Source organism: Ranitomeya imitator, chromosome 2, assembly GCF_032444005.1.
Source record: "Ranitomeya imitator isolate aRanImi1 chromosome 2, aRanImi1.pri, whole genome shotgun sequence".
Lineage (NCBI taxonomy): Eukaryota > Metazoa > Chordata > Amphibia > Anura > Dendrobatidae > Ranitomeya > Ranitomeya imitator.
Window position 1 is genome coordinate 477,364,741 of NC_091283.1, and position 72,089 is coordinate 477,436,829.

Below are 72,089 nucleotides of genomic sequence, written 5' to 3' on the forward strand. Positions count from 1 at the left end.
TCCAAACGCAACATGGCATCCCATCTCAATTCCAGTCAATTTTGCATTGAAAAGTAAAATGGCGCTCCTTCCCTTCCGAGCTCTGCCATACGCCCAAACAATGGTTTACACCCATATACGGGGTATCAGCGTACTCAGGACAAATTGGCCAACAATTTTTGAGGTTCAATTTCTTCTCTTACTCTTGGGAAAATAAAAAATTGGGGGCGAAAAGATCATTTTTGTGAAAAAATATGATTTTTTATTTTTACGGCTCTGCATTATAAACTTCTGTGAAGCAATTGGTGGGTCAAAGTGGTCACCACACATCTAGATAAGTTCCTTAGGGTGTCTACTTTCCAAAATGGTGTCACTTGTGGGGGGTTTCAATGTTTAGGCACATCAGTGGCTCTCCAAACGCAACATGGTGTCCCATCTCAATTCCTGTCAATTTTGCATTTAAAAGTCAAATGGCGCTCCTTCCCTTCCGAGCTCTGCCATGCGCCCAAACAGTGGTTTACCCCCACATATGGGGTATCAGCGTACTCAGTACAGATTGTACAACAATGTTTGGCATCCATTTTATCCTGTTACCCTTGGTAAAATAAAACAAATTGGAGCTGAAATAAATTTTGTGTGAAAAAAAGTTAAATATTCATTTTTATTTAAACATTCCAAAAATTCCTGTGAAACCCCTGAAGGGTTAATAAACTTCTTGAATGTGGTTTTGAGCACCTTGAGGGGTGCAGTTTTTAGAATGGTGTCACACTTGGGTATTTTCTATCATATAGACCCCTCAAAATGACATCAAATGAGATGTGGTCCCTAAAAAAAAATGGTGTTGTAAAAATGAGAAATTCCTGGTCAACTTTGAACCCTTATAACTCCCTAACAAAAAAAAATTTTGGTTCCAAAATTGTGCTGATGTAAAGGAGACATGTGGGAAATGTTACTTATTAAGTATTTTGCGTGACATATCTCTGTGATTTAAGGGCATAAAAATTTAAAGTTGGAAAATTGCGAAATTTTCAAAATTTTCGCCAAATTTCCGTTTTTTTCACAAATAAACGCAAGTTATATCGAATAAATGTTACTACTAAAATGAAGTACAATATGTCACGAGAAAACAATGTCAGAATCGCCAAGATCCGTTGAAGCGTTCCAGAGTTATAACCTCATAAAGGGACAGTGGTCAGAATTGTAAAAATTGGCCCGGTCATTAACGTGCAAACCACCCTCGGGGCTTAAGGGGTTAAAGGGATTTGTGAGATAATAAGAGTTTGTGACACCAAAATAAAACGCCCGCCAGGGCCGTGGGGTACTCGGTATCAGGTATATTACTTAAAGGGATGTGTCACAGCAGCGGCGACCCGGTCTGTGGCCCTGGGCACCCATGTTAAAGGGATATTCTTTAAAGGGATTGGTAAAATAATAAATGTTTGTAACGCCACCTGTGGTATTCAGTCAGGGATGACCAACGCTGCTTAAAGGGGTCCTCTGGGGTGATGTTATGGCAGCCAGATGGTATAACTTCCCACAGTTGAAGTAGGTCCCCAGGGCTCCCGGTGAATAGATGGAAGATGGTGAGTGGTGCAGTAAAGAACGAAGGACGCCGTTGTGCAGTCTTTTTGCCTGGTTTGCTGATGGCAGCAGGCAGCCACAGTCAACGGCACCAGATCACAGGAACAGGCAGGGTCCGGCCGGCTTGGAAGCGAGTTCAGAGTCCAGCTTTACCATGTGGAGTTAAAAGCCTTCCTCTTAGCACGATGGTATTATAGTCCCTTACTGCCTATTGCTTCTTAGCAAGGTCCTTTCAGTTCACTCTGTCCATTATTGAAGTGGGACTCAAACCCATATGACAGGTGACTCGAGCCTTTTTACAGGATCTCTATCATGACCCAAGCTCTATGTGTCATTGTGTCTCCTGGGCACTAGGGCGGACAGGTTATGTGTAGTCTAGCTGTGCCTCCTAGAGTATGACACCTCGGTCTTCTGGTTACCGGTATCTGCGTTCTATCAGGGAGGAAGCCCAGCTGTTCTCCCATGTTGTCACTCTCCTGCGCTTCACTCTCCAGCACGTTAGCTAAAAGTTGTTCTTCCTTCTGTATCTCGACTTCTAGGAGCTACAGCACCCCAGGCTGTACGGCCCCTCACCCGTCCTTCTGCCTCAGACTGCTCCAGTCTCCTGTCAGGCACCAACTGACAAACTCTTCCTAACTGCCTAGCAACTGCCCAGCAACTAACTTTTCCTCCCGACCAGAAAAAGCAGCTCCCCTTATGTCAGGTGTAGAGCTCCCCCTTCTGGCCTGGAGTCAGAAGGTGTTGTATGTGCTGATTACCTGTCAAAAAGGAATCCTCCATCGCTTCCAAGCGTGACATCACTCTCCCTGTGAGGAAAGAAATGCCACTGTGACAACCAGAACCCTGGGGCGTCACAGATGTTTGACATCTGTGTGGTTCTGTAAAACTTTGAGGACTTGACCAAGATGGTGAGCAGCGATGATGCCATAATCAGCGTTACCATTCCGTTTCTCTGTTTACTAAAACGCTCACTGCTAACAATTAAAGAGAAGGCTTTGCAGGTTGAACAAGTTGAGCTGGAGCAAGAAACTATACTGGGTGATGCCAGCCACACAACCCAGCCTCAACTCATCTTCTTAGCGCAGATTGGATGATAATGAGGAGGATGAACAGTAGCTGGTTGCCTGAACTACAGATGTTAGTACCCACACCACCTTCATCCAGTCTGTTCAGTGTGGATGGCTTGAATATGAGGAGAGAAGGGAGGATGAGGATAAGGAGGACAACATTCTAAGCCTTGCTGCTGTTTATCTCCATGCGCTCATTGACCAATTCATATTTTTTACGTTGAGCTGAACTAAGAAATTCCTAAAAGCTGTCAGTATTACTTGCGCTCCTAAGGCCGGGATCACACATACGCGAGATACGGCCGAGTCTCACAGGTGAAAACCCAGCTCTGGCACCGGCACTCCGGAACGGAGCATGAAGCTCCATGTATTGCTGTGCGGCTGCATGCTCCGCTCCAGAGTTCCGGCGCCACAGCTGGGTTTTCACCTGCGAGAATCGGCCGTATATCGCGTATGTGTGATCCCGGCCTAAAGAGTTTATTGCTGCCTTGCACAAGAAAAAATCTATTCAGGGCCGGTTCAATGCCCTTCTATATTCTACAATAATACCGCTCTTATCTGCAATTTGTGTAGGGTGAGGTGTGGCAGTACAAATAACGTATGACAGATATGTAGTTAAGGATTATTACCTTATAAATTCTAAGCATTGCTGCTGCTTTTTTTCCATGCACTCATTGACTGATTCATGTTTTCATTTTTTTTACGGTTATCTGCACTCAGAAATTCATCAAAGCTGGCAGTGTTACTTGCGTTCCTCCAGAGCTTGTTGCTGCCATGTACAAGAAAATATCTTTTCAAGGCCATTTCAAATCTCTTCTATATTCTACAATAATGCCGCTCTTATCTGTAACTCATGGTGAGGTGTGGCATTAAGTATAGCATATGACATCTAGTCAGGGATTATAGCCTTATAAATTCCAAGCCTTGCTGCTGTTTTTTCTATGCACTCATTGACCGATTTGTTTTTATTGTGGTGATCTGTACTCAGAAATTCATCATAGTAGGGAAAATTAATACATTTAATGTGTCCATTCACAGTTTCTATGTAGCATATGTATGTAAGAGGTAGTGGTGAGAGACTTTACGCTATTGGAGCTGGAATTAATACTTCTGAACTCTCCAGTGCTTTGCTTCCATCTCTTTCAGGGTGCTTCTTGAAGTATGTTTGGGGTCATTGTCCTGCTGGAAGACCCATGACCTAGGATGTAAACCTAGCTTCCTGACCTGTTGTGAATTCTGTGGCAGAGCTCCCTCCTGTGGTCACAAGTGGTACTTCGGCTGGTTCTCTCTGTGAGCTTCCGTTGGTGGAGGAAAGTGGTACTGCGGCTTCTGAGTTTCCTTCCTCAGGTGATGTGGTGAAGTCGTTAGGTGCTGCTCTATTTAACTCAACCTAGTGCTTTGATCCTGGCCTCCAGTCAATGTTCTAGTATTGGACCTGTTTCCTCCTGGATCGTTCCTGTGGCCTGCTGCTCTGCATAGCTAAGTTACTCTTTGCTATTTGTTTGCTGTTTTTTTCTGTCCAGCTTGTCAATTTGTTTTTTTCTGCTTGCTGGAAACTCTGGGATGCAGACGGTGTACCTCCGTGCCGTTAGTTCGGTACGGAGGGTCTTTTTGCCCCCTTTGCGTGGTTTTTGTAGGGTTTTGTGTTGACCGCAAAGTTACCTTTCCTATCCTCGCTCTGTTCAGAAAGTTGGGCCTCACTTTGCTAAATCTATTTCATCTCTACGTTTGTCTTTTCATCTTAACTCACAGTCATTATGTGTGGGGGCTGCCTTTTCCTTTGGGGTATTTCTCTGAGGCAAGGTAGGCATATTTTCTATCTTCAGGCTAGCTAGTTTCTCAGGCCGTGCCGAGTTGCATAGGGAGCGTTAGGCGCAATCCACGGCTGCCTTTAGTGTGGTTGGAGAGGATTAGGGATTGCGGTCAACAGAGTTCCCACGTCTCAGAGCTCGTTCTTGTTTTTTGGGTTATTGCCAGGTCACTGTATGTGCGCTGACCTCTATGTCCATTGTGGTTCTGAATTACCTTTCATAACACTGACCCCTGGCTCTACATTGCAACTCAAAATCCTTTGAGACTCTTCACATTTCATGATGCCTTGCACACAGTCAAGGCACCCAGGGCCAGTGGTAGCAACACAACCATGAAATATATTTGAACCTCCACCATATTTGACTGTAACTACTGCATTTTTTTTTATTTGCAAGCCTCTTTCAATTTACAGTAAACAGTAAAATAATGTACTTTACCAAAAAACAATATCTGTATCATGGTCTCATCTGTCAATAAGACACCCTATAAATTGTCAGAGCCGCCTGCTGGTCCTCTAAGTTAACATTAGATTTGAGCGACCTTGACCTTTTTAGAGTTGAGCCGTGTTTAAACCCGACTATCTCAAAAGTCGAGTCGAGTGGAATCGGCCGATTATCGCGAAAAGTCGGGGATCGACCGAAACACGAAACCCAATGCAAGTCAATGGGGGAGCATAGTCGGCAGTGAGTAGAGGCCAGGAAAACATGTACAGAGCCCATAGTATTGGCAAAAACATCCATTCTTGCTACTGAAGCTTGTCAATCGTAATTTAGCTTATAATAATTGGAAGGCATTTGAAATTGGGGGTCATTTGGCTAAAGTTGTGGGGGGTAGGGCTGGTTCAAGTAATTAGTGTGCCCAGTAAATCTGGACCACGTCACGGCAGTGGAGCAGGGAGAGGTAAGTATTTAAACTTTGCAAGTGCTGTGATCCTGAGCAAGCAGGGGGGGCCCACTCGTTGGCATTGGCACTGGCACAGGGCCCCTCAAAGTACAGCGGTGTGTTTGCACGGCGGGGGCGCCTCCCACCGGTAGCAACACTTTTGCGTACTATGAGGGGCCCTGTGCCAGTGACATCGCCAATGAGTATTCCTCCCCCCACCTGATGAAGGAACCTGCAACTTCATCTGCACCTTCCTCTTTGTCCCCGTGTAAGGTGGTATGGTATGCGGGAAGGGGGACCTGACTTTCAGCAGGGTCACAATCTTGCAGTGTAGCGTGCACGGGGAATGTTGCATTGTGGGTCAATGTACCAGCAGACTCATCTATCACTGGCTGGGCAATGGGCAGGATGAGGGGGAAACAGATATGGGCCCAAAGAATAAAGTGGGCTAAATGCAGTTCAAAATTGGTAACAGGACTAACCAGGGGGCATTGTTTTGTTCAGTGGAGGACAACTGGAATGAGAGGCTGACACAGAGAGTAGGCCCAAATCAGTAAGTATTCTAAATGCAGTTCAAAATTGGCAACAGTAGTAAACCGGTGGCACAGCTTTGTTCACTGGAGGAGAACAGCAAGGAGCGGCAGACACAGATAGAAGGCCCCAACCCAAATAGTAGGTCTAATGCAGTGTAGTTTTCAACAACTACTAAACGAGAGTCGGAAGATCGAAGCAATGGAGAGGAAACCTGGGGAACACCTTGTAGTGGAACACACCGTCTCTACACCCCATACCCAATTTGTAGGCCTAATGCAGTGTAGTTTTCTGCAACCACTAAACGAGAGTCAGAAGACCGAAGCAATGGAGAGGAAACCTGGGGAACACCTTGGAGTGGAACACACCGTCTCTACACCCCATACCCAATTTGTAGGCCTAATGCAGTGTAGTTTTCAAAAACTACTAAACGAGAGTCGGAAGACCGAAGCAATGGAGAGTAGAGTTGAGCGACCTTGACCTTTTTAGAGTCGAGCCGGGTTTCGCGAAACCCGACTATCTCAAAAGTCGGGTCGAGTGAAATCGGCCGATTATGACGTAAAGTCGGGATCGACCGAAACACGAAACCCAATGCAAGTCAATGGGGCAGCATAGTCGGCAGTGAGTGGGGGCCAGGAAAACACCTAGAGTGCCCATTTTAATGTCAAAACCATCCATTCTTCTTAATGAAGCTTGTCAAGCGTAATTTACCTTATAATAATTAGAAGGCATTTGAAATTGGGGGTCATTTGGCTAAAGTTGTGTGGGGTAGGGCTGGTTCAAGTAATTAGTGGGCCCAGGAAATCTGGACCACGTCACGGCAGTGGAGCAGGGAGAGGTAAGTATTTCAACTTTGCAAGTGCTGTGATCCTGAGCAAGCAGGGGGGGCCCACTTGTTGGCATTGGCACTGGCACAGGGCCCCTCAAAGTACAGCGGTGTGTTTGCACGGCGGGGGCGCCTCCCACCGGCAGCAACACTTTTGCGTACTATGAGAGGCCCTGTGCCAGTGACGTCGCCAACTAGTATTCCTCCCCCCACCTGATGAAGGAACCTGCACTTTCATCTGCACCTTCCTCTTTGTCCCCGTGTAAGGTGGTATGGTATGCGGGGAGAGCAACCTGACTTTCAGCAGGGTCACAATGTTGTTGTGTAGCATGCACGGGGAATGTTGCGTTATGGGTCAATGTACCAGCAGACTCATCTATCACTGGCTGGGCAATGGGCACGATGAAGTGGAAACACAGATATAGGCCCAAAGAATAAAGTGGGCTAAATGCAGTTCAAAATTGGTAACACAGGAATAACCAGGGGGCATTGCAGTGGAGGACAACTGGAATGAGAGGCTGACACAGAGAGTAGGGCCAAATCAGTAAGTAGTCGAAATGCAGTTCAAAATTGGCAACCGTAGTAAACAGGCGGCACAGCTTTGTTCAGTGGAGGAGAACAGCAAGGAGTGGCAGACACCGATAGTAGGCCCCAACCCAACTAGTAGGCCAAATGCAGTCTAACATTAACAACTACTTAACGAGAGCCTGAAAATGGAATTTCAGGACAGGAAACCAGGAGAACAGCAAGGAGTGGCAGACACCGATAGTAGGCCCCAAACCAACTAGTACGCCAAATGCAGTTGTTCCATTTAACCACAATTTAATGAGAGCCTGAAGATAGAAGCTCAGGAAAGGCAACCTGGGGAACACCTTGGAGTGTAACACACCATCTCTCTCCACCCCATACCCATTTTGTAGGCCTAATGCAGTGTACTTTTCTACAACTACTAAACGAGAGTCGGAAGACCGAAGCAATGGCAAGGAAACCTGGGGAACACCTTGGAGTGTAACACACCATCTCTCTCCACCCCATACCCAATTTGTAGGCCTAATGCAGTGTAGTTTCCAAGAACTACTAAACGAGAGCCGGAAGATCGAAGCTCAGGAAAGGCAACCTGGGGAACACCTTGGAGTGTAACACACCCTCTCTCTACACCCCATACCCAATTTGAAGGCCTAATGCAGTGTAGTTTCCAAGAACTACTAAACGAGAGCCGGAAGATCGAAGCTCAGGAAAGGCAACCTGGGGAACACCTTGGAGTGTAACACACCCTCTCGCTACACCCCATACCCAATTTGAAGGCCTAATGCAGCGTAGTTTCCAACAACTACTAAACGAGAGCCGGAAGATCGAAGCTCAGGAAAGGCAACCTGGGGAACACCTTGGAGTGTAACAAACCCTCTCTCTACACCCCATACCCAATTTGTAGGCCTAATGCAGCGTAGTTTCCGACAACTACTAAACGAGAGCATGAAGATCGAAGCTCAGGAAAGGCAACCTGGGGAACACCTTGGAGTGTAACACACCCTCTCTCTACACCCCATACCCAATTTGAAGGCCTAATGCAGTGTAGTTTCCAAGAACTACTAAACGAGAGCCGGAAGATCGAAGCTCAGGAAAGGCAACCTGGGGAATACCTTGGAGTGGAACACACCATCTCTCTACACCCCATACCCAATTTGAAGGCCTAATGCAGCGTAGTTTCCAACAACTACTAAACGAGAGCCGGAAGATCGAAGCTCAGGAAAGGCAACCTGGGGAACACCTTGGAGTGTAACACACCCTCTCTCTACACCCCATACCCAATTTGAAGGCCTAATGCAGCGTAGTTTCCAACAACTACTAAACGAGAGCCGGAAGATCGAAGCTCAGGAAAGGCAACCTGGGGAACACCTTGGAGTGTAACACACCCTCTCTCTCCACCCCATACCCATTTTGTAGGCCTAATGCAGTGTACTTTTCTACAACTACTAAACGAGAGTCGGAAGACCGAAGCAATGGCAAGGAAACCTGGGGAACACCTTGGAGTGTAACACACCATCTCTCTCCACCGCATACCCAATTTGTAGGCCTAATGCAGTGTAGTTTCCAAGAACTACTAAACAAGAGCCGGAAGATCGAAGCTCAGGAAAGGCAACCTGGGGAACACCTTGGAGTGTAACAAACCCTCTCTCTACACCCCATACCCAATTTGTAGGCCTAATGCAGCGTAGTTTCCGACAACTACTAAACGAGAGCATGAAGATCGAAGCTCAGGAAAGGCAACCTGGGGAACACCTTGGAGTGTAACACACCCTCTCTCTACACCCCATACCCAATTTGAAGGCCTAATGCAGTGTAGTTTCCAAGAACTACTAAACGAGAGCCGGAAGATCGAAGCTCAGGAAAGGCAACCTGGGGAACACCTTGGAGTGGAACACACCATCTCTCTACACCCCATACCCAATTTGAAGGCCTAATGCAGCGAAGTTTCCAACAACTACTAAACGAGAGCCGGAAGATCGAAGCTCAGGAAAGGCAACCTGGGGAACACCTTGGAGTGTAACACAACGTCTCTCTACACCACGGAAGGGCTGATTCTTAGGAAGGAAGGCTGTTGGAAATAAGCATTGCGCGTCCGAGGGTGATTATATTCTTATTAGGTATATACTCACCCTCGGACGCGCCCTGCTTCTTTATTTGGAATGAATGTTTATTTGCAATGTGGTGTTGACTTTCTCTATTATTTTGGTAATTAATGATTTTATTATTTTCATTGTTTTGCATCTTCTCGGCAATAATATAAAGAAGACGCGACAGGACAACACTCGGTGGATGCCATATGTGTGTTTTCAATTTAAAAAACCTTACAGTTAACTACTTGCAGGAGAAAGTAATTGTAGCTGGTGGCCATTTTTAGTACTGTACCAGATTTTAGTTGTGTGTTTGTTTTTAATGTTAAAATGTCTGCATTTGATATCTCTCCAGTATTTTCTTTTTTGTAAGCAAAATACTTATTTTTATATTTTCTGATGTTGGTTCCAGGGGTACACGGGCAGCAGTGCCCTGGTCAGTGTAGTAGTAGTTGAAAGAATGGACCGCAGACAGGCATCGAAGGCATAAAATAAAAAAATTGGGCTGGCTGTAGGCAATTTTAAATTGGTTCCAGGGGTACACGGGCAGCAGTGGTGTGGTCAGTGGAGGCCTAGTGGAAGGAGTGACCGCAGACAGGCATCGAAGGCCTAAAATAATAACACATGGCTGTAGGCAATTTTAAATTGGTTACAGGGGTACACGGGCAGCAGTGGTGTGGTCAGTGGAGGCCTAGTGGAAGGAGTGACCGCAGACAGGCATCGAAGGCCTAACATAATAACACATGGCTGTAGGCAATTTTAAATTGGTTCCAGGGGTACACGGGCAGCAGTGACCTGGTCAGTGTAGTAGTAGTTGAAAGAATGGACCGCAGACAGGCATCGAAGGCCTAAAATAAAAAAATTGGGCTGGCTGTAGGCAATTTTAAATTGGTTCCAGGGGTACACGGGCAGCAGTGGTGTGGTCAGTGGAGGCCTAGTGGAAGGAGTGACCGCAGACAGGCATCGAAGGCCTAAAATAATAACACATGGCTGTAGGCAATTTTAAATTGGTTCCAGGGGTACACGGGCAGCAGTGGTGTGGTCAGTGGAGGCCTAGTGGAAGGAGTGACCGCAGACAGGCATCGAAGGCCTAAAATAATAACACATGGCTGTAGGCAATTTTAAATTGGTTCCAGGGGTACACGGGCAGCAGTGACCTGGTCAGTGTAGTAGTAGTTGAAAGAATGGACCGCAGACAGGCATCGAAGGCCTAAAATAAAAAAATTGGGCTGGCTGTAGGCAATTTTAAATTGGTTCCAGGGGTACACGGGCAGCAGTGGTGTGGTCAGTGGAGGCCTAGTGGAAGGAGTGACCGCAGACAGGCATCGAAGGCCTAAAATAATAACACATGGCTGTAGGCAATTTTAAATTGGTTCCAGGGGTACACGGGCAGCAGTGACCTGGTCAGTGTAGTAGTAGTTGAAAGAATGGACCGCAGACAGGCATCGAAGGCCTAAAATAAAAAAATTGGGCTGGCTGTAGGCAATTTTAAATTGGTTCCAGGGGTACACGGGCAGCAGTGGTGTGGTCAGTGGAGGCCTAGTGGAAGGAGTGACCGCAGACAGGCATCGAAGGCCTAAAATAATAACACATGGCTGTAGGCAATTTTAAATTGGTTCCAGGGGTACACGGGCAGCAGTGGTGTGGTCAGTGGAGGCCTAGTGGAAGGAGTGACCGCAGACAGGCATCGAAGGCCTAAAATAATAACACATGGCTGTAGGCAATTTTAAATTGGTTCCAGGGGTACACGGGCAGCAGTGACCTGGTCAGTGTAGTAGTAGTTGAAAGAATGGACCGCAGACAGGCATCGAAGGCCTAAAATAAAAAAATTGGGCTGGCTGTAGGCAATTTTAAATTGGTTCCAGGGGTACACGGGCAGCAGTGGTGTGGTCAGTGGAGGCCTAGTGGAAGGAGTGACCGCAGACAGGCACCGAAGGCCTAAAATAATAACACATGGCTGTAGGCAATTTTAAATTGGTTCCAGGGGTACACGGACAGCAGTGGTGTGGTCAGTGGAGGCCTAGTGGAAGGAGTGACCACAGACAGGCATCGAAGGCCTAACATAACAAAAATGTCAATACAATGGTATTGTCAGTGGCAGGCATTGAAGGATGTCAGCGCATAGACTAAACATTGGTGGAGCTGTGAGATAATTTTGCAAGTGGTAGAGCACTGTTTGAGCTGGGGTGGGGGGAAACTGTCTTGTGGCCGGCGGTACAGGCCCAGGGCCCCTCATATTACAACGGTGTGTCTGACGTTGGGTGCGCACCACCACCGCCAGAGACACTTTATTGTACTAGGAGGGACCCAGTGGCAGTGCCGTCGACCAAAAGCGGGCTCACCCACCTCTTCAGACAAACTGCACTCTCACGGGTGCTGTCGCCAAGTGTCGATACCACGGCCCCGTGTGGGGAGTTTGGCCATTTAGTGAGGTGTAAACATGTCGTATGCTGGACAATCAGGTGCTGAAAATTACGAGATTGGAAAAGGCATTCAGAATAGTCCACAGGCAAGACCTTTTCATAGGAAAGCTAGGTGTCAGCCGGTCAAGGTAGGGCAAAAGATTTCGAAATCCAGTTGTGGTTCATTTTAATGAAGGTTAGATCATCTACATTTTGGGTAGCCAGACGAGTCCTTTTTTCTGTTAGTATTGAACCTGCAGCACTGAATACTCTTTCTGATAGGACACTAGCTGCCGGGCAAGCAAGCTCCTGCAATGCATATTCTGCCAATTCTGGCCAGGTGTCTAATTTTGATGCCCAGTAATCAAATGGGAATGACGGTTGAGGGAGAACATCGATAAGGGATGAAAAATAGTTTGTAACCATACTGGACAAATGTTGTCTCCTGTCACTTTGAATTGATGCTGCAGTACCTGTCCTGTCTGCGGTCATAGCAAAATCACTCCACAACCTGGTCAGAAAACCCCTCTGGCCAACGCCACTTCTGATTTCTGCCCCTCTAACTCCTCTGGTCTGCTGGCCCCTGCAGCTCGTGTGAGAACGATCACGGGCGCTTTGTGCAGGGAATGCCAGAAGCAAACGGTCAACAAGAGTTGATTGTTTGGTTGCTAATATTAGTTCCAAGTTCTCATGTGGCATTATATTTTGCAATTTGCCTTTATAGCGAGGATCAAGGAGGCAGGCCAACCAGTAATCGTCATCATTCATCATTTTATTTATGCGTGTGTCCCTTTTGAGGATACGTAAGGCATAATCCGCCATGTGGGCCAAAGTTCCAGTTCTCAAATCTGCGGTTGTGCTTGGTTGAGGGGCAGTTTCAGGCAAATCCACGTCACTTGTGTCCCTCAAAAAACCAGAACCCGGCCTTGCCGCGCCACCAATTTCCAGTGGCCCCGGAAAAGCTTCCTCATTAAAAATATAATCATCCCCATCATCCTCCTCGTCCTCCTCCTCCTCTTCGCCCGCTACCTCGTCCTGTACACTGCCCTGGCCAGACAATGGCTGACTCTCATCAAGGCTTTCCTCTTCCTCAGCTGCAGACGCCTGATCCTTTATGTGCGTCAAACTTTGCATCAGCAGACGCATTAGGGGGATGCTCATGCTTATTATGGCGTTGTCTGCACTAACCAGCCGTGTGCATTCCTCAAAACACTGAAGGACTTGACACATGTCTTGAATCTTCGACCACTGCACACCTGACAACTCCATGTCTGCCATCCTACTGCCTGCCCGTGTATGTGTATCCTCCCACAAAAACATAACAGCCCGCCTCTGTTCACACAGTCTCTGAAGCATGTGCAGTGTTGAGTTCCACCTTGTTGCAACGTCTATGATTAGGCGATGCTGGGGAAGGTTCAAAGACCGCTGATAGGTCTGCATGTCGGCTGGAGTGTACGGGCGAACGGCGGATATGTGAGCAAAGTCCACGCACTTTGAGGAGCAGGTCGGATAACCCCGGATAACTTTTCAGGAAGCACTGCACCACCAGGTTTAAGGTGTGAGCCAGGCAAGGAATGTGTTTCAGTTGGGAAAGGGAGATGGCAGCCATGAAATTCCTTCCGTTATCACTCACTACCTTGCCTGCCTCAAGATCTACAGTGCCCAGCCACGACTGCGTTTCTTTCTGCAAGAACTCGGACAGAACTTCCGCGGTGTGTCTGTTGTCGCCCAAACACTTCATAGCCAATACAGCCTGCTGACGTTTGCCAGTAGCTGCCCCATAATGGGAGACCTGGTGTGCAACAGTGGCAGCTGCGGATGGAGTGGTTGTGCGACTGCGGTCTGTGGACGAGCTCTCGCTTCTGCAGGAGGACGAAGAGGAGGAGGAGGGGGTGCGAACGGCTACAGCCAATTGTTTCCTAGACCGTGGGCTAGGCAGAACTGTCCCAAACTTGCTGTCCCCTGTGGACCCTGCATCCACCACATTTAACCAGTGTGCCGTGATGGACACGTAACGTCCCTGGCCATGCCTACTGGTCCATGCATCTGTTGTCAGGTGCACCTTTGTGCTCACAGATTGCCTGAGTGCATGGACGAAGCGCTCTTTAACATGCTGGTGGAGGGCTGGGATGGCTTTTCTGGAAAAACAGTGTCGACTGGGTAGCTCGTAGCGTGGTACAGCGTAGTCCATCAGGGCTTTGAAAGCTTCGCTTTCAACTAACCGGTAGGGCATCATCTCTAACGAGATTAGTCTAGCTATGTGTGCGTTCAAACCCTGTGTACGCGGATGCGAGGCTAAGTACTTCCTTTTTCTAACCATAGTCTCATGTAGGGTGAGCTGGACTGGAGAGCTGGAGATCGTGGAACTAGCGGGGGTGCCGGTGGACATGGCAGACTGAGAGACGGTGGGAGATGGTATTGTTGCCACCGGTGCCCTAGATGCAGTGTTTCCTACTACGAAACTGGTGATTCCCTGACCCTGACGGCTTTGGCCTGGCAAAGAAACCTGCACAGATACTGCAGGTGGTGCGGAAAATGGTGGCCCTACACTGCCGGAAGGGATGTTGCGTTGCTGACTAGCTTCATTGGCCGAGGGTGCTACAACCTTAAGGGACGTTTGGTAGTTAGTCCAGGCTTGCAAATGCATGGTGGTTAAATGTCTATGCATGCAACTTGTATTGAGACTTTTCAGATTCTGTCCTCTGCTTAAGGTAGTTGAACATTTTTGACAGATGACTTTGCGCTGATCAATTGGATGTTGTTTAAAAAAATGCCAGACTGCACTCTTTCTAGCATCGGATACCTTTTCAGGCATTGCAGACTGAGCTTTAACCGGATGGCCACGCTGTCCTCCAACAGGTTTTAGCTTTGCCACGCGTTTTGGGCAAGATACGGGCCCGGCAGATGGAACCTGTTGCAATGTTGATGCCTGCTGCGGCCCCTCCTCCTCCGCTTCAGAACTGCTGCCGCCTGCACCCTGTTCCCCCAATGGCTGCCAATCGGGGTCAAGAACTGGGTCATCTATTACCTCTTCTTGTAGCTCGTGTGCAACTTCGTCTGTGTCACCGTGGCGGTCGGTGGTATAGCGTTCGTGATGGGGCAACATAGTCTCATCAGGGTCTGATTCTTGATCAGCACCCTGCGATGGCAATGTTGTGGTCTGAGTCAAAGGACCAGGATAGTAGTCTGGCTGTGGCTGTGCATCAGTGCACTCCATGTCAGATTCAACTTGTAATGGGCATGGACTGTTAACTGCTTCACTTTCTAAGCCAGGGACGGTATGTGTAAAGAGCTCCATGGAGTAACCCGTTGTGTCGCCTGCTGCATTCTTCTCTGTTGTTGTTTTTGCTGAAGAGGACAAGGAAGCGACTTGTCCCTGACCGTGAACATCCACTAATGACGCGCTGCTTTGACATTTACCAGTTTCACGAGAGGAGGCAAAAGAGCTAGAGGCTGAGTCAGCAAGATAAGCCAAAACTTGCTCTTGCTGCTCCGGCTTTAAAAGCGGTTTTCCTACTCCCAGAAAAGGGAGCGTTCGAGGCCTTGTGTAGCCAGACGACGAACCTGGCTCCACAGCTCCAGACTTAGGTGCAATATTTTTTTTCCCACGACCAGCTGATGCTCCACCACTACCACTACCCTCATTACCAGCTGACAATGAACGCCCCCGGCCACGACTTCTTCCACCAGACTTCCTCATTGTTTTAAAAACGTTAACAAACGAACGGTATTTGTTGCTGTCACACAACTTACACGGTGAGCTATAACTTCAGTATGATTTAGCTACCCCTTTACAGGTGGGTGAGACCACAACGAAAATCAGCCACAATGTTACACACTCTGTTGTTGTTGGCAACAAATGAGATGGCACACACGCAGGACTGTCACTGAAGCGCAAATGTAAATATTTATCTCCCACTGATTTGTGTTTGTTTTTTTTAAAAGGGAGACTTCAGAAAAAAAAAAAATTAAAAAAAAATTATTTTTTACAGAAGAATTTATAAATCAAATAAAATGAAATGATTGTTTCAGGGAGAATTTAGGAAAAAAAAAAAAAAAAAAAGGCTTTGTAGGGCCCACTGAGTGAGAGAGGACGCACACAGGAGTCAGGAGTGGCACACAAGCCCAGAGGCCAATATTAATCTCCCACCGATTGATTTAGTTATTTTTTTTGGTAGATTTTGGAACCCAAATCAAGAAAAAAAATTAATAGGCTTTCTATGGCCCACAATTGGGGAGAGAGAGAGAGATGGCACACCCAGGAGTCAAGACTGGCACACAAGCAGAAGGGGCAATATGAATCTCCCACAGATTTTTTTTTTTTTTTTTTTTCAGGGAGACTTGAGAGAAAAAAAAAAACCAAAATAATGATTTTTTTCAGGAATAATTTAGAAACCAAAGAAAATAAAATGATTGTTTCAGGGAGAATTTAGAAAACAAATAAAACAAAAAATAGGCTTTCTAGGGCCCACTGAGTGACAGATGACGCACACAGGAGTCAGGAGTGGCACACAAGCCCAGAGGCCAATATTAATCTCCCACCGATTGATTTAGTTATTTTTTTTGGTAGATTTTGGAACCCAAATCAAGCAAAAAAATTAATAGGCTTTCTATGGCCCACAATTGGGGAGAGAGAGAGAGATGGCACACCCAGGAGTCAAGACTGGCACACAAGCAGAAGGGGCAATATGAATCTCCCACAGATTTTTTTTTTTTTTTTTTTTTTCAGGGAGACTTGAGAGAAAAAAAATACCAAAAAAATGATTTTTTTCAGGAATAATTTAGAAACCAAAGAAAATAAAATGATTGTTTCAGGGAGAATTTAGAAAACAAATAAAACAAAAAATAGGCTTTCTAGGGCCCACTGAGTGACAGATGACGCACACAGGAGTCAGGAGTGGCACACAAGCCCAGAGGCCAATATTAATCTCCCACTGATTGATTTAGTGATTTTTTTTGGTAGATTTTGGAACCCAAATCAAGCAAAAAAATTAATAGGCTTTCTATGGCCCACAATTGGGGAGAGAGAGAGAGATGGCACACCCAGGAGTCAAGACTGGCACACAAGCAGAAGGGGCAATATGAATCTCCCACAGATTTTTTTTTTTTTTTTTTTTCAGGGAGACTTGAGAGAAAAAAAAATACAAAAAAAATGATTTTTTTCAGGAATAATTTAGAAACCAAAGAAAATAAAATGATTGTTTCAGGGAGAATTTAGAAAACAAATAAAACAAAAAATAGGCTTTCTAGGGCCCACTGAGTGACAGATGACGCACACAGGAGTCAGGAGTGGCACACAAGCCCAGAGGCCAATATTAATCTCCCACTGATTGATTTAGTGATTTTTTTCAGGTAGATTTTGGAACCCAAATCAAGCAAAAAAATTAATAGGCTTTCTATGGCCCACAATTGGGGAGAGAGAGAGAGATGGCACACCCAGGAGTCAAGACTGGCACACAAGCAGAAGGGGCAATATGAATCTCCCACAGATTTTTTTTTTTTTTTTTTTTCAGGGAGACTTGAGAGAAAAAAAAATACAAAAAAAATGATTTTTTTTCAGGAATAATTTAGAAACCAAAGAAAATAAAATGATTGTTTCAGGGAGAATTTAGAAAACAAATAAAACAAAAAATAGGCTTTCTAGGGCCCACTGAGTGACAGATGACGCACACAGGAGTCAGGAGTGGCACACAAGCCCAGAGGCCAATATTAATCTCCCACTGATTGATTTAGTGATTTTTTTCAGGTAGATTTTGGAACCCAAATCAAGCAAAAAAATTAATAGGCTTTCTATGGCCCACAATTGGGGAGAGAGAGAGAGATGGCACACCCAGGAGTCAAGACTGGCACACAAGCAGAAGGGGCAATATGAATCTCCCACAGATTTTTTTTTTTTTTTTTTTTCAGGGAGACTTGAGAGAAAAAAAAATACAAAAAAAATGATTTTTTTCAGGAATAATTTAGAAACCAAAGAAAATAAAATGATTGTTTCAGGGAGAATTTAGAAAACAAATAAAACAAAAAATAGGCTTTCTAGGGCCCACTGAGTGACAGATGACGCACACAGGAGTCAGGAGTGGCACACAAGCCCAGAGGCCAATATTAATCTCCCACTGATTGATTTAGTGATTTTTTTCAGGTAGATTTTGGAACCCAAATCAAGCAAAAAAATTAATAGGCTTTCTATGGCCCACTGAGTGAGAGATGGCACACACAGGAGTAAGGAGTGGCACACAAGCCCTGAGGCCAATATTTTTCTCCCACTGATTGATTGATTTTTTCAGGTAGAATTAGGAACCCAAATCAACCCAAAAAATAAATAGGCTTTCTATGGCCCACTATTTGTGAGAGAGATGGCACGCTCAGGACTGGCACACAAGCCCAGAGGCCAATATTAATCTCCCACTTTTTTTTTTTTTCCAGGGAAAATTTATAAACCCAATAAAAAAAATAATAATAAATAGGCTTTCTATGGCCCACTATCTGAGAGAGAGAGATGGCACGCTTAGGACTGGCACACAAGCCCAAAGGCCAATATTAATCTCCCACTGATTGATTGATTGATTTTTTCAGGTAGAATTATGAACCCAAATCAACCAAAAAAATAAATAGGCTTTCTATGGCCCACTATTTGTGAGAGATGGCACACACAGGAGTAAGGAGTGGCACACAAGCCCTGAGGCCAATATTTTTCTCCCACTGATTGATGTTGTGATTTTTTCTGGTAGATTTTGGAACCCAAATCAAGCAAAAAAATAAATATGCTTTCTATGGCCCACTGAGTGAGAGATGACACAGACAGAGATGGCACTCTAGCAGAAATGTCAAACTTAATCTCCCACAAAAAAAAAAAAAAAAAAAAAAGGAACTGTCCTTCAATTACTATCTCCCTGCAGTAATCTCAGCCAGGTATGGCAGGCAGCAATAAGGAGTGGACTGATGCACAAATTAAATAAAAAGTGTGGACAAACAAACAAGATAGCTGTGCAGAAAGGAAGGAACAAGAGGATTTGTGCTTTGAAAAAAGCAGTTGCTTTGCACAGCGGCGTACACACAGCAATGCAGCTATCAGGGAGCCTTCTAGGGCAGCCCAATGAGCTACAGCGCTGAGGAAAAAAAAAAAAAAAAGGAGCTTCCACTGTCCCTGCACACCGAAGGTGGTGTTGGGCAGTGGAAATCGCTACAGCACAAGCGGTTTTGTGGTTAATGGACCCTGCCTAACGCTATCCCTGCTTCTGACGAAGCGGCAGCAACCTCTCCCTAAGCTCAGATCAGCAGCAGTAACATGGAGGTCGGCGGGAACTCCCCTTTATAGCCCCTGTGACGCCGCAGACAGCAAGCCAATCACTGCAATGCCCTTCTCTAAGATGGTGGGGACCAGGACCTATGTCATCACGCTGCCCACACTCTGCGTCTACCTTCATTGGCTGAGAAATGGCGCTTTTCGCGTCATTGAAACGCGACTTTGGCGCGAAAGTCGCGTACCGCATGGCCGACCACGCACAGGGGTCGGATCGGGTTTCATGAAACTCGACTTCGCCAAAAGTCGGCGACTTTTGAAAATGTTCGACCCGTTTCGCTCAACCCTAATGGAGAGTAAACCTGGGGAACACCTTGGAGTGGAACACACCGTCTCTACACCCCATACCCAATTTGTAGGCCTAATGCAGTGTAGTTTTCAACAACTACTAAACTAGAGTCGGAAGATCGAAGCAATGGAGAGGAAACCTGGGGAACACCTTGGAGTGGAACACACCGTCTCTACACCCCATACCCAATTTGTAGGCCTAATGCAGTGTAGTTTTCTACAACTACTAAACGAGAGTCGGAAGATCGAAGCAATGTGGACGAAACCTGGGGAACACCTTGGAGTGGAACACACCGTCTCTACACCCCATACCCAATTTGTAGGCCTAATGCAGTGTAGTTTTCTACAACTACTAAACGAGAGTCGGAAGACCGAAGCAATGTAGATGAAACCTGGGGAACACCTTGGAGTGGAACACACCGTCTCTACACCCCATACACAATTTGTGGGCCTAATGCAGTGTAGTTTTCAACAACTACTAAACGAGAGTCGGAAGATCGAAGCAATGGAGAGGAAACCTGGGGAACACATTGGAGTGGAACACACCGTCTCTACACCCCATACCCAATTTGTAGGCCTAATGCAGTGTAGTTTTCAACAACTACTAAACGAGAGTCGGAAGATCGAAGCAATGTGGACGAAACCTGGGGAACACCTTGGAGTGGAACACACCGTCTCTACACCCCATACCCAATTTGTAGGCCTAATGCAGTGTAGTTTTCAAAAACTACTAAACGAGAGTCGGAAGACCGAAGCAATGGAGAGTAAACCTGTGGAACTCCTTGGAGTGGAACACACCGTCTCTACACCCCATACCCAATTTGTAGGCCTAATGCAGTGTAGTTTTCAACAACTACTAAACGAGAGTCGGAAGACCGAAGCAATGCAGAGGAAACCTGGGGAACACCTTGGAGTGGAACACACCGTCTCTACACCCCATACCCAATTTGTAGGCCTAATGCAGTGTAGTTTTCAACAACTACTAAACGAGAGTCGGAAGATCGAAGCAATGTGGACGAAACCTGGGGAACACCTTGGAGTGGAACACACCGTCTCTACACCCCATACCCAATTTGTAGGCCTAATGCAGTGTAGTTTTCAACAACTACTAAACGAGAGTCGGAAGACCCAAGCAATGGAGAGGAAACCTGGGGCACACCTTGGAGCGGCAGACACCGTTAGTAGGCCCTACCAAAGTAGTAGCACCAATGCAGTTTTCAAATTCCTAGAGGCTGAAAACAAGACTATTGACGCTCTGCTTTTTTCAAAGGAGGACAGCTGTATTGAGTGGCACAGACAGACACAGGTAGTAGGCCTTAAACCAAAAATGTGGCTCACTGCAGTGTATAAAAGGTTACAGGTGTACACAGGCAGCATTGCTCTGGTCAGTGGAGGACAATTTCAATAGTGGACCGCAGACAGACTTTGTATGCCTACTATTAAAAAAAGGATGCTCTATGCAATTAAAAATAGGTTCCAGGGGTCCACGGGCAGCAGTGGTGTGGTCAGTGGAGGAGTATTGGAAGGAGGGACCGCAGACAGGCGTAGTAGGTCTAACATAACAAAATTAGACTGTAGGCACTTTAAAATTGGTTCCAGGAATACACGGGCAGCAGTGGTGTGGTCAGCGGAGGACAATTTGAATTAGGGACTGCAGACAGACTTTGTAGGCTGTCCCCTGTGGACCATGCATCCAACACATTAACCCAGTGCGCCGTAATGGACACGTAACTTTTTGTGGACATGCCTACTGGTCCATGCATCTCTTGTCAAGTGCACCTTTCTACTGTTTGATTGCCTGAGTGCTATGACAATGCAGACTTTTTCATGCCGGTGGAGGGCTGGGATGGCTTTTCTCGCAAAAGAAATGTCGACTGGGTAGCTTGAACCGTGGTACAGCGTAGTTCATCTGGGCTTTCTAAATATAAAACAAAGAAAAAAAGGAGGCTCCATGCACTTTCAGCTGGGTTCCAGGGGTACACGGCCAGCATTGGTCTGGTCAGTGGAGAACTATTGGAAGGAGGGACCGCAGACAGGCTTCGACGGCCTTCATAATAAATTAGGGCTGTAGGCACTTTAACATTGGTTCCAGGGGTACACGGGCAGCAGTAGACAGGTCAGTGGAGGCCTAGTGGAAGGAGGGACCGCAGAAAGCCTTCGAAGGCCTAACATAATAAATTAAGGCTGTAGGCACTTTAAAATTGGTTCCAGGGGAACACGGGCAGCAGTAGACAGGTCAATGGAGGACTAATGGAAGGAGGGACCGCAGACAGGCTTCGAAGGCCTAACATAATAAATTAGGGCTGTAGGCACTTTAGCATTGGTTCCAAGGGTACACGGGCAGCAGTAGACAGGTCAGTGGAGGACTAGTGGAAGGAGGACCGCAGACAGGCTTCGAAGGCCTAACATAATAAATTAGGGTTGTAGGCACTTTAAAATTGGTTCCAGGGGAACACGGGCAGCAGTAGACAGGTCAATGGAGGACTAATGGAAGGAGGGACCGCAGACAGGCTTCGAAGGCCTAACATAATAAATTAGGGCTGTAGGCACTTTAACATTGGTTCCAAGGGTACACGGGCAGCAGTAGACAGGTCAGTGGAGGCCTAGTGGAAGGAGGGACCGCAGACAGGCTTCGAAGGCCTAACATAATAAATTAGGGCTGTAGGCACTTTAACATTGGTTCCAAGGGTAGACGGGCAGCAGTAGACAGGTCAGTGGAGGACTAGTGGAAGGAGGAACCGCAGACAGGCTTCGAAGGCCTAACATAATAAATTAGGGTTGTAAGCACTTTAAAATTGGTTCCAGGGGAACACGGGCAGCAGTAGACAGGTCAGTGGAGGCCTAGTGGAAGGAGGGACCACAGACAGGCTTCGAAGGCCTAACATAATAAATTAGGGCTGTAGGCACTTTAACATTGGTTCCAGGGGAACACTGGCAGCAGTAGACAGGTCAGTGGAGGCCTAGTGGAAGGAGGGACCGCAGACAGGCTTCGAAGGCCTAACATAATAAATTAGGGCTGTAGGCACTTTAACATTGGTTCCAAGGGTACACGGGCAGCAGTAGACAGGTCAGTGGAGGACTAGTGGAAGGAGGGAACGCCGACAGGCTTCGAAGGCCTAACATAATAAATTAGGGTTGTAGGCACTTTAAAATTGGTTCCAGGGGAACACGGGCAGCAGTAGACAGGTCAGTGGAGGCCTAGTGGAAGGAGGGACCACAGACAGGCTTCGAAGGCCTAACATAATAAATTAGGGCTGTAGGCACTTTAAAATTGGTTCCAGGGGAACACGGGCAGCAGTAGACAGGTCAGTGGAGGCCTAGTGGAAGGAGGGACCGCAGACAGCCTTCGAAGGCCTAACATAATAAATTAGGGTTGTAGGCACTTTAACATTGGTTCCAGGGGTACACGGGCAGCAGTAGACAGGTCAGTGGAGGACTAGTGGAAGGAGGGACCGCAGACAGGCTTCGAAGGCCTAACATAATAAATTAGGGCTGTAGGCACTTTAACATTGGTTCCAGGGGTACACGGGCAGCAGTAGACAGGTCAGTGGAGGACTAGTGGAAGGAGGGACCGCAGACAGGCTTCGAAGGCCTAACATAATAAATTAGGGCTGTAGGCACTTTAAAATTGGTTCCAGGGGAACATGGGCAGCAGTAGACAGGTCAGTGGAGGCCTAGTGGAAGGAGGGACCGCAGACAGGCTTCGAAGGCCTAACATAATAAATTAGGGCTGTAGGCACTTTAAAATTGGTTCCAGGGGAACACGGGCAGCAGTAGACAGGTCAGTGGAGGCCTAGTGGAAGGAGGGACCGCAGACAGGCTTCGAAGGCCTAACATAATAAATTAGGGCTGTAGGCACTTTAACATTGGTTCCAGGGGTACACGGGCAGCAGTAGACATGTCAGTGGAGGACTAGTGGAAGGAGGGACCGCAGACAGGCTTCGAAGGCCTAACATAATAAATTTGGGCTGTAGGCACTTTAATATTGGTTCCAGGGGAACACGGGCAGCAGTAGACAGGTCAGTGGAGGACTAGTGGAAGGAGGGACCGCAGACAGGCTTCGAAGGCCTAACATAATAAATTAGGGCAGTAGGCACTTTAACATTGGTTCCAGGGGTACACGGGCAACAGTAGACAGGTCAGTGGAGGACTAGTGGAAGGAGGGACCGCAGACAGGCTTTGAAGGCCTAACATAATAAATTTGGGCTGTAGGCACTTTGAATTCTCTTGCAGTGGTACACCGGCAGTGGGCACCATTGGTGTTGTCAGCGGCGGCCGATTGTAATGAGTGTCTGCCAGTTAGTAGTCCCAAAAAATAAATACATGTTAATGTCTCGCATTACAACAAAAAGAAAAACCAAAAGGGTGCAATCATTAGGTACAGGGGTGGGCTCCTCTGCGTAGTTTCAGACCTAGTAATTTGGCACAAAGTATTTACTTGGGTAAATATAGGACACTGCCCCTGACTATGTTAAGTACCATCATACATGTCAACACAATGGTATTGTCAGTGGCAGGAATTTACGGATGTCAGCGCATAGACTAAACATTAGTGGAACTGTGAGAGATAATTGTGCAAGTGGTAGAGCAATGTTTGAGCTGGGGGTGGGGGAACTCTCTTGTGGCCGGCGGTACATGCCCAGGGCCCCTTATGTTACAACAGTGTGTCTGACGTTGGGTGCGCACCACCACCGCCAGAGACACTTTATTGTACTATGAGGGACCCAGTGGCAGTGCCGTAGACCAAAAGTGGGCACACCCACCTCTTCAGACAAACAGCACTCTCACGGGTGCTTGCGCCAAGTGGCGATACCACGGCCCCGTGTGGGGAGTTTGGCCATTTAGGGAGGTGTAAACATGTCGTATGCTGGACAATCAGCTGCTGCAAATTACGAGATTGGTAAAGTCATTCAGAGTAGTCCACAGGCAATACCTTTTTATAGGAAAGCTAGGTGTCGGCCGGGCAAGGTGGGGCAAAAGAATTCGAAATGCAGTTGTGGTTCATTTTAATGAAGGTTAGATCATCAACATATTGGGTAGCCAGACGAGTCCTTTTTTCGGTTAATATTGAACCTGCAGCACTGAATACTCTTTCTGATAGGACACTAGCTGCAGGGCAAGCAAGCTCCTGTAATGCATATTCTGCCAATTCTGGCCAGGTGTCTAATTTGGATGCCCAGTAATCAAATGGGAATGACGGTTGAGGTAGAACATCGATAAGGGATGAAAAATAGTTAGTAACCATACTGGACAAATGTTGTCTCCTGTCACTTTGAATTGATGCAGCAGTACCTGTCCTGTCTGCGGTCATAGCAAAATCACTCCACAACCTGGTCAGAAAACGCCACTTCGGATTTCTGCACCTCTAACACTTCTGGTCTGCTGCCCCCTGCTGCTTGTGTGAGAACGATCACGGGCGCTGTGTGCTGGGAATGCCTGAAGCAAACGGTCAACAAGAGTTGATTGTTTGGTTGCTAATATTAGTTCCAAGTTGTCATGTGGCATTATATTTTGCAATTTGCCTTTATAGCGAGGATCAAGGAGGCAGGCCAACCAGTGATCGTCATCGTTCATCATTTTCGTAATGCGTGTGTCCCTTTTAAGGATACGTAAGGCATAATCCGCCATGTGTGCCAAAGTTCCAGTTGTCAAATCTGCGGTTGTGCTTGGTTGAGGGGCAGTTTCAGGCAAATCTACGTCACTTGTGTCCCTCAGAAACCCAGAACCCGGCCTTGCCACGCCACCAATTTCCAGTGGCCCCGGAGTAGCTTCCTCATTAAAAAAATACTCATCCCCATCGTCCTCCTCGTCCTCCTCCTCCTGTTCGCCCGCTACCTCGTCCTGTACACTGCCCTGACCAGACAATGGCTGACTGTCATCAAGACTTTCCTCTTCCTCGGTTGCAGATGCCTGCTCCTTTATGTGCGTCAAACTTTGCATCAGCAGACGCATTAGGGGGATGCTCATGCTTATTATGGCGTTGTCTGCACTAACCAGCCGTGTGCATTCCTCAAAACACTGAAGGACTTGACACATGTCTTGTATCTTCGACCACTGCACACCTGACAACTCCATGTCTGCCATCCTACTGCCTGCCCGTGTATGTGTATCTTCCCACAAAAACATAACAGCCCGCCTCTGTTCGCACAGTCTCTGAAGCATGTGCAGTGTTGAGTTCCACCTTGTTGCAACGTCTATGATTAGGCGATGCTGGGGAAGGTTCAAAGACCGCTGATAGGTCTGCATACGGCTGGAGTGTACGGGCGAACGGCGGATATGTGAGCAAAGTCCGCGCACTTTGAGGAGCAGGTCGGATAACCCTGGATAACTTTTCAGGAAGCACTGCACCACCAGGTTTAAGGTGTGAGCCAGGCAACGAATGTGTTTCAGTTGGGAAAGGGAGATGGCAGCCATGAAATTCCTTCCGTTATCACTCACTACCTTGCCTGCCTCAAGATCTACTGTGCCCAGCCACGACTGCATTTCTCTCTGCAAGAACTCGTACAGAACTTTCGCGGTGTGTATGTTGTCGCCCAAACACTTCATAGCCAATACAGCCTGCTGACGCTTGCCAGTAGCTGCCCCATAATGGGACAACTGGTGTGCAACAGTGGCAGCTGCGGATGGAGTGGTTTGGCGACTGCGGTCTGTGGACAAGCTCTCGCTTCTGCAGAAGGACGAAGAGGAGGAGGAGTAGGGGGTGCGAACACCTACAGCCAACTGTTTCCTAGACCGTGGGCTAGGCAGAACTGTCCCGAAATTGATGTCCCCTGTGGACCCTGCATCCACCACATTCACCCAGTGTGCCGTGATGGACACGTAACGTCCCTGGCCATGCCTACTGGTCCATGCATCTGTTGTCAGGTGCACCTTTGTACTCACAGATTGCCTAAATGCATGGACGATGCGCTCTTTAACATGCTGGTGGAGGGCTGGGATGGCTTTTCTCGAAAAGAAGTGTCGACTGGGTAGCTCGTAGCGTGGTACAGCATAGTCCATCAGGGCTTTGAAAGCTTCACTTTCAACTAACCGGTAAGGCATCATCTGTAACGAGATTAGTCTAGCTATGTGGGCGTTCAAACCCTGTGAACGCGGATGCGAGGATAAGTACTTCCTTTTTCTATCCAGAGTCTCATGTAGGGTGAGCTGGACTGGAGAGCTGGAGATCGTGGAACTAGCGGGTGTGCCGGTGGACATGGCAGACTGAGAGACGGTTGAAGACGGTATTGTTTCCGCCTGTGCCCTAGATGCAGTGTTTCCTACTACGAAACTGGTGATTCCCTGACCCTGACTGCTTTGGCCTGGCAAAGAAACCTGCAAAGATACTGCAGGTGGTGCGGAAAATGGTGGCCTTACAGTGACGGCAGGGATGTAGCGTTGCTGACTAGCTTCATTGGCCGAGGGTGCTACAACCTTAAGGGACGTTTGGTAGTTAGTCCAGGCTTGCAAATGCATGGTGGTTAAATGTCTATGCATGCAACTTGTATTGAGACTTTTCAGATTCTGACCTCTGCTTAAGGTAGTTGAACATTTTTGACAGATGACTTTGCGCTGATCAACTGGATGTTGTTTAAAAAAATGCCAGACTGCACTCTTTCGAGCCTCGGATCCCTTTTCAGGCATTGCAGACTGAGCTTTAACCGGATGGCCACGCTGTCCTCCAACAGGTTTTGGCTTTGCCACGCGTTTTGGGCCATCTACGGGCCCGGCAGATGGAACCTGTTGCGATGTTGATGCCTGCTGGGGCCCCTCCTCCTCCGCTTCAGAACTACTGCCGCCTGCACCCTGTTCCCCCAATGGCTGCCAATCGGGGTCAACAACTGGGTCATCTATAACCTTCTCTTCTAGCTCGTGCGCAACTTTGTCTGTGTCACCGTGTAAGTCGGTGGTAGAGCGTTCGTGACGGGGCAACATAGTCTCATCAGGGTCTGATTCTGGATCAGTACCCTGCGAGGGCAATGTTGTGGTCTGAGTCAAAGGACCAGCATAGTAGTCTGGCTGTGGCTGTGCATCAGTGCACTCCATGTCAGATTCAACTTGTAATGGGCATGGCCTGTTAACTGCTTCACTTTCTAAGCCAGGGATGGTATGTGTAAAGAGCTCCATGGAGTAACCCGTTGTGTCGCCTGCTGCATCCTTCTCTGTTGTTGTTTTTGCTGAAGAGGACAAGGAAGCGACTTGTCTCTGACCGTGAACATCCACTAACGACGTGCTGCTTTTACATTTACCAGTTTCAAAAGAGGAGGCAAAAGAGCTAGAGGCTGAGTCTGCAAGGTAAGCCAAAACTTGCTCTTGCTGCTCCGGCTTTAAAAGCGGTTTTCCTACTCCCAGAAAAGGGAGCGTTCGAGGCCTTCTGTAGCCAGACGACGAACCTGGCTCCACAGCTCCAGACTTAGGTGCAATATTTTTTTCCCCACGACCACCTGATGCTCCACCACCACTACCATCATTACCAGCTGACAATGAACGCCCACGGCCACGACCTCTTCCACCAGACTTCCTCATTGTTTTAAAAACTTAACCAAAGTAACGGTATTTGTTGCTGTCAAACAACTTACACGGTGAGCTATAACCTCAGTATGATTTAGATATCCCTTTACAGGTGGGTGAGACCGCAAGGAAAATCAGGCACAATGTTACACACTCTGTTTTCGGTGGCACCAAATGAGAGAGATGCCACACACGCAGGACTGTCACTCAAGCACAAATGTCAATATTGATCTCCCACTGATTTTTTTTTATTTTTTCAGGGAGAATTTAGAAACCAAATAGAAAAAAAAAAGTAGGCTTTCTATGGCCCACTATTTGAGAGAGAGAGATGGCACACCCAGGAGTCAAGACTGGCACACAAGCAGAAAGGGCAATATTAATCTCCCACTGATTTTTTTTGGGATTTTTTCAGGGAGACTTTAGAAACCAAATAATAAAAATGATTTTTTCAGGGAGAATTTAGAAACCAAATAAAAAAAAAATAGGCTTTCTATGGCCCACTATTTGAGAGAGAGAGATGGCACACCCAGGAGTCAAGACTGGCACACAAGCAGAAAGGGCAATATTAATCTCCCACTGTTTTTTTTTTATTTTTTCAGGGAGAATTTAGAAACCAAAAAATAAAAAAATAGGCTTTCTATGGCCCACTATTTGAGAGAGAGAGATGGCACACCCAGGAGTCAGGAGTGGCACACAAGCAGAAAGGGCAATATTAATCTCCCACTGATTTTTTTTAATTTTTTCTGGGAGAATTTAGAAACCAAAAAATAAAAAAATAGGCTTTCTATGGCCCACTATTTGAGAGAGAGAGATGGCACACCCAGGAGTCAGGAGTGGCACAAAAGCAGAAAGGGCAATATTAATCTCCCACTGATTTTTTTTTGTTTTTTCAGGGAGAATTTAGAAACCAAAAAATAAAAAAAATTGGCTTTCTATGGCCCACTATTTGAGAGAGAGAGATGGCACACCCAGGAGTCAGGAGTGGCACACAAGCAGAAAGGGCAATATTAATCTCCCACTGATTTTTTTTTGTTTTTTCAAGGAGAATTTAGAAACCAAAAAACAAAAAAAAATTGGCTTTCTATGGCCCACTATTTGAGAGAGAGAGATGGCACACCCAAGAGTCAGGAGTGGCACACAAGCAGAAAGGGCAATATTAATCTCCCACTGATTTTTTTTTATTTTTTCAGGGAGACTTTAGAAACCAAATAAAAAAAAATGATTTTTTCAGGGAGAATTTAGAAACCAAATAAAAAAAAATAGGCTTTCTATGGCCCACTATTTGAGAGAGAGAGATGGCACGCCCAGGAGTCAAGACTGGCACACAAGCAGAAAGGGCAATATTAATCTCCCACTGTTTTTTTTTATTTTGTCAGGGAGAATTTAGAAACCAAAAAATAAAAAAATAGGCTTTCTATGGCCCACTATTTTAGAGAGAGAGATGGCACACCCAGGAGTCAAGACTGGCACCCAAGCAGAAAGGGCAATATTAATCTCCCACTGTTTTTTTTTTATTTTTTCAGGGAGAATTTAGAAACCAAAAAACTAAAAAAATAGGCTTTCTATGGCCCACTATTTGAGAGAGAGATGGCACACCCAGGAGTCAAGACTGGCACACAAGCAGAAAGGGCAATATTAATCTCCCACTGATTTTTTTAGATTTTTTCAGGGAGACTTTAGAAACCAAATAAAAAAAAATGATTTTTTCAGGGAGAATTTAGAAACCAAATTTAAAAAAATGATTTTTTCAGGGAGAATTTAGAAACCAAATAAAAAAAAAATAGGATTTCTATGGCCCACTATTTGAGAGAGAGAGATGGCACGCCCAGAAGTCAAGACTGGCACACAAGCAGAAAGGGCAATATTAATCTCCCACTGTTTTTTTTTAATTTTTTCAGGGAGAATTTAGAAACCAAAAAATAAAAAAAATAGGCTTTCTATGGCCCACTATTTGAGAGAGAGAGATGGCACACCCAGGAGTCAGGAGTGGCACACAAGCAGAAAGGGCAATATTAATCTCCCACTGATTTTTTTTGTTTTTTTCAGGGAGAATTTAGAAAACAAAAAATAAAAAAAATTGGCTTTCTATGGCCCACTATTTGAGAGAGAGAGTTGGCACACCCAGGAGTCATGAGTGGCACACAAGCAGAAAGGGCAATATTAATCTCCCACTGATTTTTTTTAATTTTTTCTGGGAGAATTTAGAAACCAAAAAATAAAAAAATAGGCTTTCTATGGCCCACTATTTGAGAGAGAGAGATGGCACACCCAGGAGTCAGGAGTGGCACAAAAGCAGAAAGGGCAATATTAATCTCCCACTGATTTTTTTTTGTTTTTTCAGGGAGAATTTAGAAACCAAAAAATAAAAAAAATTGGCTTTCTATGGCCCACTATTTGAGAGAGAGAGATGGCACACCCAGGAGTCAGGAGTGGCACACAAGCAGAAAGGGCAATATTAATCTCCCACTGATTTTTTTTTGTTTTTTCAAGGAGAATTTAGAAACCAAAAAACAAAAAAAAATTGGCTTTCTATGGCCCACTATTTGAGAGAGAGAGATGGCACACCCAGGAGTCAGGAGTGGCACACAAGCAGAAAGGGCAATATTAATCTCCCACTGATTTTTTTTTATTTTTTCAGGGAGAATTTAGAAACCCCCCCAAAAAAAAATTAATAGGCTTTCTATGGCCCACTATTTGAGAGAGAGATGGCACACTCAGGACGGGCACACAAGCCCAAAGGCCAATATTAATCTCCCACTGTTTTTTTTTTTCAGGGAGAATTTATAAACCCCACAAAAAAAACCAGAATAATACAAAGGCTTTCTATGGCCCACTATGTGAGAGAGATGGCACACACAGGGATGGCACTCTAGCAGAAATGCCAATCTTAATCTCCCACAACTTATTTTTTTAGGGAGAAAAAAAAAAACAGGGACTGTCCTACAATTACTATCTCCCTGCAGTAATCTCAGCCAGGTATGGCAGGCAGCAATAAGGAGTGGACTGATGCACAAATTTAATAAAAAGTGTGGACAAACAAACAAGATAGCTGTGCAGAAAGGAAGGAACAGCAGGATTTGTGCTTTGAAAAAAGCAGTTGGTTTGCACAGCGGCATACACACAGCAATGCAGCTATCAGGGAGCCTTCTAGGGCAGCCCAATGAGCTACAGCGCTGAGGAAAAAAAAAAGTAGCTTCCACTGTCCCTGCAAACAAAAGGTGGTGTTGGACAGTGGAAATCGCTACAGCACAAGCGGTTTGGTGGTTAATGGACCCTGCCTAACGCTATCCCTGCTTCTGACGAAGCGGCAGCAACCTCTCCCTATGCTCAGATCAGCAGCAGTAAGATGGCGGTCGCGGGAATGCCTCTTTATAGCCCCTGTGACGCCGCAGACAGCAAGCCAATCACTGCAATGCCCTTCTCTAAGATGGTGGAGACCAGGACCTATGTCATCACGCTGCCCACACTCTGCGTTCACCTTCATTGGCTGAGAAATGGCGCTTTTAGCGTCATTGAAACGCGACTTTGGCGCGAAAGTCGCGTACCGCATGGCCGACTTTTAAAAATGAACGATCCGTTTCGCTCAACCCTAGTTAACATCATTAGTACGAAAAAGAAAATTTGCCCACCTCAGATGGATAAATGATATTGCAATAGCAATATATGGATATGCAAAGCATACTCATCTGCTGGCCCTCCAAAAATACTTAGTGAGGGCTGGCTGCTGGCCCTCTAAAATTAGTGAGGGCTGCCTAATGGCCCTCTGACAATAGTGATGGCCAGCAGATGGTCCTCTAACAATGGTAAGGGCCGCCTGATGGCCCTCTACAAATAGTGATGGCCGCCTGATGGACGTGAGAAAAAAAAAATTGGGACTTTCACAGATCCTCATTCATAAATTAAACAGAGTGTGTCTGATCATGTCTCACACACCACATGGCCAGATAAGTTACTAAAATGATAAAATTACATTATCTGTTGAATGTTTTTTTCACCATTGAAAGCATTGCAAACCTGCAAAAACATTGCATGTGAACATAGCCCAAGATGTGAAAGAGCATTTTTTTTTTACCATATATACAAATCATTATCCTGGAACAAAAAAATTAATTTTAATTGCGGTTTTATTGCTAGTCTGTAAAAATGGTGTAATACTCAGACAGCATTGTTCCCACTCCCAGCAGTGACCTGGGATTCAGAGATGTTTCCAGGGGTCTTCCCCTTTCTAGTCCTATACCATTTCAGTGCTGTTTCCATGGTTTTTAGCAATTTTTAGACCCCTCCTGTTATGATCCGGTGACCTTGGAGCAGCATGAAAACTTTCACTGGAGTAGGTGGTAACTATACTGACCGCAAATTATGATCTTAACACCGCAACTAGAAGTAGCCGTGGGGTGTACCTAACAAACCCTAGACACCTCATCACAGCCGGAGGACTAAATACCCCTATAGATGGAAATAGGAATTCTACCTTGCCTCAGAGCAGAACCACAAATATTGGCTGTGAGTAGGAGAGGAAAGACATACACAGGCAGAAAACAGGATTTAGCACAAGAGGCCACTCTAGCTAAAATGGGAAAGGATAGGACAGAGTACTGTGCAGTCAGTATTAAAACCCTTCCAAAAATATCCACAGCAGATTATACAAAAAATTCCTCCATCTAACTAAAGACGTGGAACGTATATCTGCAACTCCAGAGACTCCTACTCTCAGAGCAGGAATACAATCAAAAAAACAAGCACACAGCTTGTGTGCCATAGAAAAAGAAACAGACACTTATCTTTGCTGAATTGGCAGCTAAGCAGGAGAAGCCAGACAGAGGTCCAACACTTCCCAAGAAACATTGACAACTGGCAAGAATTAATGAGTCCTGCAAACCTAAATACCCCAGTCAGAATTGCAATCAGCAGATACACCTGTCCAGGACTGCAGCCCAGGGACAACTGCATTACCACCTACAACCACCGGAGGGAGCCCAAAAGCAGAATTCACAACAGTACCCCCCCCTTGAGGAGGGGTCACCGAACCCTCACCAGAGCCCCCAGGCCGATCAGGATGAGCCAGATGAAAGGCACGAACCAAATCAGCGGCATGGACATCAGAGGCAAAAACCCAAGAATTATCCTCCTGACCATAACCCTTCCATTTGACAAGGTACTGAAGCTTCCGCCTCGAAAAACGGGAATCCAAAATCTTCTCAACAACATATTCCAACTCCCCATCAACCAACACAGGGAGGATCAACAGAGGGAACAACGGGCTCCACATATTTCCGCAATAAAGATCTACGGAAGACATTATGGATCGCAAAAGAGGCCGGAAGCGCCAGTCGAAAAGACACCGGATTAATAATCTCAGAAATCCTATAAGGACCAATAAACCGAGGCTTAAACTTAGGAGAAGAAACCTTCATAGGAACATGACGGGAAGACAACCAGACCAGATCCCCAACCCGAAGCCGGGAACCAACACACCGACGACGGTTAGCAAAACGTTGAGCCTCCTCCTGAGACAACACCAAATTGTCCACCACATGAGCCCAAATCTGCTGCAACCTGTCAACCACAGAATCCACACCAGGACAGTCAGAAGGGTCAACCTGCCCAGAAGAAAAACGAGGATGAAAACAAAAATTAGAAAAAAAAAGTGAAACCAAAGTAGCCGAACTAGTCCGATTATTAAGGGCAAACTCGGCCAATGGCAAGTAAGACACCCAATCATCCTGATCAGCAGACACAAAGCATCTCAAATAAGTCTCCAAAGTCTGATTAGTTTGCTCGGTCTGACCATTTGTCTGAGGATGAAATGCAGAAGAAAAAGACAAATCAATGCCCAGCCTAGCACAAAAGGCCCACCAAAACCTAGAAACAAACTGGGAACCTCTGTCGGACACAATATTCTCCGGAATACCATGCAAACGGACCACATGCTGAAAAAACAACGGAACCAAATCCGAAGAGGAAGGCAATTTAGGCAAAGGCACCAAATGAACCATCTTAGAGAACCGGTCACAAACAACCCACATAACCGACATCCTCTGGGAAACCGGAAGATCAGAAATAAAATCCATAGAAATATGCATCCAGGGCCTCTCAGGGACCGGCAATGGCACAAGCAACCCACTAGCAGGGAACAACAAGGCTTGGCCCATGCACAAGTCCCACAGGACTGCACAAAAGAACGCACATCACGCGACAAAGAAGGCCACCAAAAGGACCTACCAACCAAGTCTCTGGTACCAAAAATGCCAGGATGACCAGCCAACACGGAACAGTGAACCTCAGAAATCACTCTACTAGTCCATCTGTCAGGAACAAACAGTTTCCCCACAGGACAGCGGTCAGGTTTGTCAGCCTAAAATTCCTGAAGAACCCGTCGTAAATCAGGGGAAATGGCAGAAAGAACCACCCCTGCTTTCAGAATACCGACTGGTTCTAAGACTTCAGGAGAATCAGGCAAAAAACTCCTAGAGAGGGCATCAGCCTTAATGTTCTTAGAACCCGGAAGGTACGAGACCACGAAATCAAAATGGGAAAAAAAACAAAGACCATCGAGCCTGTCTAGGATTCAGCCGTTTGGCAGACTCGAGGTATATCAAATTCTTATGATCGGTCAAGACCACAATACGGTGCTTAGCTCCCTCAAGCCAATGTCGCCACTCCTCAAACGCCCACTTCATAGCCAACAACTCCCGATTGCCGACATCATAATTGCGTTCAGCAGGTGAAAACTTACGGGAAAAGAAGGCACACGGTTTCACTAAGGAACCAACAGGATCCCTCTGAGACAAAATGGCCCCTGCCCCAATCTCAGAAGCGTCAACCTCAACCTGAAACGGAAGAGAAACATCCGGTTGGCGCAACACCGGAGCAGAAGTAAATCGATGTTTAAGCTCCTGAAAGGCAGAGACAGCCGCAGAGGACCAATTCGCCACATCAGCGCCTTTCTTCGTCAAATCGGTCAAGGGTTTAACCACGCTGGAAAAATTAGCAATGAAACGGCGATAAAAATTTGCAAAACCCAAAAATTTCTGAAGGCTCTTCACGGATGTAGACTGAATCCAATCATGAATGGCCTGAACCTTAACCGGATCCATCTCTATAGACGATGGAGAAAAAATAAGGCCCAAAAAGAAACCTTCTGCACCCCAAAGAGACACTTGGACCCTTTCACAAACAGGGCATTGTCACGAAGGATCTGAAATACCATCCTGACCTGTTCCACATGAGACTCCCAATCATTGGAAAAAATCAAAATATCGTCCAAATATACAATCAAGAACTTATCAATATAAGTCCGGAAAATATCATGCATGAAGGACTGAAAACCAGATGGAGCATTAGTGAGCCCGAATGGCATCACAAGGTATTCAAAATGGCCTTCGGGCGTGTTAAACGCAGTTTTCCATTCATCACCCTGCTTAATACGAACAAGATTATATGCCCCCCGAAGGTCAATCTTCGTAAACCAACTAGCTCCCTTAATCCTAGCAAACAAATCGGTAAGCAAAGGTAAAGGGTATTGAAACTTGACCGTGATTTTATTCAAGAGGCGATAATCAATACAGGGTCTCAAGGAACCATCTTTTTTAGCAACAAAAAAGAACCCCGCTCCCAACGGTGAAGAAGATGGCCGAATATGCCCTTTCTCCAAATACTCCTTAATATAGCTCCGCATGGCGGTATGTTCAGGCACAGACAGGTTGAAAAGTCGACCCTTAGGAAACTTACAGCCTGGAATCAAGTCAATAGCACAATCGCAGTCCCTGTGCGGTGGAAGGAAACTGGACTTGGGCTCATCGAATACATCCTGAAAATCAGACAAAAACTCTGGAATTTCAGAAGAGGAAGAAGAGGAGATTGACATCAAAGGAACATCATTATGAACCCCCTGACAAACCCAACTAGTCACAGACATGGACTTCCAATCCAACACAGGATTATGTACCTGCAACCACGGAAAACCCAGCACGATAGCCTCATGCAAATTATGCAACACCAGAAATCGACAATCTTCCTGATGGACTGGCGCCATGCGCATGGTCACCTGTGTCCAAAACTGGGGCTTATTTTTAGCCAAGGGTGTAGCATCAATGCCCCTTAAAGGAATAGGGTTCTGCAAAGGCTGCAAGGGAAAACCACAACGCTTGGCAAACTCAAAGTCCATTAAGTTCAAGGCGGCGCCTGAATCCACAAACGCCATGACAGAAAATGATGACAATGAGCAGATCAAGGACACAGATAACAAAAATTTAGGTTGTACAGTACTGATGGTAATTGAACTGGCGATCCTCTTTGTCCGCTTAGGGCAGACTGAAATGACATGAGAAGCGTCGCCACAATAATAACACAACCTATTCTGACGTCTGAATCCTTGTCGTTCCGTTCTAGACAGAATCCTATCACACTGCATTGGCTCAGGAATCTGCTCTGAGGACAACGCCACAGCATGCACAGTTCTGCGCTTCCGCAAGCGCCGGTCAATCTGAATGGCCAGAGACATTGAATCACTCAGACCGGAAGGAGTGGGAAACCCCACCATAACATCTTTAACGGATTCAGAAAGACCCTTTCTGAAAATTGCCGCCAAAGCATCATTATTCCATTTAGTCAACACAGACCATTTCCTGAATTTCTGACAATACAATTCTGCCGCCTCTTGACCCTGAGACAAGGTCTTCTCAGCTTGATCCACAGAATTAGGTTCATCATATAATAATCCTAAAGCTTGAAAAAAGGAGTCTACATTAAGCAAAGCCGGATTCCCAGATTCCAGGGAAAACGCCCAATCCTGCGGGTCACCACGCAGCAGGGAGTTGACGATTTTAACCTGCTGAATGGAATCACCGGAGGATCGAGGTCTCAAAGCAAAAAACAGTTTACAGTTGTTTTTAAAACTCAAAAATTTGGACCTGTCACCAAAAAACAAATCAGGAGTAGGAATCTTCGGTTCTAAAACAGGAGTCTGAACAATATAATCAGAAATACCCTGTACCCTAGCAGCAAGCTGGTCTACACGAGAAGCTAATTCCTGAACATTCATGCTAGCACAAGGCTCCTCAGCCACCCAGAGATAAAGAGGGAAGAGAAGATAAAGCAGACTGAAGAAAAAAAATGGCTCAACACCTTTCTTCCCTTCTTCTGAGATGCATTTAACTCATTACGGGCCAGTTGTACTGTTATGATACGGTGACCTTGGAGCAGCATGAAAACTTTCACTGGAGTAGGTGGTAACTATACTGACCGCAAATCCTGATCTTAACACTGCAACTAGAAGTAGCCGTGGGGTGTACCTAACAAACCCTAGACACCTCGTCACAGCCGGAGGACTAAATACCCCTATAGATGGAAATAGGAATTCTACCTTGCCTCAGAGCAGAACCCCAAAGGATAGGCAGCCCCCCACAAATATTGGCTGTGAGTAGGAGAGGAAAGACATACACAGGCAGAAAACAGGATTTAGCACAAGAGGCCACTCTAGCTAAAATGGGAAAGGATAGGACAGAGTACTGTGCAGTCAGTATTAAAACCCTTCCAAAAATATCCACAGCAGATTATACAAAAAATACCTCCATCTAACTAAAGACGTGGAACGTATATCTGCAACTCCAGAGACTCCTACTCTCAGAGCAGGAATACAATCAAAAAAACAAGCACACAGCTTGTGTGCCATAGAAAAAGAAACAGACACTTATCTTTGCTGAATTGGCAGCTAAGCAGGAGAAGCCAGACAGAGGTCCAACACTTCCCAAGAAACATTGACATCTGGAAAGGACTAATGAGTCCTGCAAACCTAAATACCCTAGTCAGAATTGCAATCAGCAGATACACCTGTCCAGGACTGCAGCCCAGGGACAACTGCATTACCACCTACAACCACCGGAGGGAGCCCAAAAGCAGAATTCACAACACCCTCCTGACCTCCATGGTGAGGTTGCTGGAAAAATGCTCGAGTTTCCCATTGACTTCCATTATACTCGTTACGCAAGTCGAGCACCTGAGCATTATGATTTGTTCGACTCAATATGAATATTTTACTAATCTCTGGGTCTGACTGCTGGGACCACCAAGGATCCTGAGAACAGGGCTCTTCAGAGTGTATAATGGGTAGATGTGCATGTTTGACCCTAAGTCCATTCAATGTCAATAAGACACAACACTTGGAAATTTTCTCCCATTTTCCAGTACATTAAATGGTGAATTGAATGATACCTTTAAATAAAAAAAATAAAAAAGTTATGGCTCTTGTAAAAAAAAGGAGGTAAATATGCAAAAAGCGCAAAGAAAAATAAACGTCATCATTACTGATGAGCAAACCCAAAGGGTAATGTTCAGGGTTCATAGCGGACACCTACCATCTGGTGTTGAACCCTGAAATGGACTTCGAAACGGAAGTTCATGTTACTGTTCAGTTTTGTCAGCTATATAAGGCTTGTTTAAAGGCTGCGCAGTGAATTATAAAACTTTAAGACTGTTAGCACTTTTTTCCCTATCAGAATCATGCCAAGTATTGGCATGGCTGTGACAGGCCATTGCATTACATGACCGAGCCTATATGTGTTCCTCCATCGCCTCCTCATCTGGTCACAGAAAGACGTAAAACCTGCACCACTAACTTCAGAATAGCCAGGGGAAAATGACAGCAGGATACTCTGAAACTCACCTTTTTCGGGACAAATCCCACACCGTGCAGGAGCGGTGATCAAACAACAGACAGATAAGTGATTGGTGGCGGCGAACCTCAAGCCCAGTCTCGTGGTGTGCGAAAACTCGTAGCAGCTCTGGGTTGTGCAGAACTTCCTTAAAAATTACCCACATATGTCAGAGTTGCTGCTGAAAGTGCAGGCAATGTATGCGCGCTTTTGATGTTCTCACCCTGCTGCTGCTTGCCTGTCTCTGCTATAGCGTCACTTCTGCCTTCCTGTTCACTGCCTCATATGAGACGTACCAACAAGGTGGAAGTCCACCTTGCATAATCTAGAGAGACTGCATGAGTAGCAGCAGTAATAATGGAGCTTCAGCTGCAGCAAGCACGGGTGACTCGCTCTGCTGAGCAACACCACAACCAATGAGTGGGCCTCCATGCGGGAAGTGTGTGCCATGTTGCGCTGCTTTGAATACTCCACCAACATGGCCAGCACTGATAACGCCATCATGAGTGTTACTATACCACTTCCATGCCTGTTTGAGAAAATGATTCAGGTGATAATGGATTAGGTTTTGACATAGGAGGATGCAGGAGGAACAGGGACCATTCACACCATCATCACGCCTGTCCTTCACACATGTCTCGGAGGATAGGTTCCTGTCGCAACAGCGGCAGGGTACACAACTGTGCAGCCAGGGGACAGTTTTGGAGGATGAGGAGGAGAAACTCTGTTCACAGCAGGCACTCAAACCAGCTCACAGGCACCACTGGAGCATGGATGGGGGGAATACAGAGGTCTCAGGCTATACACCTCCCACCGAGGACAGATTGTCAATGCCTCTAAGCAGTCTGGCACACATGAGCCAATACATGCTGCTGTGTCTGCGCAGTGACCACCTAGTTGACCGGTTACCACTGCTGATTACTGGATGGCCAGCCTGCTGGATCCTTCAAGGTCGGCGTACCATCCTTGCTTCCATCACTTGAGCAAGATTGCAATCTGCGTGAATACAAGCACATGCTGGTAGAGGCACTACTGATGGCATTCCCATGTGACAGTGGGAGCTCAGTGGAAGAACAAGGCAAAGGAGGAGGAAGTCACCAACACAGCTGGGGCACCAGCACCACAATTAAAGGTATCGTTAGCATGACTGAAATGTGGAAAAACTTCCTCAACACACCACAACGTCCTTCACAACCATCTTCAACTTCCACAACATGTTGAAGAGAACGCGCCCACACACCTACACATACTAAGTGATGGGTCTGCCCCATTTAAATTTTGGGTCTCCAAATTGGACACATGGCCTGAGCTTGCCCTTTACGCTTTGGAGGTGCTGGCATGCCCTGCGATAAGTGTACTGTCGAAACGTGTATTTAGCATGGCAGGGGGTGTGATCACAGACAGTCACAGCCTGTCCACAGTAAATGTGGGGAAGCTAACATTCATTAAAAATGAACCAGCTGTTGATCACACAGGACTTGTCCTTGCTTTAGCTGACTAGACAACTATACCAGCCACATCCAGCCATTGTTCAACTCTATTTGCTATTCATTTTATTTGGGTGCCTCCCAAAATTAAAGAAAAAACAAAAACAAAAGTAAAACAAACAAAAAAAAGTGTTGTCTACCTTCTCCTCTTCCACCTACACCATCCCGTTTGCTTCCACCTCCTCCTCTACTTGGGTCTCCGCCTTCTAGCTCAAAATTATTATTATTATTTTAATCTTTGGTATTTTTTGACATTTGCAGCTAGCAGAATAAATATAATCGAAAGGGTATGGACAAGAAATTTTACATTTACGCCCCTAAAATATAACCCTTATTAACTATATTAAAAATAGGTCCAAGCATAAAACAAAGCATCAACTACCCAAACATATTGTAAGTCTAAAATATGTAAACTCACCCCAAGTCCATGCTGCAGTCAAATATTGTGGTACTCATGCAAAAAATATGATGTAGCCACATAAAGATGATAATTGCAATGACAACCACAAAGATAAAACACTGACTCTGACAAATAGGTTCATGGATGTTCTTAATAAGAAACAATAAAGGATACATTTCCCCCTACTGTACCCGGAAGTGAACCTTCCTATCTTAGGGGTTTGCACAATAATTCAGCAGCACGTCAGTGGTGCCCCATTCACATGTCGCCTGTCCCAATTTGTGACATGTGTTGTTATACTTATCAATCCACATGTCGCTCTTCCAATACATCTAAACATTTTTTGCCACCGGATATTAGTTCATCAGGATATCTATTGGTGTGGGATTCATATGTCAATGTCCTGCAGGTGTCGGTAACATCATCGTCCATGAGAAATGACAGCGATTAACCTATGAAGCGAAGGGAGAAAAATCACTGGATGTCTTGAGAACCACAATCGATTACGTCAGAGCTGCTGGGATTATTTTTTAATAATAAATAACAGCATAATAAGTCTAGCTCACAGCTGTCTGCTTTCCCTTGGCTGGTTAGTAAAAAGAGGGGGGACCCCATGTTGTTTTTTTCCTTTATTTATTAACATGTACAGTAAACTCCACACACAAGGCATGGCTTCACTCCTCCACTTGCACCTCTGCTTTCTGATTCAAGATTATTATTTTGTATTATGTGTTGTTATCCTATGTTATTTTAAGTGATCTCCTTATCCACATTTGTTTCCATTTTGCTTCCTTTTGCATCCCCCTAGACCTTACTATGACCATTTTACAGCCATTTTACAGCACCAAAGTTCAGATTCCCATTCACTTATATGGGGTTTAGGTCATAAGTCAAGTTCGGGTTCAAGTTTTGGTACCCGAATCGAACTTTGAACTAAAGTTTGGCCGAACCTAGCGAACCAGAACTTCCATCATTTATCATGGGAATGTGTTAGAAACTTTTTTTTTTTTCTAAAATGCTTTTGCTTTATTCACTATTAGAAGAACAATAAAAACAGATCTTAAACTGTGCATGAACTGGGCCTTGGGCACATCAGTTAGACAATTGCTTTGGCTTTCTAATTTAATTTGGTAGAAAATAGCCAACCCAAAGCATTTGAAAGTGGTGCTACTAACAGACCTGTCGGAGGTTAATATCTTCAGGCTCTGGAAATACGTTTGTAATACAACTATGAGCGGAAACACTCACTTCACAGATTCATAGGCACAGATGTGTGCGGCCTAGTACTATAAAAGGCTGTGGACATGCTATGGACTATGAAAAACAATGATTTTACATATGTTGAATGTTACCTTTAATTCCAGTCTGAAAAATTATTTCCTTTATTCACTTTGAGAGCCCCTGCTATGCAGTTTGCAGTCTGATTAAAATTTCTAATTTTTCTATTGTGGGAGTCATGGTCGACATCAGGGCATTACTGCTCTTACTGCTGTATGAGGCCCAGTGAACAGAAGCAAAGTGCGGGGTTGGGCACATTTCCTTTTGTTCTTCTGCTCACCCAAGGGTATCGTGTGTCGGCTGGCCGCCACCAGCGGTGGACATCTTGTCACAGCAAGGCTTGGAGCTCTCACGGCTGTCAGAACAGTTGTGCAGCTCCATGGGAGTCTCTCTGCCTCCTGTGACGTGCTGACATCATCACGTACGCCCTGTCATGTAAGTGCGCTAGAATGCCAGTCCAGAAGTGGAACTGCTGGGGATTGTTTGAGAGGTGAGTATAAAAAACTTTTTGTAATAGAATTAATTCAATGTTATTGGGGGACAGCAAGTGATCAATTGGGAGTGGCGGGTGGGGAGAGCAAATGATGAATTGGGATTGGGAGGCGGGGGGAGCAAAGGACGAATTGGGAGTGGGGAAAGGGAGAGCAACTGATGGAGTGGGGGTGGGGAGAACAAATGACAAATTGGGAGTGGGGTGAGCAAATGATGAATTGGAAGTGGGGGGAGAGTAAATTACAAATTGGTAGTTAGGCGTGGGGAGAGCAAATGATGAATTGAGAGTGGAGGGGAAGAGCAAATGATAATGAATTGAGGGTTGGGGAGAGCAAACGACAAATTGGAATTGGGGGGAGAGCAAATGACAAACTGAGAGTTAGTCATGGGGAGCGCAAATGGTGAACAAAGAGTGGAGGGAAAGAGCAAATGATAATGAATTAAGGGTGGGGGAGAGCAAATTATGAATTGAGAGTAGTGTTGAGCATTCCGATACCGCAAGTATCGGGTATCGGCCGATATTTGCGGTATCGGAATTCCGATACCGAATTCCGATACTTCCCGCGTATCGGATACCGGAATCGGAAGTTTCCAGAATTCAAACTGAACGCAGCAGCCAATGAGGAATGATTGGAAGTGTGGGCACATCCTGTTTAGCATGGTGGGCATGTAAGTACTGGCAAGGCTGTGATTGGCTGCTGAAATGATGTCACTCTGCACTATAAAAAACGCTGCCGCCATTTTGCGCTCACTCTGCTGTGATTTCAGTTAGGGACAGGACGCTGTGTTCTAACTGAGGGCCAGTTGAGCTAGCTAATTGCTTTATTTTCCTTTCCAAAGGCTAATTTAGCAAAACGCTGTGTGTTCTTCACTGTTCACCTTGCTCTTGCCTTGCAGCGCTGTTTTAACAGCGTTCTGCAAGGTCTCTGTTTGTGTGTGTGAGTGCAGCTCACTCTGTAGTCTGTGTGCAGCCATATACCCGGTTGTATTCAGCTCAGGGGGGGTTCACACTGCCTCACACAGTTGTCCTTTTTTGCTCATAGTGCAGCCTGCTGCACATTTTTTCTCAAATTTCCTATTAGTGTTTTTCCACCAGTCTCCAGCTAAATTGTGGAAAAACACTACATAGGATAACCTAGAGGGGGGTTTTTGGGCCTTGCAGCGCCGTTTACGGCTGTCTGCACGGTCTCCGTGTGAGCCCAGCTCGCCCTGTAGTCTGTGTGCAGCCATAGCCGGTTGGATTCAGCTCAGGGTTCGTTACTGGCTCATACCTTGAGAAAAATTTTCCTTTTTTTCAAATAGTGCAGCCTGTTTAAAAATTTAAAAAAAAATTCCCTATTAGTGTTTTTCCACCCGTCTCCAGCTAAATTGTGGAAAAACACTACATAGGATAACCTAGAGGGGGGTTTTTGGGCCTTGCAGCGCCGTTTACGGCTGTCTGCACGGTCTCCGTGTGAGCCCAGCTCGCCCTGTAGTCTGTGTGCAGCCATAGCCGGTTGGATTCAGCTCAGGGTTCGTTACTGGCTCATACCTTGAGAAAAATTTTCCTTTTTTTCAAATAGTGCAGCCTGTTTAAAATTTAAAAAAAAAATTCCTATTAGTGTTTTTCCACCCGTCTCCAGCTAAATAGTGGAAAAACACTACATAGGATAACCTAGAGGGGGTTTATTGGGCCTTGCAGCGCCGTTTACGGCTGTCTGCACGGTCTCTGTGTGAGCGCAGCTCGCCCTGTAGTCTGTGTGCAGCCATAGCCGGTTGGATTCAGCTCAGGGTGCGTTACTGCCTCATACCTTGAAAAACAATTTCCTTTTTTTCAAATAGTGCAGCCTGTTTAAAATTTAAAAAAAAAATTCCTATTAGTGTCTTTCCACCCGTCTCCATCTAAATAGTGGAAAAACACTACATAGGATAACCTAGAGGAGGGTTTTTTGGCCTTGCAGCGCCGTTTACGGCTGTCTGCACGGTCTCCGTGTGATTTAAACTAGCTCTGTAGCCCGATCTGCACAAAAAAAAAAGTAAAGTTCACCAAACACAACTTAACACTTGTGTAGGCCACATTTGAAAAATAATAAAGTTTAGTCCACACTTTACAACATTAGTGTTTCTTACACCTGTTAGGAGGAGCATTTCAGGAATAAGCACACTAAGGCCTTAGTACTTTTCTGCTTATCTTTATCTGTCAACCAAGATGAAGAGGGCAGGGAGTAAGGCACGTGGGCGTGGGCGCGGAGCAGGGAGAGGAGCAGGGAGAGGACGTGGTGATTCGGTGCCTGCTGCGGGCACCGGTGACTCGTCGTCACTCAGTTTCAGCAGGGAACAGACCTTCATGCGCAGCTTTGTCGGAGAGCGCCGTGCACCGCTGCTGCGTGAAGACCAAATTGAAGCCGTTGTCGGGTGGATGGCAGCTAATGCCTCGGCATCGACTTCAGTTAGTGCCACATCCTCTCAGGCACAGAGCACTGGAGAGCAGCCATCTGTCTCTTCACCACCTGCCAAATTGGCCAGGCTCTACTTCTGTTCTCTGAATCTCTTGGCTTGGAAACAGGGGGCCAGCCAAGCAGCATTGGAGAAATGGAAGAAGAGGCAGTGTGCAGTGATGCCCAACAGCTTTTTCTCTCTGACTCTGAAGGTGGCATCTGGAGCAGCGTGGACGCACAGGCACTGACAGCCTGACACCAAATTATGTCAGAAGACAGGCAGCGCTAATTGGGCATGGCCAAGGGCTAACAGAACAGCGCAGGCTCCGAGGCAGCGCACGGCACCAAGGGGATAGGAATGACGGCTGTGCTGTGTCCCATTACGAAGGAAATTTGCACCTCCGGGACGGTTGAACGGTATAAGGGGACACATTTTTAGTGTTTACTTCAGTGTTTGCAAGGAGCATAATTAAAAGAGCAACCTTTTCCTTTTGCATCCTTAGTGCTGCACAAGATGGCTCTTTCAGCTACAAACGTCTTGGGGGGGGGGGTTAAAGGTTCCCTTTCAACTTGCTCCAATCAGGCTTCGGCCTACACTCTGTTCCTCTGCTCCTCCTGCTGACCCTGGGCTCTAACACCGCCAGTTGGTGCCTGGAAGTGCTGTGTGCACAGTTAACAGTCGCTCCTCTGTTATTGGGGTTCAGTAACGTCAGCTGATCCCCAGCTGTGTGTGCGGCAATACCTCCAATCTGCTCCTCCTGCTGTCCCTGGGCTCTAACACCGCCAGTTGGTGCCTGGAAGTGCTGTCTGCACAGTCAACAGTCGCTCCTCTGTTATTGGGGTTCAGTAACGTCAGCTGATCCCCAGCTGTGTGTGCGGCAATACCTCCAATCTGCTGCTCCTGCTGTCCCTGGGCTCTAACACCGCCAGTTGGTGCCTGGAAGTGCTGTCTGCACAGTCAACAGTTGCTCCTCTGTTATTGGGGTTCAGTAACGTCAGCTGATCCCCAGCTGTGTATCCGGCAACGTGTCATGCGACCGCCGCGCTGGCACACCTAAAATGTAAGGGGACCTGTCCCCCTTCCCCCCCCCTAGGCGTTTGTTACTGAAAGAGCCACCATGTGCAGCACTAATACTGCACAAGGGAAAGGTCGCTCTTGAAATTATGCTCCTTGCAAACGCTGAACTACACACTCATGTAATGTGTCCCCTCACACCGTCCAACCGTCCCGGAGGTTGGACTTTCCTTTGTAATGTGACGCAGCACAGCCGTCATTGCTACCCCCTTGCCACCGTGCGCTGGCTCATTAGCGTTGTTTGATTCCGTCATGGACCCTGCGCTGTTATGTTATCCCTTGGCCATGCACAGTTTGCGCTGTCCATCCTCTGACATCATTTGTTGTCGTCCTGGCTGCGCCTGTGCGTCCACGCTGCCCGAAATCACACCTCGCAGTGTCGTCTAATGTGATCCCACAGTGGGCCTGGTATCCATGGCCATGCGCAGTGCATATACTAGCCTCTCACTCCCCTTCTTCACGCTTCTTCAGACTAGGCGGCGTCAGCTGATCCCTAATAGCATGCCACGGCCGTGACGCCGCACAGTCTGAAGAAGCAGGAAGGAGGTTAGTGAGAGGCGATGATATGCACTGCGCATGCCCATGGATCCCTGGCCCGCAGCGGGACTACATTAGATGACACTGCAAGGTTGGATCTCGGGCAGCTTGGACGCCCAGGCACTGCCAGCCTGACACCTACATGATGTCAGAAGACGGGCACCGCTAACTGTGCATGGCCAAGGGATAACATTACAGCGCGGGCTCCGTGACAGAACCAAACAACGTTGAGGAGGTGGCGCACGGCACCAAGAGGGTTGGAATGACGGCTTTGCTGTGTCACATTACAAAGGAAAGTCCCACTTCCGGGACGGTTTGACAGTGTGAGGGGACACATTATATGAGTGTGTACTTCAGCGTTTGCAAGGAGCATAATTTTCGGAGCCACCATTTTCCATGTGCAGTATTACTGCTGTACAAGATGGCTCTTTCAGCAACAAATGCCTGGGGGGTGGGGGGGTTAAAGGTTCCCTTTCAACTTGCTCCACTGCAGTCTTCGGCCTACACTCTGCTCCTCTTTGATTCCCTGGGTTTCAACACTGTCAGTTGCCACCTGGAAGTGTTGTCTACACAGAAAAAACACTAGGTGATGTGTCAGTGGGGTTCAGCACCGCCAGCTGTTCCCCTGCTGTGTAGTCGGCAACGTGTCCAGCACAAGCCACGCTGGCACAACAGAACAAAAGCTGCCACCAGTGCAGGCTTCGGGCTACACTCTGCTCCTCTCCTCCTCCTGCTGACCCTGGGCTTAAACACCGATAGTTTTTGCCCGGAAGTGCTAGCTGCACAGAGAAAAACACCAGCCAATGTGTTAGTGGGGTTCAGCAACGCCAGCTGTTCCCCTGCTGTGTAGCCGGCAATGTGACCTGCAAACGCCACGCAGGCACATGAACTGAAATTAAAGGGAACCTGGCCCCACCCCCCCAGGTGTTTCTATGTATAACAGCCACCTAGTACAGCAGTACTGCTGCATTTGTACAAGGTGGCTGTTTTTTTATCCTTGCCCACGTAGAATTAAACACGTAAAATATGTGTCTCATTACAGACCATTACAATGTCCCTGAGGTGTGACTTTCCTTTTTAATGACACGCACCACCCCCCTTGGTAGCGCTGCCCGTCTTCTGACATCATTGGTTGGCTGCCTGTGCCTGTGCGTCCGCCCTGCCCGACACAACCCCCCTCGTTTCATATATTTTGGCTGCGAGGGTGTGATTGATGGGCATGTGCAGTGCATATGTTCGCCTGTCTTAACTCATCTCCTTCCGCCTTCTTCAGACTGTGCGGCCTCCTGGCCGTGGTAGGCGATAAGGGATCAGCTGAGGCCACCCAGTCTGAAGCAGGTGTAAGGACATGTGTGAGCGGCAAACCTATTTACTGCACAAGGCCACGAATCCCAGCCACGCAGTGTGATTTTTTGAAAACACACTGCGGGCCTGGGATTCATATCCATTGCTAACCGCAACGGCCAACATGAAATGAGGTGAGAAGACAGGCAGCGCTCACAGCGCATGGCCAAGGGATCACAATAGCGCAGACTCCTGTACAGCTAATAACAACGCTCAGGAATCTGCGCCCACCACCTAGGTGTAAATTTTGACACCTGTGCTGCGTCTCCTTAAAAAGACAAGTCACGCCTCCACTACTGTTTGACAGTATAATGGGCTAAATAGTGTACGTGTTTTATTCAGCGTGTGCAAGGAGCAAACTAAATAGAGCAACCTTTTACTTGTGCAGCATTAATGTTGCACAAGGTGTGGCTCTTGTACCTTGCAACACCTGAGGGGGGTTAAAGGTTACCTTTGAAATTGGTTCAACTAGGCTTCGGCCTACACTCTGCTCCTCTCCTCCTCCTGCTGACCCTGGGCTCTAACAACGCTAGTTTTTGCCCGGAATTGCTAGCTGCACAGAGAAAAACACCAGCCAATGTGTTAGTGGGGTTCAGCACCGCCAGCTGTTCCCCTGCTGTGTAGCCGGCAACGTGACCTGCAAACGCCACGCAGGCACATGAACTGAAATTGAAGTGAGCCTGCCCCCCACCCCCAGGTGTTTCTATGTATAACAGCCGCCTTGTACAGCAGTACTGCTGCATTTGTACAAGGTGGCTGACTTTTTCTCCTTGCCCACGTGGAACTCAACACGTACAAAATGTGTCTCATTAGAGACCATTACAATGTCCCTGAGGTGTGACTTTCCTTTTTAATGACACGCAGCACCCCCATTGTTAGCGCTGCCCGTCTTCAGACATCATTGGTTGGCTGGCTGTGCCTGTGCGTCCGCCCTGCCCGACACAACGCCCCTCGTTGTCTCATATATTTTGACTGCGAGGGTGTGATTGATGGGCACGAGCAGTGCATATGTTCGCCTGTCTTCACTCCCCTCCTTCCGCCTTCTTCAGACTGTGCGGCCTCATGGCCGTGGCAGGCAATAAGGGATCAGCTGAGGCCGCCCAGTCTGAAGCAGGTGTAAGGACATGTGTGAGCGGCGAACATATTTACTGCACAAGGCCACGAATCCCAGCACCGCAGTGTGACTTTATGGAAAGGCACTGTGGGTCTAGGATTTATGGCCATCGTTAACCGCACCGGCCAACATGAAATGAGGTCATAAGACGGCCTGCACTAACAGGGTATTGCCAAGGGATAACACAAGAGCGCACTCTCCTGTACTGCAAATAACAACGGTAAGGAGTCTGCGCCCAGCACCTAGGTGTAAATTTTGACACCTGTGCTGCGTCTTCTTCAAAAGACAAGTCACGCCTCCACTACTGTTTGACAGTATAATGGGCTAAATAGTGTACGTGTTTTATTCAGCGTGTGCAAGGAGCAAAATGAAGAGAGCAACCTTAGACTTGTGCAGCATTAATGCTGTTCAAGGTGTTGCTCTTGTACCTTGCAACACCTGAGGGGGGGTTAAAGGTTTCCTTTGAAATTGGTTCAACTAGGCTTCGGCCTACACTTTGCTCCTCTCCTCCTCCTGCTGACCCTGGGCTCTAACACCGCTAGTTTTTGCCCTGAAGTGCTAGCTGCACAGAGAAAAACACCAGCCAATGTGTTAGTGGGGTTCACTACCGCCAGCTGTTCCCCTGCTGTGTAGGCGGCATCGTGTCCAGCACAAGCCACGCTGGCACAACCGACCAAAAGCTGCCACAAGTGGAGGCTTCGGCCTACACTCTGCTCATCTCCTCCTCCTGCTGACCCTGGGCTCTAACAACGCTAGTTTTTGCCCGGACATGCGAGCTGCACAGAGAAAAACACCAGTCAATGTGTCAGTGGGGTTCAGCAACGCCAGCTGTTCCCCTGCTGTGTAGCTGGCAACGTGTCCTGCAAACGCCACGTAGGCACATGAACTGAAATTGAAGGAAGCCTGCCCCCCACCCCCAGGTGTTTCTATGTATAACAGCCACCTTGTACAGCAGTACTGCTGCATTTGTACAAGGTGGCTGACTTTTTCTCCTTGCCCACGTGGAACTCAACACGTACAAAATGTGTCTCATTGAGACCATTCAACTGTCCCTGAGGTGTGACTTTCCTTTCTAATGATACGCAGCACCACCCTTGGTAGCGCTGCCCGTCTTCTGACATCATTGGTTGGCTGCCTGTGCCTGTGCGTCCGCCCTGCCCAACACAACGCCCCTCGTTGTCTCATATATTTTGGCTGCGAGGGTGTTATTGATGGGCATGTGCAGTGCATATGTTCGCCTGTCTTAACTCATCTCCTTCCGCCTTCTTCAGACTGTGCGGCCTCATGGCCGCGGCATGCGATAAGGGATCAGATGAGGCCGCCCAGTCTGAAGCAGGTGTAAGGACATGTGTGAGCGGCAAACATATTAACTGCACAAGGGCACGAATCCCAGCCACGCAGTGTGTTTTTTTCCAAACACACTGTGGGTCTGGGATTCATGTCCACCGCTAACCGCATCGGCCAACATGAAATGAGGTCAGAAGACAGGAAGCGCTCACAGCGCATGGCCAAGGGATAACAAGAGAACAGACTCCTGTACAGCAAATAACAACGCTCAGGAAGCTGCGCCCATGCACCAAGGTGTTATTTTCGACACCTGTGCTGCTTTTCTTTAAAAAGACAAGTCACGCCTCCACTACTGTTTTACAGTATAATGGGCTAAATAGTGTACGTGTTTTATTCAGCGTGTGCAAGGAGCAAAATTAATAGAGCAACCTTTTACTTGTGCAGCATTAATGCTGCACGAGGTGTGGCTCTTGTACCTTGCAACACCTGAGGGGGGTTAAAGGTTACCTTTGAAATTGGTTCAACTAGGCTTCGGCCTACACTCTCCTCCTCTCCTCCTCCTGCTGACCCTGGGCTCTAACACCGCTAGTTTTTGCCCGGAAGTGCTAGCTGCACAGAGAAAAACAACAGCCAATGTGTTAGTGGGGTTCAGCACCGCCAGCTGTTCCCCTGCTGTGTAGCCGGCAACGTGACCTGCAAACGCCACGCAGGCACATGAACTGAAATTAAAGGGACCCTGCCACCCACCCCAAGGTGTTTCTATGTATATCAGCCACCTTGTACAGCAGTACAAGTCTTTAAGTTCCTCCTCCTCATCCCCGTCTGCCATAGGACCTGTTGAAGCGCTTGCTGCGCGAAACAGCTGTTGTCCCGTTCTTTCCCGAACACATTTTTCTCCCGTCCGCTCTTCCTTGTAAGATGTCTCAATAAAGATTACTTCTTCGTCCGTATTGAGGAGTGCGCTCCACTTTCTTCTTTGGCAAGTACTGCTGCATTTGTACAAGGTGGCTGACTTTGTCTACTTGCCCACGTTTAATTAAACACGTAAAAAATGTGTCTCATTACAGACCATTACAATGTCCCTGAGGTGTGACTTTCCTTTTTAATGACACGCAGCACCCCCTTGTTAGCGCTGCCCGTCTTCTGACATCTTTGGTTGGCTGGCTGCGGCTGTGCGTCCGCCCTGCCTGAAACCACGCTCCTCGTTGTCTTACTTATTTTGACTGCGAGGGTGTGATTGATGGGCACGAGCAGTGGATATTTTCGCCTGTCTTTACTCATCTCCTTCCGCCTTCTTCAGAATGTGCGGCCTCATGGCCGCGGCATGCGAGAAGGGATCAGATGAGGCCGCTCAGTCTGATGCAGGTGTAAGGACATGAGGGACAGGCGACAAAATTTACTGCGCAAGGTCACGAATCCCAGCTCTGCAGTGTGACTTTATTAAAAGACACTGCGGGTCTGGGTTTCATGGCCATCGCTAACCGCACTGGCCAACATGAAATGAGGTGAGAAGACAGGCATCGCTCACAGCGCATGGCCAAGGGATAACAAGAGCGCAGACTCCTGTACAGCAAATAACAACGCTCAGGAATCTGCGCACAGCACCTATGTGTAAATTTTGACACCTGTGCTGCATCTCCTTAAAAAGACAAGTCACGCCTCCACTACTGTTTGACAGTATAATGGGCTAAATAGTGTACGTGTTTTATTCAGCGTGTACAAGGAGCAAACTAAATAGAGCAACCTTTTACTTGTGCAGCATTAATGCTGCACAAGGTGTGGCTCTTGTACCTTGCAACACCTGAGGGGAGGTTAAAGGTTACCTTTGAAATTGGTTCAACTAGGCTTCGGCCTACACTCTGCTCCTCTCCTCCTCCTGCTGACCCTGGGCTCATAACACCGCCAGTTTTAGCCTGGAAGTGCTAGCTGCACAGAGAAAAACACCAGCCAATGTGTTTGTGGGGTTCAGCACCGCCAGCTGTTCCCCAGCTGTGTAGCCAGCAACGTGACCTGCAAACGCCACGCAGGCACAACAGAACAAAAGCTGCCACCAGTGCAGGCTTCGGCCTACACTCTGCTCCTCTCCTCTTCCTGCTGACCCTGGGCTCATAACACCGCCAGTTTTAGCCTGGAAGTGCTAGCTGCACAGAGAAAAACACCAGCCAATGTGTTAGTGGGGTTCAGCACCGCCAGCTGTTCCCCAGCTGTGTAGCCGGCAACGTGCCCTGCAAACGCCATGCAGGCACATGAACTGAAATTGAAGGGAGCCTGCCCCCCACCCCCAGGTGTTTCTATGTATAACAGCCACCTTGTTCAGCAGTACTGCTGCATTTGTACAAGGTGGCTGACTTTTTCTCCTTGCCCACGTGGAACTCAACACGTACAAAATGTGTCTCATTGAGACCATTCCACTGTCCCTGAGGTGTGACTTTCCTTTGTAATGATACGCAGCACCCCCCTTGGTAGCGCTTCCCGTCTTTTGACATCATGGTTAGCTGGCTGCGCCTGTGCATCCGCCCTGCGTGAAACAACGCCCCTCGTTGTCTTATTTATTTTGTCAGCGAGGGTGTGGTTTATGGGCACGAGCAGTGCATATGTTCGCCTGTCGTCACTCATCTCCTTCCGCCTTCTTCAGACTGTGCGGCCTCATGGCCGCGGCATGCGAAAAGGGTTCAGCAGAGGCCGCCCAGTCTGAAGCAGGTTTAAGGACGTGTGTGAGCGTCGAAAATATTTACTGCTCAAGGCTACGAATCCCAGCACCGCAGTGTGACTTTATGAAAAGGCAGTGTGGGTCTGGGATTTATGGCCATCGTTAACCGCAGCGGCCAACATGAAATGAGGTCATAAGACGGGCAGCGCTAACAGGGCATTGCCAAGGGATAACACAAGAGCGCAGACTCCTGTACAGCAAAAAACAACGCTCAGGAAGCTGCGCCAAGCACAAAGGCGTTATTTGGGACACCTATGCTGCGTCTCCTTAAAAATACAAGTCACGCCTCAACTACAGTTTGACTGTAGAATGGGCTAAATTGTGTACGTGTTGCATTCAGCATGTGCAAGTAGACAAATTAATAGAGCAACCTTTTACTTGTGCAGCATTAATGCTGCACAAGGTGTGGCTCTTGTACTTTGTTACACCTGAGGGGGGGTTAAAGGTTACCTTTGAAATTGGTTCAACTAGGCTTCGGCCTACACTCTGCTCCTCTCCTCCTCCTGCTGACCCTGGGCTGTAACAACGCTAGTTTTTGCCCGGAAGTGCTAGGTGCACAGAGAAAAACACCAGCCAATGTGTTAGTGGGGTTCAGCACCGCCTGCTGTTCCCCCACTGTGTAGCCGGCAAAGTGTCCTGCAAACGCAACGCAGACACAAAGCTGACTCCAGTGCAGGCTTCGGCCTACACTCTGCTCCCCCTGCTTACCCTTTGCTCCAACACCGCTAGTTGGGGCTGTAGGAAGACAATGTTTGATAGGCAACGCATCCGGGTTCCAGCACCGCCAGCTGGTTCTCGGCAGTGTTTTTGTCACAGGTACTCCCTCGTGCCAAACCTGGTTTCAGCACCGTCAGCTGTTTCCGGGTTGTGTCAAGCTCACTGAGACGCCTATGCTTGCCCCGTCGTGGTGCGGTCGGGTTAGCCCACTCTAGGGTGCCTCCAGTTTAGGAGCTTCCTATGTGGGCTGCGTGAACTGGTAGTCAAGGCTGGTTCTGTAGTGCCAGTAGGCCCAGCTCCCCCTGTAGGACTGTTGGGGTTCGGTAACTGCGGCTGCCTCGCGGCCTAGCTGTTCTCTCCTCTCCTGTGGGCCTTCGGGTCCACCACCTGGTTCCAGCACCGTCAGCTGGTTCCGGGCCGAGCCTTTGGTTTAGGTGCCTCCTCCTGGGTATCCGAGTTCCGCCAACATCAGGCGGTCCTTGGTAGTGCTTTCAAGCGCGGGCACCTACAGCTTAGTAACCGGGTTCCAGCACCGTCAGCTGGTCCTCGGTCGTGCCATTGGCTCTTGCACACTGGGGCAACGCATCTGAGTTCCAGCACCGCCAGCTGGTTCTCGGCAGTGTTTTTGTCACGGGTACTCCCTCGTGCCAAACCTGGTTTCAGCACCATCAGCTGTTTCCGGGTTGTGTCAAGCTCACTGAGACGCCTATGCTTGCCCCGTCGTGGTGCGGTCGGGTTAGCCAACTCCAGGGTGCCTCCAGTTTAGGAGCTTCCTATGTGGGCTGCGTGAACTGGTAGTCAAGGCTGGTTCTGTAGTGCCAGTAGGCCCAGCTCCCCCTGTAGGACTGTTGGGGTTCGGTAACTGCGGCTGCCTCGCGGCCTAGCTGTTCTCTCTTCTCCTGTGGACCTTCGGGTCCACCACCTAGTTCCAGCACCGTCAGCTGGTTCCGGGCCGAGCCTTTGGCTTAGGTGCCTCCTCCTGGGTATCCGAGTTCCGCCAACGCCAGGCGGTCCTTGGTAGTGCTTTTAAGCGCGGGCACCTACAGCTTAGTAACCGGTTTCCAGCACCGTCAGCTGGTCCTCGGTGCCATTGGCTCTTGCACACTGGGGCAACGCATCCGAGTTCCAGCACCGCCAGCTGATTCTCGGCAGTGTTCTTGTCACAGGTACTCCCTCGTGCCAAGCCTGGTTTCAGCACCGTCAGCTGTTTCCGGGTTGTGTCAAGCTCACTGAGACGCCTATGCTTGCCCCGTCATGGTGCGGTCGGGTTAGCCAACTCCAGGGTGCCTCCAGTTTAGGAGCTTCCTATGTGGGCTGCGTGAACTGGTAGTCAAGGCTGGTTCTGTAGTGCCAGTAGGCCCAGCTCCCCCTGTAGGACTGTTGGGGTTCGGTAACTGCGGCTGCCTCGCGGCCTAGCTGTTCTCTCCTCTCCTCAATTCTGCCGCCTCTTGACCCTGAGACAAGGTCTTCTCAGCTTGATCCACAGAATTAGGTTCATCATATAATAATCCTAAAGCTTGAAAAAAGGAGTCTACATTAAGCAAAGCCGGATTCCCAGATTCCAGGGAAAACGCCCAATCCTGCGGGTCACCACGCAGCAGGGAGTTGACGATTTTAACCTGCTGAATGGAATCACCGGAGGATCGAGGTCTCAAAGCAAAAAACAGTTTACAGTTGTTTTTAAAACTCAAAAATTTGGACCTGTCACCAAAAAACAAATCAGGAGTAGGAATCTTCGGTTCTAAAACAGGAGTCTGAACAATATAATCAGAAATACCCTGTACCCTAGCAGCAAGCTGGTCTACACGAGAAGCTAATTCCTGAACATTCATGCTAGCACAAGGCTCCTCAGCCACCCAGAGATAAAGAGGGAAGAGAAGATAAAGCAGACTGAAGAAAAAAAATGGCTCAACACCTTTCTTCCCTTCTTCTGAGATGCATTTAACTCATTACGGGCCAGTTGTACTGTTATGATATGGTGACCTTGGAGCAGCATGAAAACTTTCACTGGAGTAGGTGGTAACTATACTGACCGCAAATCCTGATCTTAACACTGCAACTAGAAGTAGCCGTGGGGTGTACCTAACAAACCCTAGACACCTCGTCACAGCCGGAGGACTAAATACCCCTATAGATGGAAATAGGAATTCTACCTTGCCTCAGAGCAGAACCCCAAAGGATAGGCAGCCCCCCACAAATATTGGCTGTGAGTAGGAGAGGAAAGACATACACAGGCAGAAAACAGGATTTAGCACAAGAGGCCACTCTAGCTAAAATGGGAAAGGATAGGACAGAGTACTGTGCAGTCAGTATTAAAACCCTTCCAAAAATATCCACAGCAGATTATACAAAAAATACCTCCATCTAACTAAAGACGTGGAACGTATATCTGCAACTCCAGAGACTCCTACTCTCAGAGCAGGAATACAATCAAAAAAACAAGCACACAGCTTGTGTGCCATAGAAAAAGAAACAGACACTTATCTTTGCTGAATTGGCAGCTAAGCAGGAGAAGCCAGACAGAGGTCCAACACTTCCCAAGAAACATTGACATCTGGAAAGGACTAATGAGTCCTGCAAACCTAAATACCCCAGTCAGAATTGCAATCAGCAGATACACCTGTCCAGGACTGCAGCCCAGGGACAACTGCATTACCACCTACAACCACCGGAGGGAGCCCAAAAGCAGAATTCACAACACCCTCCTGACCTCCATGGTGAGGTTGCTGGAAAAATGCTCGAGTTTCCCATTGACTTCCATTATACTCGTTACGCAAGTCGAGCACCTGAGCATTATGATTTGTTCGACTCAATATGAATATTTTACTAATCTCTGGGTCTGACTGCTGGGACCACCAAGGATCCTGAGAACAGGGCTCTTCAGAGTGTATAATGGGTAGATGTGCATGTTTGACCCTAAGTCCATTCAATGTCAATAAGACACAACACTTGGAAATTTTCTCCCATTTTCCAGTACATTAAATGGTGAATTGAATGATACCTTTAAATTAAAAAAATAAAAAAGTTATGGCTCTTGTAAAAAAAAGGAGGTAAATATGCAAAAAGCGCAAAGAAAAATAAACGTCATCATTACTGATGAGCAAACCCAAAGGGTAATGTTCAGGGTTCATAGCGGACACCTACCATCTGGTGTTGAACCCTGAAATGGACTTCGAAACGGAAGTTCATGTTACTGTTCAGTTTTGTCAGCTATATAAGGCTTGTTTAAAGGCTGCGCAGTGAATTATAAAACTTTAAGACTGTTAGCACTTTTTTCCCTATCAGAATCATGCCAAGTATTGGCATGGCTGTGACAGGCCATTGCATTACATGACCGAGCCTATATGTGTTCCTCCATCGCCTCCTCATCTGGTCACAGAAAGACGTAAAACCTGCACCACTAACTTCAGAATAGCCAGGGGAAAATGACAGCAGGATACTCTGAAACTCACCTTTTTCGGGACAAATCCCACACCGTGCAGGAGCGGTGATCAAACAACAGACAGATAAGTGATTGGTGGCGGCGAACCTCAAGCCCAGTCTCGTGGTGTGCGAAAACTCGTAGCAGCTCTGGGTTGTGCAGAACTTCCTTAAAAATTACCCACATATGTCAGAGTTGCTGCTGAAAGTGCAGGCAATGTATGCGCGCTTTTGATGTTCTCACCCTGCTGCTGCTTGCCTGTCTCTGCTATAGCGTCACTTCTGCCTTCCTGTTCACTGCCTCATATGAGACGTACCAACAAGGTGGAAGTCCACCTTGCATAATCTAGAGAGACTGCATGAGTAGCAGCAGTAATAATGGAGCTTCAGCTGCAGCAAGCACGGGTGACTCGCTCTGCTGAGCAACACCACAACCAATGAGTGGGCCTCCATGCGGGAAGTGTGTGCCATGTTGCGCTGCTTTGAATACTCCACCAACATGGCCAGCACTGATAACGCCATCATGAGTGTTACTATACCACTTCCATGCCTGTTTGAGAAAATGATTCAGGTGATAATGGATTAGGTTTTGACATAGGAGGATGCAGGAGGAACAGGGACCATTCACACCATCATCACGCCTGTCCTTCACACATGTCTCGGAGGATAGGTTCCTGTCGCAACAGCGGCAGGGTACACAACTGTGCAGCCAGGGGACAGTTTTGGAGGATGAGGAGGAGAAACTCTGTTCACAGCAGGCACTCAAACCAGCTCACAGGCACCACTGGAGCATGGATGGGGGGAATACAGAGGTCTCAGGCTATACACCTCCCACCGAGGACAGATTGTCAATGCCTCTAAGCAGTCTGGCACACATGAGCCAATACATGCTGCTGTGTCTGCGCAGTGACCACCTAGTTGACCGGTTACCACTGCTGATTACTGGATGGCCAGCCTGCTGGATCCTTCAAGGTCGGCGTACCATCCTTGCTTCCATCACTTGAGCAAGATTGCAATCTGCGTGAATACAAGCACATGCTGGTAGAGGCACTACTGATGGCATTCCCATGTGACAGTGGGAGCTCAGTGGAAGAACAAGGCAAAGGAGGAGGAAGTCACCAACACAGCTGGGGCACCAGCACCACAATTAAAGGTATCGTTAGCATGACTGAAATGTGGAAAAACTTCCTCAACACACCACAACGTCCTTCACAACCATCTTCAACTTCCACAACATGTTGAAGAGAACGCGCCCACACACCTACACATACTAAGTGATGGGTCTGCCCCATTTAAATTTTGGGTCTCCAAATTGGACACATGGCCTGAGCTTGCCCTTTACGCTTTGGAGGTGCTGGCATGCCCTGCGATAAGTGTACTGTCGAAACGTGTATTTAGCATGGCAGGGGGTGTGATCACAGACAGTCACAGCCTGTCCACAGTAAATGTGGGGAAGCTAACATTCATTAAAAATGAACCAGCTGTTGATCACACAGGACTTGTCCTTGCTTTAGCTGACTAGACAACTATACCAGCCACATCCAGCCATTGTTCAACTCTATTTGCTATTCATTTTATTTGGGTGCCTCCCAAAATTAAAGAAAAAACAAAAACAAAAGTAAAACAAACAAAAAAAAGTGTTGTCTACCTTCTCCTCTTCCACCTACACCATCCCGTTTGCTTCCACCTCCTCCTCTACTTGGGTCTCCGCCTTCTAGCTCAAAATTATTATTATTATTTTAATCTTTGGTATTTTTTGACATTTGCAGCTAGCAGAATAAATATAATCGAAAGGGTATGGACAAGAAATTTTACATTTACGCCCCTAAAATATAACCCTTATTAACTATATTAAAAATAGGTCCAAGCATAAAACAAAGCATCAACTACCCAAACATATTGTAAGTCTAAAATATGTAAACTCACCCCAAGTCCATGCTGCAGTCAAATATTGTGGTACTCATGCAAAAAATATGATGTAGCCACATAAAGATGATAATTGCAATGACAACCACAAAGATAAAACACTGACTCTGACAAATAGGTTCATGGATGTTCTTAATAAGAAACAATAAAGGATACATTTCCCCCTACTGTACCCGGAAGTGAACCTTCCTATCTTAGGGGTTTGCACAATAATTCAGCAGCACGTCAGTGGTGCCCCATTCACATGTCGCCTGTCCCAATTTGTGACATGTGTTGTTATACTTATCAATCCACATGTCGCTCTTCCAATACATCTAAACATTTTTTGCCACCGGATATTAGTTCATCAGGATATCTATTGGTGTGGGATTCATATGTCAATGTCCTGCAGGTGTCGGTAACATCATCGTCCATGAGAAATGACAGCGATTAACCTATGAAGCGAAGGGAGAAAAATCACTGGATGTCTTGAGAACCACAATCGATTACGTCAGAGCTGCTGGGATTATTTTTTAATAATAAATAACAGCATAATAAGTCTAGCTCACAGCTGTCTGCTTTCCCTTGGCTGGTTAGTAAAAAGAGGGGGGACCCCATGTTGTTTTTTTCCTTTATTTATTAACATGTACAGTAAACTCCACACACAAGGCATGGCTTCACTCCTCCACTTGCACCTCTGCTTTCTGATTCAAGATTATTATTTTGTATTATGTGTTGTTATCCTATGTTATTTTAAGTGATCTCCTTATCCACATTTGTTTCCATTTTGCTTCCTTTTGCATCCCCCTAGACCTTACTATGACCATTTTACAGCCATTTTACAGCACCAAAGTTCAGATTCCCATTCACTTATATGGGGTTTAGGTCATAAGTCAAGTTCGGGTTCAAGTTTTGGTACCCGAATCGAACTTTGAACTAAAGTTTGGCCGAACCTAGCGAACCAGAACTTCCATCATTTATCATGGGAATGTGTTAGAAACTTTTTTTTTTTTCTAAAATGCTTTTGCTTTATTCACTATTAGAAGAACAATAAAAACAGATCTTAAACTGTGCATGAACTGGGCCTTGGGCACATCAGTTAGACAATTGCTTTGGCTTTCTAATTTAATTTGGTAGAAAATAGCCAACCCAAAGCATTTGAAAGTGGTGCTACTAACAGACCTGTCGGAGGTTAATATCTTCAGGCTCTGGAAATACGTTTGTAATACAACTATGAGCGGAAACACTCACTTCACAGATTCATAGGCACAGATGTGTGCGGCCTAGTACTATAAAAGGCTGTGGACATGCTATGGACTATGAAAAACAATGATTTTACATATGTTGAATGTTACCTTTAATTCCAGTCTGAAAAATTATTTCCTTTATTCACTTTGAGAGCCCCTGCTATGCAGTTTGCAGTCTGATTAAAATTTCTAATTTTTCTATTGTGGGAGTCATGGTCGACATCAGGGCATTACTGCTCTTACTGCTGTATGAGGCCCAGTGAACAGAAGCAAAGTGCGGGGTTGGGCACATTTCCTTTTGTTCTTCTGCTCACCCAAGGGTATCGTGTGTCGGCTGGCCGCCACCAGCGGTGGACATCTTGTCACAGCAAGGCTTGGAGCTCTCACGGCTGTCAGAACAGTTGTGCAGCTCCATGGGAGTCTCTCTGCCTCCTGTGACGTGCTGACATCATCACGTACGCCCTGTCATGTAAGTGCGCTAGAATGCCAGTCCAGAAGTGGAACTGCTGGGGATTGTTTGAGAGGTGAGTATAAAAAACTTTTTGTAATAGAATTAATTCAATGTTATTGGGGGACAGCAAGTGATCAATTGGGAGTGGCGGGTGGGGAGAGCAAATGATGAATTGGGATTGGGAGGCGGGGGGAGCAAAGGACGAATTGGGAGTGGGGAAAGGGAGAGCAACTGATGGAGTGGGGGTGGGGAGAACAAATGACAAATTGGGAGTGGGGTGAGCAAATGATGAATTGGAAGTGGGGGGAGAGTAAATTACAAATTGGTAGTTAGGCGTGGGGAGAGCAAATGATGAATTGAGAGTGGAGGGGAAGAGCAAATGATAATGAATTGAGGGTTGGGGAGAGCAAACGACAAATTGGAATTGGGGGGAGAGCAAATGACAAACTGAGAGTTAGTCATGGGGAGCGCAAATGGTGAACAAAGAGTGGAGGGAAAGAGCAAATGATAATGAATTAAGGGTGGGGGAGAGCAAATTATGAATTGAGAGTAGTGTTGAGCATTCCGATACCGCAAGTATCGGGTATCGGCCGATATTTGCGGTATCGGAATTCCGATACCGAATTCCGATACTTCCCGCGTATCGGATACCGGAATCGGAAGTTTCCAGAATTCAAACTGAACGCAGCAGCCAATGAGGAATGATTGGAAGTGTGGGCACATCCTGTTTAGCATGGTGGGCATGTAAGTACTGGCAAGGCTGTGATTGGCTGCTGAAATGATGTCACTCTGCACTATAAAAAACGCTGCCGCCATTTTGCGCTCACTCTGCTGTGATTTCAGTTAGGGACAGGACGCTGTGTTCTAACTGAGGGCCAGTTGAGCTAGCTAATTGCTTTATTTTCCTTTCCAAAGGCTAATTTAGCAAAACGCTGTGTGTTCTTCACTGTTCACCTTGCTCTTGCCTTGCAGCGCTGTTTTAACAGCGTTCTGCAAGGTCTCTGTTTGTGTGTGTGAGTGCAGCTCACTCTGTAGTCTGTGTGCAGCCATATACCCGGTTGTATTCAGCTCAGGGGGGGTTCACACTGCCTCACACAGTTGTCCTTTTTTGCTCATAGTGCAGCCTGCTGCACATTTTTTCTCAAATTTCCTATTAGTGTTTTTCCACCAGTCTCCAGCTAAATTGTGGAAAAACACTACATAGGATAACCTAGAGGGGGGTTTTTGGGCCTTGCAGCGCCGTTTACGGCTGTCTGCACGGTCTCCGTGTGAGCCCAGCTCGCCCTGTAGTCTGTGTGCAGCCATAGCCGGTTGGATTCAGCTCAGGGTTCGTTACTGGCTCATACCTTGAGAAAAATTTTCCTTTTTTTCAAATAGTGCAGCCTGTTTAAAAATTTAAAAAAAAATTCCCTATTAGTGTTTTTCCACCCGTCTCCAGCTAAATTGTGGAAAAACACTACATAGGATAACCTAGAGGGGGGTTTTTGGGCCTTGCAGCGCCGTTTACGGCTGTCTGCACGGTCTCCGTGTGAGCCCAGCTCGCCCTGTAGTCTGTGTGCAGCCATAGCCGGTTGGATTCAGCTCAGGGTTCGTTACTGGCTCATACCTTGAGAAAAATTTTCCTTTTTTTCAAATAGTGCAGCCTGTTTAAAATTTAAAAAAAAAATTCCTATTAGTGTTTTTCCACCCGTCTCCAGCTAAATAGTGGAAAAACACTACATAGGATAACCTAGAGGGGGTTTATTGGGCCTTGCAGCGCCGTTTACGGCTGTCTGCACGGTCTCTGTGTGAGCGCAGCTCGCCCTGTAGTCTGTGTGCAGCCATAGCCGGTTGGATTCAGCTCAGGGTGCGTTACTGCCTCATACCTTGAAAAACAATTTCCTTTTTTTCAAATAGTGCAGCCTGTTTAAAATTTAAAAAAAAAATTCCTATTAGTGTCTTTCCACCCGTCTCCATCTAAATAGTGGAAAAACACTACATAGGATAACCTAGAGGAGGGTTTTTTGGCCTTGCAGCGCCGTTTACGGCTGTCTGCACGGTCTCCGTGTGATTTAAACTAGCTCTGTAGCCCGATCTGCACAAAAAAAAAAGTAAAGTTCACCAAACACAACTTAACACTTGTGTAGGCCACATTTGAAAAATAATAAAGTTTAGTCCACACTTTACAACATTAGTGTTTCTTACACCTGTTAGGAGGAGCATTTCAGGAATAAGCACACTAAGGCCTTAGTACTTTTCTGCTTATCTTTATCTGTCAACCAAGATGAAGAGGGCAGGGAGTAAGGCACGTGGGCGTGGGCGCGGAGCAGGGAGAGGAGCAGGGAGAGGACGTGGTGATTCGGTGCCTGCTGCGGGCACCGGTGACTCGTCGTCACTCAGTTTCAGCAGGGAACAGACCTTCATGCGCAGCTTTGTCGGAGAGCGCCGTGCACCGCTGCTGCGTGAAGACCAAATTGAAGCCGTTGTCGGGTGGATGGCAGCTAATGCCTCGGCATCGACTTCAGTTAGTGCCACATCCTCTCAGGCACAGAGCACTGGAGAGCAGCCATCTGTCTCTTCACCACCTGCCAAATTGGCCAGGCTCTACTTCTGTTCTCTGAATCTCTTGGCTTGGAAACAGGGGGCCAGCCAAGCAGCATTGGAGAAATGGAAGAAGAGGCAGTGTGCAGTGATGCCCAACAGCTTTTTCTCTCTGACTCTGAAGGTGGCATCTGGAGCAGCGTGGACGCACAGGCACTGACAGCCTGACACCAAATTATGTCAGAAGACAGGCAGCGCTAATTGGGCATGGCCAAGGGCTAACAGAACAGCGCAGGCTCCGAGGCAGCGCACGGCACCAAGGGGATAGGAATGACGGCTGTGCTGTGTCCCATTACGAAGGAAATTTGCACCTCCGGGACGGTTGAACGGTATAAGGGGACACATTTTTAGTGTTTACTTCAGTGTTTGCAAGGAGCATAATTAAAAGAGCAACCTTTTCCTTTTGCATCCTTAGTGCTGCACAAGATGGCTCTTTCAGCTACAAACGTCTTGGGGGGGGGGGTTAAAGGTTCCCTTTCAACTTGCTCCAATCAGGCTTCGGCCTACACTCTGTTCCTCTGCTCCTCCTGCTGACCCTGGGCTCTAACACCGCCAGTTGGTGCCTGGAAGTGCTGTGTGCACAGTTAACAGTCGCTCCTCTGTTATTGGGGTTCAGTAACGTCAGCTGATCCCCAGCTGTGTGTGCGGCAATACCTCCAATCTGCTCCTCCTGCTGTCCCTGGGCTCTAACACCGCCAGTTGGTGCCTGGAAGTGCTGTCTGCACAGTCAACAGTCGCTCCTCTGTTATTGGGGTTCAGTAACGTCAGCTGATCCCCAGCTGTGTGTGCGGCAATACCTCCAATCTGCTGCTCCTGCTGTCCCTGGGCTCTAACACCGCCAGTTGGTGCCTGGAAGTGCTGTCTGCACAGTCAACAGTTGCTCCTCTGTTATTGGGGTTCAGTAACGTCAGCTGATCCCCAGCTGTGTATCCGGCAACGTGTCATGCGACCGCCGCGCTGGCACACCTAAAATGTAAGGGGACCTGTCCCCCTTCCCCCCCCCTAGGCGTTTGTTACTGAAAGAGCCACCATGTGCAGCACTAATACTGCACAAGGGAAAGGTCGCTCTTGAAATTATGCTCCTTGCAAACGCTGAACTACACACTCATGTAATGTGTCCCCTCACACCGTCCAACCGTCCCGGAGGTTGGACTTTCCTTTGTAATGTGACGCAGCACAGCCGTCATTGCTACCCCCTTGCCACCGTGCGCTGGCTCATTAGCGTTGTTTGATTCCGTCATGGACCCTGCGCTGTTATGTTATCCCTTGGCCATGCACAGTTTGCGCTGTCCATCCTCTGACATCATTTGTTGTCGTCCTGGCTGCGCCTGTGCGTCCACGCTGCCCGAAATCACACCTCGCAGTGTCGTCTAATGTGATCCCACAGTGGGCCTGGTATCCATGGCCATGCGCAGTGCATATACTAGCCTCTCACTCCCCTTCTTCACGCTTCTTCAGACTAGGCGGCGTCAGCTGATCCCTAATAGCATGCCACGGCCGTGACGCCGCACAGTCTGAAGAAGCAGGAAGGAGGTTAGTGAGAGGCGATGATATGCACTGCGCATGCCCATGGATCCCTGGCCCGCAGCGGGACTACATTAGATGACACTGCAAGGTTGGATCTCGGGCAGCTTGGACGCACAGGCACTGCCAGCCTGACACCTACATGATGTCAGAAGACGGGCACCGCTAACTGTGCATGGCCAAGGGATAACATTACAGCGCGGGCTCCGTGACAGAACCAAACAACGTTGAGGAGGTGGCGCACGGCACCAAGAGGGTTGGAATGACGGCTTTGCTGTGTCACATTACAAAGGAAAGTCCCACTTCCGGGACGGTTTGACAGTGTGAGGGGACACATTATATGAGTGTGTACTTCAGCGTTTGCAAGGAGCATAATTTTCGGAGCCACCATTTTCCATGTGCAGTATTACTGCTGTACAAGATGGCTCTTTCAGCAACAAATGCCTGGGGGGTGGGGGGGTTAAAGGTTCCCTTTCAACTTGCTCCACTGCAGTCTTCGGCCTACACTCTGCTCCTCTTTGATTCCCTGGGTTTCAACACTGTCAGTTGCCACCTGGAAGTGTTGTCTACACAGAAAAAACACTAGGTGATGTGTCAGTGGGGTTCAGCACCGCCAGCTGTTCCCCTGCTGTGTAGTCGGCAACGTGTCCAGCACAAGCCACGCTGGCACAACAGAACAAAAGCTGCCACCAGTGCAGGCTTCGGGCTACACTCTGCTCCTCTCCTCCTCCTGCTGACCCTGGGCTTAAACACCGATAGTTTTTGCCCGGAAGTGCTAGCTGCACAGAGAAAAACACCAGCCAATGTGTTAGTGGGGTTCAGCAACGCCAGCTGTTCCCCTGCTGTGTAGCCGGCAATGTGACCTGCAAACGCCACGCAGGCACATGAACTGAAATTAAAGGGAACCTGGCCCCACCCCCCCAGGTGTTTCTATGTATAACAGCCACCTAGTACAGCAGTACTGCTGCATTTGTACAAGGTGGCTGTTTTTTTATCCTTGCCCACGTAGAATTAAACACGTAAAATATGTGTCTCATTACAGACCATTACAATGTCCCTGAGGTGTGACTTTCCTTTTTAATGACACGCACCACCCCCCTTGGTAGCGCTGCCCGTCTTCTGACATCATTGGTTGGCTGCCTGTGCCTGTGCGTCCGCCCTGCCCGACACAACCCCCCTCGTTTCATATATTTTGGCTGCGAGGGTGTGATTGATGGGCATGTGCAGTGCATATGTTCGCCTGTCTTAACTCATCTCCTTCCGCCTTCTTCAGACTGTGCGGTCTCCTGGCCGTGGTAGGCGATAAGGGATCAGCTGAGGCCACCCAGTCTGAAGCAGGTGTAAGGACATGTGTGAGCGGCAAACCTATTTACTGCACAAGGCCACGAATCCCAGCCACGCAGTGTGATTTTTTGAAAACACACTGCGGGCCTGGGATTCATATCCATTGCTAACCGCAACGGCCAACATGAAATGAGGTGAGAAGACAGGCAGCGCTCACAGCGCATGGCCAAGGGATCACAATAGCGCAGACTCCTGTACAGCTAATAACAACGCTCAGGAATCTGCGCCCACCACCTAGGTGTAAATTTTGACACCTGTGCTGCGTCTCCTTAAAAAGACAAGTCACGCCTCCACTACTGTTTGACAGTATAATGGGCTAAATAGTGTACGTGTTTTATTCAGCGTGTGCAAGGAGCAAACTAAATAGAGCAACCTTTTACTTGTGCAGCATTAATGTTGCACAAGGTGTGGCTCTTGTACCTTGCAACACCTGAGGGGGGTTAAAGGTTACCTTTGAAATTGGTTCAACTAGGCTTCGGCCTACACTCTGCTCCTCTCCTCCTCCTGCTGACCCTGGGCTCTAACAACGCTAGTTTTTGCCCGGAATTGCTAGCTGCACAGAGAAAAACACCAGCCAATGTGTTAGTGGGGTTCAGCACCGCCAGCTGTTCCCCTGCTGTGTAGCCGGCAACGTGACCTGCAAACGCCACGCAGGCACATGAACTGAAATTGAAGTGAGCCTGCCCCCCACCCCCAGGTGTTTCTATGTATAACAGCCGCCTTGTACAGCAGTACTGCTGCATTTGTACAAGGTGGCTGACTTTTTCTCCTTGCCCACGTGGAACTCAACACGTACAAAATGTGTCTCATTAGAGACCATTACAATGTCCCTGAGGTGTGACTTTCCTTTTTAATGACACGCAGCACCCCCATTGTTAGCGCTGCCCGTCTTCAGACATCATTGGTTGGCTGGCTGTGCCTGTGCGTCCGCCCTGCCCGACACAACGCCCCTCGTTGTCTCATATATTTTGACTGCGAGGGTGTGATTGATGGGCACGAGCAGTGCATATGTTCGCCTGTCTTCACTCCCCTCCTTCCGCCTTCTTCAGACTGTGCGGCCTCATGGCCGTGGCAGGCAATAAGGGATCAGCTGAGGCCGCCCAGTCTGAAGCAGGTGTAAGGACATGTGTGAGCGGCGAACATATTTACTGCACAAGGCCACGAATCCCAGCACCGCAGTGTGACTTTATGGAAAGGCACTGTGGGTCTAGGATTTATGGCCATCGTTAACCGCACCGGCCAACATGAAATGAGGTCATAAGACGGCCTGCACTAACAGGGTATTGCCAAGGGATAACACAAGAGCGCACTATCCTGTACTGCAAATAACAACGGTAAGGAGTCTGCGCCCAGCACCTAGGTGTAAATTTTGACACCTGTGCTGCGTCTTCTTCAAAAGACAAGTCACGCCTCCACTACTGTTTGACAGTATAATGGGCTAAATAGTGTACGTGTTTTATTCAGCGTGTGCAAGGAGCAAAATGAAGAGAGCAACCTTAGACTTGTGCAGCATTAATGCTGTTCAAGGTGTTGCTCTTGTACCTTGCAACACCTGAGGGGGGGTTAAAGGTTTCCTTTGAAATTGGTTCAACTAGGCTTCAGCCTACACTTTGCTCCTCTCCTCCTCCTGCTGACCCTGGGCTCTAACACCGCTAGTTTTTGCCCTGAAGTGCTAGCTGCACAGAGAAAAACACCAGCCAATGTGTTAGTGGGGTTCACTACCGCCAGCTGTTCCCCTGCTGTGTAGGCGGCATCGTGTCCAGCACAAGCCACGCTGGCACAACCGACCAAAAGCTGCCACAAGTGGAGGCTTCGGCCTACACTCTGCTCATCTCCTCCTCCTGCTGACCCTGGGCTCTAACAACGCTAGTTTTTGCCCGGACATGCGAGCTGCACAGAGAAAAACACCAGTCAATGTGTCAGTGGGGTTCAGCAACGCCAGCTGTTCCCCTGCTGTGTAGCTGGCAACGTGTCCTGCAAACGCCACGTAGGCACATGAACTGAAATTGAAGGAAGCCTGCCCCCCACCCCCAGGTGTTTCTATGTATAACAGCCACCTTGTACAGCAGTACTGCTGCATTTGTACAAGGTGGCTGACTTTTTCTCCTTGCCCACGTGGAACTCAACACGTACAAAATGTGTCTCATTGAGACCATTCAACTGTCCCTGAGGTGTGACTTTCCTTTCTAATGATACGCAGCACCACCCTTGGTAGCGCTGCCCGTCTTCTGACATCATTGGTTGGCTGCCTGTGCCTGTGCGTCCGCCCTGCCCAACACAACGCCCCTCGTTGTCTCATATATTTTGGCTGCGAGGGTGTTATTGATGGGCATGTGCAGTGCATATGTTCGCCTGTCTTAACTCATCTCCTTCCGCCTTCTTCAGACTGTGCGGCCTCATGGCCGCGGCATGCGATAAGGGATCAGATGAGGCCGCCCAGTCTGAAGCAGGTGTAAGGACATGTGTGAGCGGCAAACATATTAACTGCACAAGGGCACGAATCCCAGCCACGCAGTGTGTTTTTTTCCAAACACACTGTGGGTCTGGGATTCATGTCCACCGCTAACCGCATCGGCCAACATGAAATGAGGTCAGAAGACAGGAAGCGCTCACAGCGCATGGCCAAGGGATAACAAGAGAACAGACTCCTGTACAGCAAATAACAACGCTCAGGAAGCTGCGCCCATGCACCAAGGTGTTATTTTCGACACCTGTGCTGCTTTTCTTTAAAAAGACAAGTCACGCCTCCACTACTGTTTTACAGTATAATGGGCTAAATAGTGTACGTGTTTTATTCAGCGTGTGCAAGGAGCAAAATTAATAGAGCAACCTTTTACTTGTGCAGCATTAATGCTGCACGAGGTGTGGCTCTTGTACCTTGCAACACCTGAGGGGGGTTAAAGGTTACCTTTGAAATTGGTTCAACTAGGCTTCGGCCTACACTCTCCTCCTCTCCTCCTCCTGCTGACCCTGGGCTCTAACACCGCTAGTTTTTGCCCGGAAGTGCTAGCTGCACAGAGAAAAACAACAGCCAATGTGTTAGTGGGGTTCAGCACCGCCAGCTGTTCCCCTGCTGTGTAGCCGGCAACGTGACCTGCAAACGCCACGCAGGCACATGAACTGAAATTAAAGGGACCCTGCCACCCACCCCAAGGTGTTTCTATGTATATCAGCCACCTTGTACAGCAGTACAAGTCTTTAAGTTCCTCCTCCTCATCCCCGTCTGCCATAGGACCTGTTGAAGCGCTTGCTGCGCGAAACAGCTGTTGTCCCGTTCTTTCCCGAACACATTTTTCTCCCGTCCGCTCTTCCTTGTAAGATGTCTCAATAAAGATTACTTCTTCGTCCGTATTGAGGAGTGCGCTCCACTTTCTTCTTTGGCAAGTACTGCTGCATTTGTACAAGGTGGCTGACTTTGTCTACTTGCCCACGTTTAATTAAACACGTAAAAAATGTGTCTCATTACAGACCATTACAATGTCCCTGAGGTGTGACTTTCCTTTTTAATGACACGCAGCACCCCCTTGTTAGCGCTGCCCGTCTTCTGACATCTTTGGTTGGCTGGCTGCGGCTGTGCGTCCGCCCTGCCTGAAACCACGCTCCTCGTTGTCTTACTTATTTTGACTGCGAGGGTGTGATTGATGGGCACGAGCAGTGGATATTTTCGCCTGTCTTTACTCATCTCCTTCCGCCTTCTTCAGAATGTGCGGCCTCATGGCCGCGGCATGCGAGAAGGGATCAGATGAGGCCGCTCAGTCTGATGCAGGTGTAAGGACATGAGGGACAGGCGACAAAATTTACTGCGCAAGGTCACGAATCCCAGCTCTGCAGTGTGACTTTATTAAAAGACACTGCGGGTCTGGGTTTCATGGCCATCGCTAACCGCACTGGCCAACATGAAATGAGGTGAGAAGACAGGCATCGCTCACAGCGCATGGCCAAGGGATAACAAGAGCGCAGACTCCTGTACAGCAAATAACAACGCTCAGGAATCTGCGCACAGCACCTATGTGTAAATTTTGACACCTGTGCTGCATCTCCTTAAAAAGACAAGTCACGCCTCCACTACTGTTTGACAGTATAATGGGCTAAATAGTGTACGTGTTTTATTCAGCGTGTACAAGGAGCAAACTAAATAGAGCAACCTTTTACTTGTGCAGCATTAATGCTGCACAAGGTGTGGCTCTTGTACCTTGCAACACCTGAGGGGAGGTTAAAGGTTACCTTTGAAATTGGTTCAACTAGGCTTCGGCCTACACTCTGCTCCTCTCCTCCTCCTGCTGACCCTGGGCTCATAACACCGCCAGTTTTAGCCTGGAAGTGCTAGCTGCACAGAGAAAAACACCAGCCAATGTGTTTGTGGGGTTCAGCACCGCCAGCTGTTCCCCAGCTGTGTAGCCAGCAACGTGACCTGCAAACGCCACGCAGGCACAACAGAACAAAAGCTGCCACCAGTGCAGGCTTCGGCCTACACTCTGCTCCTCTCCTCTTCCTGCTGACCCTGGGCTCATAACACCGCCAGTTTTAGCCTGGAAGTGCTAGCTGCACAGAGAAAAACACCAGCCAATGTGTTAGTGGGGTTCAGCACCGCCAGCTGTTCCCCAGCTGTGTAGCCGGCAACGTGCCCTGCAAACGCCATGCAGGCACATGAACTGAAATTGAAGGGAGCCTGCCCCCCACCCCCAGGTGTTTCTATGTATAACAGCCACCTTGTTCAGCAGTACTGCTGCATTTGTACAAGGTGGCTGACTTTTTCTCCTTGCCCACGTGGAACTCAACACGTACAAAATGTGTCTCATTGAGACCATTCCACTGTCCCTGAGGTGTGACTTTCCTTTGTAATGATACGCAGCACCCCCCTTGGTAGCGCTTCCCGTCTTTTGACATCATGGTTAGCTGGCTGCGCCTGTGCATCCGCCCTGCGTGAAACAACGCCCCTCGTTGTCTTATTTATTTTGTCAGCGAGGGTGTGGTTTATGGGCACGAGCAGTGCATATGTTCGCCTGTCGTCACTCATCTCCTTCCGCCTTCTTCAGACTGTGCGGCCTCATGGCCGCGGCATGCGAAAAGGGTTCAGCAGAGGCCGCCCAGTCTGAAGCAGGTTTAAGGACGTGTGTGAGCGTCGAAAATATTTACTGCTCAAGGCTACGAATCCCAGCACCGCAGTGTGACTTTATGAAAAGGCAGTGTGGGTCTGGGATTTATGGCCATCGTTAACCGCAGCGGCCAACATGAAATGAGGTCATAAGACGGGCAGCGCTAACAGGGCATTGCCAAGGGATAACACAAGAGCGCAGACTCCTGTACAGCAAAAAACAACGCTCAGGAAGCTGCGCCAAGCACAAAGGCGTTATTTGGGACACCTATGCTGCGTCTCCTTAAAAATACAAGTCACGCCTCAACTACAGTTTGACTGTAGAATGGGCTAAATTGTGTACGTGTTGCATTCAGCATGTGCAAGTAGACAAATTAATAGAGCAACCTTTTACTTGTGCAGCATTAATGCTGCACAAGGTGTGGCTCTTGTACTTTGTTACACCTGAGGGGGGGTTAAAGGTTACCTTTGAAATTGGTTCAACTAGGCTTCGGCCTACACTCTGCTCCTCTCCTCCTCCTGCTGACCCTGGGCTGTAACAACGCTAGTTTTTGCCCGGAAGTGCTAGGTGCACAGAGAAAAACACCAGCCAATGTGTTAGTGGGGTTCAGCACCGCCTGCTGTTCCCCCACTGTGTAGCCGGCAAAGTGTCCTGCAAACGCAACGCAGACACAAAGCTGACTCCAGTGCAGGCTTCGGCCTACACTCTGCTCCCCCTGCTTACCCTTTGCTCCAACACCGCTAGTTGGGGCTGTAGGAAGACAATGTTTGATAGGCAACGCATCCGGGTTCCAGCACCGCCAGCTGGTTCTCGGCAGTGTTTTTGTCACAGGTACTCCCTCGTGCCAAACCTGGTTTCAGCACCGTCAGCTGTTTCCGGGTTGTGTCAAGCTCACTGAGACGCCTATGCTTGCCCCGTCGTGGTGCGGTCGGGTTAGCCCACTCTAGGGTGCCTCCAGTTTAGGAGCTTCCTATGTGGGCTGCGTGAACTGGTAGTCAAGGCTGGTTCTGTAGTGCCAGTAGGCCCAGCTCCCCCTGTAGGACTGTTGGGGTTCGGTAACTGCGGCTGCCTCGCGGCCTAGCTGTTCTCTCCTCTCCTGTGGGCCTTCGGGTCCACCACCTGGTTCCAGCACCGTCAGCTGGTTCCGGGCCGAGCCTTTGGTTTAGGTGCCTCCTCCTGGGTATCCGAGTTCCGCCAACATCAGGCGGTCCTTGGTAGTGCTTTCAAGCGCGGGCACCT